Consider the following 72,089-nt stretch of genomic DNA (forward strand, 5'->3'; position numbering starts at 1 on the left):
TGTGTGTGTGTGTGTGTGTGTGTGTGTGTGTGTGTGTGTGTGTGTGTGTGTGTGTGTGTGTGTGTGTGTGTGTGTGTGTGTGTGTGTGTGTGTGTGTGTGTGTGTGTGTGTGTGTGTGTGTGTGTGTGTGTGTGTGTGTGTGGAGCCCAACGCTGCCTCCCTGTCCGCTGCTGCTCCGCTCTGTCTGTCACCGAAGGGGGGTGGGGGGGCAGTGGAGCAACTTAAACCTCTGTGAGTTATAAATCTATCAACATAACTTCCTTGTGGGGGCTGACTTATTCAACGGGCTTAAATACGAGTCATATTTCAGAAAAGCGCCCATTTGTGTTTGTATAGCTCACTGCTTGTTAAGAGTTACGACCCCCTCCTCTGTCTAACATGACCTGAATAGTGAACAACAGCAGCAACAGGAGGAATCACTCACTCTGTCTTGATTTCACTGACTATTTGAATTTGTTTCCAGATATTGAGTTAATTGTGACTTTGCTGTTGATATTCAACCCACCAGCAGGTTCACATTTTGGAGGCATCTAGGAGAGACAGATTCGTTCTGTGAGAAGAATTCTCAATCAGACACTGAAACAGCAAACTCTCGACGACGAACGTCTCCACACGGTGTTATGTGAAGTTGAATCAATTGTCAATGGCAGACCTATAACAAGAGTGTCATCGGATCCACATGACATTGAGGCTCTCACACCTAATCACTTGCTTCTTTTGAAAAAACAACCAGTGCTACCTCCTGGAGTGTTTCAGAAAGAAGACTTGTATGCGAGGAAGAGATGGAAACAGGTGCAGTCCCGGTCTGACATCTTTTGGAGACGTTGGACTAGGGAGTACCTGCCGCTTCTGCAGGAGAGGCAGAAGTGGACAGAAATCAGAAGAAATCTAAAAAGAGGAGATGTTGTTCTTATAGTGGACGACAGTGCACCAAGAGGCTCATGGTTAATGGGAAAGGTTGTCTTGTAAGACGTGCCTTTGTAAAAACTAAAATGAGTGTTTTGGAAAGACCAGTAGATAGGTTATGTTTATTGCTTGAGATGGAAGAATAATTTCATGTTGTGTGTCTGACACACCTGTGTTTGAAGCATGTGATTTATGCTTTACGCTACAGATTATGTTTTTTTATAATTGATCCCAGAGGCAGCATATACAATGAAAACAGAATATGGCCAAGAATAGAGCCCTGTGGCACCCCACAAGAGAGGGATGCATGTGAGGAGCAGAGGTCACCAATCATCACAGAGAAACTCCTATTTGCCAGGTACGACCTAAACCATTGGACAGCGGTGCCCGGATGTCTACATAATGCTCTAGGCGAGATACAAGGAAGGCAATATCATTATGCACCTTTAACAGTGCTGACTCAGTGCTCTGTCGGGATCTGAAACCAGACTGAAATTTATCAAGAACAGAATTAATCTCTAAAAATGTTTGTAATTGAATAAAAACAACTTTGTCCAATACCTTAGAAAGAAAAGGCAAGTGGGAGACAGGCCTAAAATTGGACAGCACAGAGGGGTCAAGATGCGATTTTTTGAGGATGGGCCTAACCACAGCGTGTTTGAAGGCAGCTGGGACAGACCCTGAGCTGTTTATAAAAACAGCAAACTTGACCTAACAGAACTAAAAACCTCCTTCAGGAATTTGGCTGGAATAATATCTAAAGGACAGTTAGTGGGTTTTAAGCCACTAACCAACTTAGTGAGAGATGACAGAGAGATTGCTAAAAAACAACAGAGCACACACATCATCAGGGGACATAAGCATATTACTGATATTCTGCCTGACGGATGCCACCTTGTCTATAAAAAAAGAGACAAACTCTTCACAGGTTGTGGTGGAGGCATCGGACAGGACAGTAGAGCATGGGTTTATAACAGAGTCAATAGTTTTAAATAGCCCTCTCGGATGGTTAGAGCTGGCTATAACAGAGGACAAATATTTGGACTTGGCCTCCTTCCTTCACAGCTCTCTGATAAGCAGCCAAACTGTCCCTTAACCAGCCCAGTGATACACGCAGTTTGTCCTTTTTCCACCGCCGCTCAGCCTGTCTGCATTGCTGTCTGAGCAGACGGGTGTGGTCATTCAACCAGGGATCGGCCTTGGTTTTGGTGCTTTTTTGCCGAAAAGGGGCAACAGAATCCAGAATTGCAGAGCATTTGGAGTGGAAAGTGGAGAGTAAGGTGTCTGGACAAGGGGGAGGAACCAGTCCACTGTCAGCATGCAGCTGAGAGTCCCCAAAGGCGACAGCAAACTCTCTGGCCATTGATGGAGTAAAGACACGGCGTCTGCGGGCTGGAGAAACGGGCTTATTAGCAGGTGGGGGGGCAGCAAAATAAAAAACTTGGCTCGATTTAATTTCGTCGGAATGACTTGTAATGACACCAAAGTTATCTGGGTGAGTAAATGATCGTATTTTATGCTAGAAATAAGGTCCAGAATGTAAAAAACTGTAATTATCCTTTAAGTCGCACACACAGAGACTTTAGACTTGACTTGGACTGGTGCCCAAAAGACTTCAGATTCGATATGGACTCGTGTTTTGGGACTCATGAACAATCTTTCTTTTTTTTTTGGCTCGTGCTGACAGGACGACCGACAATGTTTTCTTTTTGTTTTGTTTTTGCCGTATTCAGATGGATGTTAGATCTTCATATATTGAACTCCTTTCATACAGAGTGCAGCCAAACACCAGGCTAAAGAGAGAGGAGCAGCAGAGCTCCTCTGACAGCGCGGTCAGCTGCGGGTGAGTGACAGATGACTGTGAAACGGCTGTTTTTTTAAATTTTATTTTATTTCATTTTTTTATAGAGGCACCGTCCGTACAGGTGATGCACAACGTCCGTTTGTTGTCAGACCTTCCTTCACGGGGACTGCTGCATAACTGGCACATATCAGGCTACTGTAGGCTAAGTCCTCCTGTTTATTTGTATTTTTTGCTGCGAAATATGAATGAAGGCCCGTATGGAAGTCTGCACGTGTCGACACGCCCCCATGAGTTGACGGAGCTAATTAAAAAATAAAAACAACCAGTTCTTCTCTCAGAAACATGCGGTTTCAGAAAGGTTTTGCTACACATAAAAATGTGAGCTATACCATCCAGATCGTATTACCTACTAAGAGAAATCATTTTCCATGTTGTTCGTCTAAGGGTTTTCTGAATTATACAAAGTAAAAAAGGAAAAGGCTAGTGCAAAGGGGCAGCGATTCTTTCTCGACTCAGAATACAGTTTGCTTTAAAGGAAAGCTTGACATGTAGCCCAACTACACCTAAAGTGTTTTTCTTAATTGTTTGTTTTTTCATTTTCTTTTCTCTGAACTACTGGCCCACACCTGGAATTCACAGTGGCCGGACACACTTGTTTCCAGTAACAATGGGCTCTATGCACAGCTCCACTACTTTCTACATTTAAAGCAGCTCTATTTTTACATTATTGGACAAACTGATTAATCCAGGTTTGTCAATGGTCAGACACACCTGGATTAATCAATTTGTCCAATAATGTAAGACAGGAATAAAGGAGCTGCCTTAAGTTCAGGAAGTAGAGCTGTGCATAGAGCCAATTTGTGGAATTTTTGTAATAAAATCTTTGAAGGCCGTTTTCTCAAAATGGGTTTTTTCTTATACTCTGGACCCGAAATCTCCAGTTCAGCAGCACTTACAGACACCAAACCTTCCAGTTGTATTCCTGTCTATATTCTGAAGGTTTTTACGGAGGGGTTTGTTGATATATCATTCACAGCCTGATTTATACAACAATTTATACCTAAAAACAGGGCGAAATTAGATTTTTTAGGGCTGGTTACAGTATTTTCTCATTTACAGAGTGATAAAAATAGATATCCAAAATCCCCTCTGTAAAAACTTTTGACTTGAATATGTCAACAAAATAAAACAAGAATTTTGAAAGTGGCTTTATCCAATCTTCAGATTTCGGGCCTGGAAATGTACACAAATTCACGCATATTTAATTAGATAATGTCTCATTTCCATATTTAAGCATAATATTTAACAAAACATGTAATACAAAAAATATTTGTCTCAATGTAAGTAATAAACATAGAAAGTTTCATGGCAATAGCTCTTAGTTAAATTTTTTACCCTATTCACCTGTAGTGTCTCGCCTTAACTGGAGAAATAGAACTGAAGAAACCAGTGATAAAATGTGATTGTGTTTCATGAATGTGTCTCATTTTGTCCCCTCTGTCCATCAGGTGGACTCTTGTCCTGTTTATGAGGACGTCACCACAGCAGCACAGACAGAAGACACAGAGGAGCAGGAAGACCTGGTGTGAAGTTACAGTCAGGTCAGAGCCTCTCACATTCAATAACAACAGATCAATAACATGCAGACTCCACATTTAGAATTACAACTGTAACTTTACACAGGTTTTATGTGATGTTTTTAGATGCTGTTGAAGTAAAGGTGGGACTCACCTGATGGAAACAGGAAGCATTATTATTTAATGTAGCAGCTATGAAGACAGAAAAAGTTTAAATAATTTCTTTTTGTTTTCATGACTTTCATTTATGTGGATGTGCCACAGTTCAGTGGTTTATCATGATTTACTAATATGAGTATGTAGATATGCAGTTTTTAATTAAGAAACAAAATCAAAGTGCAGTTCACTAGATATGAAGCACTTTCAAAATAAAAGTCTATTACTAATAGCTTGTGCATTCACTCAAATTTAAATAGTGTAAATAGTTTCAATAACAAATTGTCAAAATAAGGAACCAAATGAGAATTTAAATGTAACTTCAAAGCAGAAGCTAAAATGTTTATATATTCTAATTTATATATGTTTATACATCTTGACTATTTAACTTCAGGTATATGTTTATTCTTACAACAGATTGTTTGGCTCTGTTGCTCTGATGGAAGAGAGGAGCTGATCAACATACACTCACCTCAGTCTCCTTCAGTTATGACCATGTGCTACGAGCAATAAGCTGAACAAGAAGCACAGTGCTTTGCTATAAAGTAGTGATAGAGTTAAAATATCATACGTATTAAAAATATAGTGGTTATAGGTCATAGTTGTAGGTTATTGTTGGAGAAGATGCATTTTCTGAGTTGTAGTTTGAGCCTGCTTCCACCAGATGGTAGTTTTTTTTTTTACATTTAAAACATGTTATCTTTTATATATTTTGTTTATTTTTACATAGTTTGAATGTACATTGTTGAACCTGTAACCTTCATTGTGTTGTTTATAACAATTAAACAGTTGTAACATACAAAAACAATATTTGAGCCTCCCTGGCTCACAACCTTTAACCTGTTTTCCCATCTGACCCTCTGCTGTATCTCACAATGCTGTCACATTAGGGGTTAAATGAGCAACACATATCACTAGGTGAGAAGTTCAGCTACAAACATTATTATACAACACATGCAAAACATGGGTTAAATATCAGAATTTTTCATCACAATTCCTCATTCTGCAGATATCTTTAAATCTGGAGCTGTGACATTATCATGCATATAATAATTGATAACACCTCTACCCATTGGTATTGCTGTTATTTATTATTCTCTATAATAATTAACAGTAGATGTTTGCCTGCAATCGGTCAAGGCAGAACGTGCACTGGTCCATTCATGTAGCTACTGGCTTTTAACCTATAGTTTCATCTTCCCATACGTTACAGTGAGTCAATGTTGATTGCACAGTTTGATGTAGGTTCTTGTTGTAGCTACTAGTTGTATTTTAACTGTTTCACTGGTCTGCCAACCAACAGACTAACATCATTGAACATGTGGGTACTAATCCCTGTGCTGTTGAAGCACACAAAGACTTCCCTTCTCATCCAATGAGTGTGTGAGTTTAATTGAGTCTTCCAATTGAATAGCACCATCTGGTGGCACAAATAGTCTATTGCACTTTAAAGGTTCATCAGTGGAGATGATTGTACTTGCACCAAATTTCAATCAACCAGAATTTATAGCACTTCTCATACAAAAATGCAACTCTAAGTGCTTAACATAATATACTCAACATATAATGATAATGTAAGATTATATTTGTTTTTAAGGAGTTGGTTGGGGCATTACTCTGTGTGTTATTTGATTACTTTCTGCCGTTACTTTGAATTAGGGGGGAGTGATACAGTGGTAAAGCGGGATACATAGTACACACTGTTAATTGGCAGGGAGATGTAACGGTGTTCTTTGGTCTCAATTGAACAATTAAAGGTTGCCAGAGTTGTCCACGTGCTAATTTTCACCCAAAACCCAATGATGATTTGCCTCACAAACGCACAACTTCACATTGCTGGCAGCAGGTTTGTAGACTCTTAACTTCAACTGTGTTTAAGTTTTACCAGGGATTAACGAAACACCAAAAACGAAAACGAAACAACACGCATAGCTAGTGACTCAGTCAATGTGCTGTGGATTAACGGACTTCATCAGATTTTCAACCACCAAGACCGTGACGACTGACAACGTAGTACATCAATAACACAGACTGGTTATGCTCATGAAAAGTGGGTAGGCTATTAGTATTCTGGATTTTCATGCACTTTAGTTTAGCCGCCTGTGAACTGATCAATTGTTTGCTTCTTTTCCTTTTAGTGGCATTAGTCGGCTTATAGTGGAGGCTAGGCACAGTAGTGTGGTTCCCCTCACTGTTTGTAGTGTTAAAGTTCACCGGGACACAGTTTGCAGAGATGCACCATTTGCAGTGATTGCCGTGAGCACGCGTGGTGGGTAAGTTGCACTCCTGGAACACACCCTTAAGTAGGCTGCCTCCCTTTAGCTGGCTTCTGTCCACTCCTTTTTGTTGATTTTAAGTATTTCAAAAGATAAACAATTTTAGTGTTTTCAAAGAAGAATCCCTTGTTAATAAAATTGTTATATTTTCATGATTTGACTCACCTTTTTGCGTGTATTAATCCCCTTCTCCACAGACATCTTCATTTATTAATTATTTCAATTGAAATAAATAAATTTGGTTTATTTTGGAACCACGTCTCTGTCTTGTCTCAGTAAACGAACTTGTGTTGTCTGTCAAGTAATTGAGTTTCATAAGAGATCCCGTTTGATAGAACGGCGTTGATATTACAGTTCAGGAAAGATTCTGGTTCAGTAAGTGGATTAATCATGATGGTGTGGATCTGACAACAGACTCAAACTACACAGGTCATGTGGAGAATCACTGTGAATCAAACAAATGCACTCTGACAATCAGAGACCTGAGAGAGAGCGACTCAGCTGTTTACATGTTCAGATTCTCAACAAACCATGATGCTGGGAAATACATAGGTGAACCTGGAGTGACTTTGTCTGTTTTCACTGGAATATTTTTCAGTTTGGTTCAAGTCATTGACGACTGAGAATCTTTATTTGTCTCTGTGTTTGTACTTTTCTAGTTTAGTTCATGTCTGTTCTTTCTTCACTGATCCAGACCTCCAGGTGCTGGTGGAAAGATACCCATTAAATATAATTATATTTGCAAGCTATGTGAAAAAACGAGGATTGAAGTCGGTTTTCAACAAAAAGCAAAATCAGCCATGAATAGGCATCTTAAAGGTGTACAGAAAAGAAAAATGAATTTAAGCCCACTCTGGGTCATAAAATTAGTGTAATAACTCATCTATCAGACGTTGTAGGCCAAACTTTGTGCAAAATTCTATTTTTGAGTAAATCCAGGATGAAAGTGTGCATTTTTTTTTTCGCATTGGATAACGCAGGCGCACGGATTATACGTCAGCCTGTACACGATTCACCAGCCACTGATATTGGATCCGTAATCTGCCATTCAAATGTCTGAGACACGCACACACACACGGAGCTGGGGCTCGCCCCAAGCTTTGAATATCCCGCCTGCTCGATAACGACCAATCAAATTAATTTTCCTTACTCGGGTAAACTCGTGTTGCAGCTCGTGACAACTCGGCGTGACAAACAGGACAAATGGCCATTTCTGTACACCTTTAACACAATGAAAAACTATAGGCTTTGACAATACTCTGAATTTAAATTGGCAACAAAAGTAATGAGCGCAAAGTGCTCCGCATAATTTCAGCACCACGGACAAGGAAAGGACAAGATAGTCCGTGCTCACCAAACGCGTTTTTAGCGCTGACAGCGCTCTCAGCTCTGCTTTCCCAGTGCTTAGCGCTCTCTCTCTCCCTCGTCGCTGTTGTTAGTGTAGCCGATGTTCATATCTGGCCCTCTGCGTTGTGTTTCTCACGGCCTGCCCTAGGTGGGGTTCGAACCCTGGTCTCCTGCACGGCAGGCGACGATGCTAACCGCTTCGCCAAGAGGGTCACAACCGCTTGGCAAGTTGGTTAGCATGTCCTTTCTGGGTGAGTGAGTGCACATCCGTTACGCTAGGTTACAAAACGAGTCCTCTGACACTTCCGTGTTCCTGCCTTGCTGGCCAGCTCAATGGGGGGACTGGGTGGCAGACTGGTTCATGGGAAAGGAGGGGAGGCCGGTCTAACAGCAGGGGAAAGGGTGGGAGGGGCGATGCAGGCGGCAGCTGGTGCAGAGAGATCGAGCTCCGGTCGATCTGCGGAAACACAGAGAGTGCGAGACACCAAGGCCAAACTACAAAGTACAACAGGAAATGACAGTTCAAAAATATACTGAGGAGAGGAGAGGAGAGGGCTCTGTGTAACCAGATGTGTCCCCAGTAGGGTTGTATATCTCCACCAATGAGGCCGATTCGATACACATCTCGATACGCTGCCACCGATACGATACATTAACGATACACTGAAGCTCCCGTCGATACGATGCGATACGATTCACTCCTGTTCACGATGCGATCCGATTCAAATGCGATTTGATAACGATATGACTTAATTACAAAGAGATTTGGTTCGATATGATGTTTGATACAGTTGTGATATGAGAGTTTCTTCCCACATCAAGTTTATTACCTCAATACCATTCTGCTTTACTTTCTGTATCAATTTGAGGGATGTAGCCTATATTTGGTTAATTTTTACAGGGCAAACCAATAAATCATATTTGAAAGGTACAGTCTAGAGGAAATAAATGGTAGAAATGAAATCCAGCTTAATTATATGGGCTAGTCTTGTGTGGTGGCACCTCTGCAGTTTGGTCTTTTGCTATATTATAATAATAATAACTTTATTTATATAGCACCTTTAAAAACACAAGTTTACAAAGTGCTTCACAAAACAACTTAAAAGAGACAAGTCACAGATGTTTTGTTGTGCACAGGACATTTCTGGGTGGAGAGTCTGTGTTTGTGAGCACTCTTGTTGTCACCCACCCAGCCTATAGAAACTGTGTCTGCCTCGAGGCTGTCTAAGCCTAAACCCCAATCTAGAGGAGTTGTTTATAGCAACTTAGTTAAAATCAAAACCACTGCTCCAGCAAGCCAACCTAATAGAACTATTAAATGTGGTTTGCTCAACATTCGTTCTCTCCCATCCAAGTCTCTCCTAGTGAATGACTTAATTACAAGTCACCATATTGACATATTAACACTAACTGAGACCTGGTTGCAGCAAGATGAATATGTTAGTTTGAATGAATCTACCCCTCCTAGTTACATTAACTGTCATGTGCCTCGTAACACAGGCCGAGGAGGAGGAGTGGCTGCTATTTATCAGTCAAATCTGATTATCAACCCTAGACATAATAGTTCATATAATACATTTGAAAGCCTTACTGTCAGCCTCTCTCACCCAGACTGGAAAGCAGAAAAACCACTCTTACTTGCTGTAGTGTATCGTCCTCCTGCACCTTATTCTGAGTTTCTAGAAGAATTCCCTGACTTTCTGTCAAATTTAGCAATGAGCTCAGACAAAGTCATTATAGTAGGTGACTTTAACATTCATGTGGACGTCGATGATGATTGTCTGGCTACTGCGTTCAAGTCACTTTTGGATTCAGTCGGCTTCTCTCAGAGGGTAAATAAACCCACTCACACTTTTAATCATATCCTTGACTTAGTACTTACTTATGGAATAGAAGCTGACCATGTCACAGTTCTTCCTCAGAACCCCGTCTTGTCTGACCATTCTTTAATAACATTTGAATTTACTTTAACAAATTATATCCTACCTGGGAAAAAATCCCGCTACAGTAGATGTCTATCTGACACTGCTGTTTCTAGATTTAAAGAGCTTATTCCAGCAGAGCTTGGTGCCACATCCTGTAACCATATTATGGGCAGTTATGCTGATTTCACCCCCACACAGGTGGACTATCTTGTGGATAGCACTGCAGCAGCACTCCTTGGGACACTTGATGCTGTAGCTCCCCTGAAAAAGAAAGTTATCAACCAGAAAAGAATAGCTCCCTGGTACAGCCCAAATCTGCGCGCTCTGAAACAGAAGACCAGACAGCTGGAAAGGAAAACACATTCCAGCCAACATGAGGAATACCGTCAAGCCTGGAAGGATAGTTTCTTAATATATAAAAAAGAACTCCGTAATGCTAGAAGCAATTACTATTCATCTTTAATAGAAAAGAATAAGAACAACCCCAGGTTCCTTTTCAACACTGTGGCCAGGCTAACCAAGAACCATAGTGTTGTTGAGCCATCCATCCCTCCAACTCTCAGCAGTAACGACTTCCTAACTTTCTTTACCGAAAAGATAGTTAATATTAGAACAAAAATTGCTAGTAATGGACCACAGATTACGGTACCCATAGAAGCACCTCCCAGACTTGGTACACACTTGGACAGCTTCTCTCCCATCGACCTGTCAGACTTAACTTCTGCAATTACTTCTTCCAAGTCAGCCACATGTCTGCTGGATCCAGTCCCGACAAGACTACTTAAGGATGTCTCTCCCTTAATTAACATTTCTTTTCTGAACCAAATCAATCTTTCCTTAGCCACAGGCTACGTGCCACAGGCCTTCAAGGTGGCTGTCATTAACCCTTTACTTAAAAAACCTTCTCTTGACCCAGATGTCCTCGCCAACTATCGGCCTATATCCAACCTTCCTTACATCTCTAAGATCCTTGAGAAGATTGTCCTGGAGCAGCTACATGAACATCTGCACAGCAACGAGCTCTTTGAAGCTTTCCAATCTGGATTCAGAGAACACCATAGCACTGAAACAGCACTTGTCAAAGTCTCTAATGATCTTCTTATAGCTTCAGACAGAGGTCTCGTCTCTGTTCTTGTACTTTTGGACCTCAGTGCTGCATTCGACACCATCGACCACAGCATCCTGCTGCAGAGACTAGATCATGAAATAGGGATTAAAGGGCCCGCCCTGAAATGGTTTAAGTCATACTTATCTGACAGGTTTCAATTTGTTAATGTTAATAACGACCATTCAGAGTATAGCAGAGTTACGCATGGTGTACCGCAGGGTTCAGTCTTAGGGCCAATCCTCTTCATTCTTTACATGCTCCCATTAGGTGGCATCATCCGGAAGCATTCAATCAATTTTCACTGTTATGCGGATGATACGCAACTCTACTTGTCCATGGAGCCAGATGACAGAAGCCGGCTCATCAATCTGCAAGACTGTCTGAAAGACATTAGATCCTGGATGTCCTCTAACTTCTTGCTACTGAATTCAGATAAAACTGAGGTCATTGTGTTTGGACCTAAACATCTCAGGGACACGTTCTCTAATCAGATCGCTACTCTAGATGGCATCACCCTGACCCCGAGTACAACCGCGCGGAACCTTGGAGTCATTTTTGACCAGGACCTTTCCTTCAGCTCCCACATAAAACATGTGACTAGGACCGCCTTCTTCCATCTGCGCAGTATCACTAAGATTAGGAATATTCTCTCCCAGAGTGATGCTGAGAAACTAGTGCATGCATTTATCACTTCTAGGCTAGACTACTGCAACTCTCTCCTGTCAGGATGTCCGAAAAACTCTCTAAAGAGTCTCCAGCTGGTCCAGAATGCCGCAGCGAGAGTTTTGACAGGAGTTAGGAAGAGAGAGCACATCTCTCCCACCTTAGCTTCTCTCCACTGGCTTCCTGTAGGATTTAGAATAGACTTCAAAATCCTTCTGCTGACTTATAAGGCTCTTAATGATAAAGCTCCATCCTATCTGAAAGAACTAATCATTCCTTACTGTCCTACCAGAGCACTCCGCTCCCAGAACGCAGGTCTGTTAGTGACTCCCAGTATCTCTAAAAACAGACTGGGAGGTAGAGCCTTCAGTTACCGGGCTCCTTTACTGTGGAACCAGCTCTCTCCATGGGTCAAAGAGGCAGACACTCTAACTACATTTAAGTCTAGACTTAAGACCTTCCTTTATGACAGGGCTTTTAGTTAGGGCTGGTTCAGGTAGCTCTGAACCATTTTATAGCTACGCTGCTATAGGCTTATACTGCTGGGGACACATCTGGTTACACAGAGCCCTCTCCTTTCCTCTCCTCTCCTCTCCTCTCCTCTCCTCTCCTCTCCTCTCCTCTCCTCTCCTCTCCTCTCCTCTCCTCTCCTCTCCTCTCCCCTCCCCTCCCCTCCCCTCCTCTCCTCTCCTCTCCTCAGTATATTTTTGAACTGTCATTTTCTGTTGTCATTTCTGTTGTACTTTGTAGTTTGGCCTTGGTGTCTCGCACTCTCTCTGTGTTTCCGCAGATCCACCGGAGCTCCATCTCTCTGCACCAGCCGCCGCCTACATCGCCCCCATCCCACCCCTTCCCCTGCCGTTAGACCGGCCTCCCCTCCCTTCCCATGGACCAGTCTACCACCCAGTCCTCCCATCGAGCTGACCGGCTCTCCCTGCCCCCCCCCTCCCCTCACTAGAGACTGCCTTCATCAACCCCTGCTAACATTTCCATATTCCGCACATTCTGTGACAAACTGTAAACTGTTTTCTTGTCTGTAACAACATCTATTGCACGTCTGTCCGTCCTGGGTGAGGGATCCCTCCTCTGTTGCTCACCCTGAGGTTTCTCCTGTTTTTCCCTGTTAAAAGGGTTTCCATGGAGTTTTTCCTCAGTCGATGTGAGGGTCTAAGGACAGAGGATGTTGTTACGATGCCATGTAAAGCCCTTTGAGACAAACTGTTTGTAAAAACGGGCTATACAAATAAAATTGCCTTGCCTTGCCTTGCCTCTCCAGCCAGTGACAGAGCTCAGGTGTAGCTCCGTGCAGCAGAGTAGGAGAGCTACTGTACTAGCCCTGCTAGTTGTCCGGATGCTAACCGCTACCGCTAACTAGCTCACTAACTAACTCACTACAACCAGAGCCACTACCACGGCCCTCCTCCTAGTTACAGCCGGTGACGGCCGAGTATTGACCGGCCGCTCGGCTCCAGCGCTTCAGGTCGGACTGTTTACTTCTCTTGGCGGCTCTGACTACAGCTGCTGCTACTGCTGCTGCCTGTCAGGGGCAGGAGGCTGCGCACGGCTAATGGGTCGTTCAGACCAAAAGCGTCAAAAGACGCTCTTGGCGCTTTTCCGCGACGCTGGTGGTCTGAACACCCTGGCGTTTTGACGCGCGTCAAAGAAGTTGACGTCGGTTGTGGTTGGTCATCCATTTAAAGGGGCCGCGACATCTACACTCTGATTGGTTGCCGCTGCTCCGCATCATCGCTTATTAGCATAAAGTTCAGGAGATTTCAACTTTCTCCTGACGCTCTCGCCGCCAAAACGCGACGCCAACGCCTTTGACGCTCTTCAACGCTCCTCGACGCTGGTTCTCATTGAAAATGAATGACTTCCGGCCACCGCGACGCTCTCGACGCTTTCGGTCTGAACGCACAGTAACGCGGTGGTGCATTCAGGTTGCCTCGGAAAATGAAATGATCGATGTAACCATGGAATTTACCGATGTAGAAGGCTAGAAGAGATGCATCGCAAATTCAACCATAAATTATGTCCGATGTAGCCTGAATCTACCGGTGCAGTCGCATCGCACACGTTTATATCGGACCACCGATATGAATCGGTGAATCTCCACATCCCTAGTCCCCAGCAGTCTAAGCCTATAGCAGCGTAGCTATAAAATGGTTCAGAGCTACCTGAACCAGCCCTAACTAAAAGCTCTGTCATAAAGGAAGGTCTTAAGCCTAGACTTAAATGTAGTTAGAGTGTCTGCCTCTTTGACCCATGGGGAGAGCTGGTTCCACAGTAAAGGAGCCCGGTAACTGAAGGCTCTACCTCCCAGTCTGTTTTTAGAGATACTGGGAGTCACTAAAGCCGTTTTCCCACTAAAATTAGCGGGTCGACGCGGGTTTTTTAAACGCGGGTCGACCCGCTAACAATCGGCATTTGGCCCCTTTCCTATTGACCAAAATGAGCCGAGTCTGACCCCCCGCTGAGGGATCAGACAGAGCATAAACCAGTCGCCCCGCTCTCATCCGCGGTGCAAGAGACACACACAGTGCCATGCCACAGCCGCCCGCCGCGGAGTGTCCGTCCGCCGAGGCAGACTCTCTGTCTGGCTGACCTGGAGCACCAGGACCGCGGAGGACAGAGAGTCTGCTGCGGCCGGATGACGGTCGTCCGCGACACAACACGTCAGTTAAACAGACTGTCGCTTCTTTTCTTTTCTTTTTTCAATCGTTTTCGGTCAGTGTTCTCTGATCTTTTGATCCCAGTCCCAGGCGGGGGAGCATGCCCCCGGACCCCCCTAGAGGGGTCGTATCCTTCTCACCTTTTTCACCCATGACCTGTTTTCATGTCTGATTTATAGGAGTTGAGGTATCCCGACCCAGGTACACTTTATTTTAATGTGCTCATTCCACTGTATCAAAGAGTAACAAAGGTGTATTAACACAACTGTTACATAGACTACGTTGTGTAACAGCACATGTGGTAGCTACACTATCGAAGACACTGATTATTGCAGTTAATGTATAAGGACTGTGGTATCCCAGCAGGTACACTTTATTTTAATGTGCTCATTCCACTGTACCAAAGACTAACAAAGGTGTATTAACACAATCGTTACATATACTAAGTTGTGTAACAGCACAAGTGGTACAAGACCAAAGACACTGGTTATCAGTTAATTTATAGGAGTTGAGGTATCCCGACCCAGGTACACTTTATTTTAATGTGCTCATTCCACTGTATCAAAGAGTAACAACGGTGTATTAACACAACTGTTACATATACTAAGTTGTGAAACAGCATACATGTTCCAAGACTCAAGAGGCAGGAGGAAGATTGATGGAAAAGTTTGCCCAGACAACATGGGTTGTGGTTTCACCCATTTTTCTTGCAGATGTACCCCTTCCCCAAAGAGAGAGGCCACTTTGACAAAGTATTGTAGCAAGCATTTCTTATTACAAGTGTAACAAGGACCTGTAAGTACACAAAAATACACTATGTAATTACAATGTAAGTACATGTTATTACATTCGGTTACATAGGTAATTACACTGTAATTAATTAGGTAAATACACAGGAACAAGGACCCCTTAAAATAAAGTGTTACCGTGGTTTGTTCACAGGTCGCTCGTGTACATCGCCGACCTTCCTCTCCACGCCGTGTTGGCCGGGACTGCCTGACCGGTATGTTGTACAACGACAGTAACTCCCTCCTCCAGCCACTTGTAGCTTCTTACATTTGTGTTTGTTTATTATTGTAGGGTAAAGATGTCCATGTAGCGGCCCAGCGCCGGCTAACCACTGCTAAACCACTGCTGCTTTGCCTTGCTGGAGCTACCGTGTTCCTCCGGAGCTCCTTGAGTTCAGACACCGCTTGCTGCTGATTGACTGCTTGCTTCCTACTGCTTTGCTCGAGCTCCCACTGCTGCCACGGCCGATTCGGCCCGTGTTTGCCCTGCCTGGCTTTGACTGTTTGGCTTGCTGGGTGTCTCCGGTGCTGCCCGTTGCTGCCTGGGCGTACCTGCAGTTCGGCAGCGCTGTCCCTTTGTTATTCAGCCACGTCTTAAAAGTGTGCATGTGTGTGTGTGTGTGTGTGTGTATATGAGAGAACAGTGTGGGAATTTGCTTATTGTTGTTTCTTTGTTATTTTGTGTGTGTTATGGTTGTTGTATGTTTATTATTATTTTTCTTTCCTTTTTGTTATTAGTTATTTTGTTTTCCCTAACCTGTTTCTCTGATCTCCCCCCTTTCAGGTGCTGAGCCTACGGTGGTGGATTGGTGTCCGATGGTGGTGCCCTTCCCTTTTTGTGTTGTGTCTACACTGGTTTGAGTTTTCACTTTATTCTTATTTTGCTGCACGTGTGGTGTTCCCGGTATCCCCTTTTCGTTGACCCATCCACACCACTAGGCCTCAGCCCTGATTGGTCCCCCTTTAATTTCCCCCAGTGAATGATTTCTTTTAATGTAGATTTTTAAAGAAATTATTGTTAATAAAAACAACAATATTTTTGTACCTTTGAACTGCTGTCTCTGCCTCATTTTGTGGCGAACCTGAGTGCCTTCTCCTTCCGAGTTGGTTCACTTAAATTTCCCTGGGTGAAACTCCCAGGGTGGCGTTGTCTGGCAACATTTAATACCTTTCTAAAACATTACATTAACCAAAAATCACCTCCTCGCATTGCCACATTAGCATTAGCTAAATGAAATAAAAAATATATATTTATTACCATTTATAACTATTGTTACACAATGTTGCATGTTGCAAATCTACTTGCTTTCTCATCCCAATGTGCAGCTAAATACTTCTTTGTTGTACCCAAGGCAGACAATGGCTCCTGAAGTGTACTGTAGAGATATACAGTAATCGGGTGGCTAATGCAGCCACTTTGTTTTGGACTAACTTGTTTTTCCTGAGAAACCAAATTAATTTATCATATGAAAACAGATGACAGAATTCAGGATAGTGATGACAATCATAATTTTAATTGAAAAGTTATAGAGACCCCAGCCAGTGGTTCATATTTTATGAACTCTCTTGAAATCGGAATCTGCATGATGACTCTTACTCAGCTTTCTCAGCCTAAAAAAGAAAGAGAAAAATCAATTAGCAAATATTTTTTTATATTGCTTTCTTGTATGGCTGTGTTTCAACATGGTTCACCAGTGAGTACTAATGTATGTTCTGGCATAATAATGTATAAATATTAACTACAGTACAGTACATTGGTACCGATACTAGTAGTACTGACTACTAGTACCGATACTAGTAGTACTGACTACTCATAGGTTGGAATGCCATCAAGAACATTGGCATCACTGTTGATATTATTTCATTAATTCCACAAATGTACTTAAAGGTGCCAGTCAAGAATTTCTTGAACATATGATCACATGACTTACCTTTCCATGATCACGGCTCTTGGCTCTCAGCTTGTTAACCTGGGACTCAGCAATGTCAGCGCGCTCCTGAGCCTCTTCCATCTCATGCTGAACCTTTCTCAGTCTGGACAGGTGGGTGTTTGCTTGCTCCTCCTGTGAAAGGTTTAGAGTCACAGTATGTTGCATTGCAATTCAATAAACGATGACGATATACGTCTTGTATATTATTCATTCATGCAACTTTCCCATATCTAATAGCACAAAATATTTGACTCACGGCCTCTTCAGCCTGTCTCTTGTAAGCCTTGACTTTAAGCTGCAGCTTGTCCACCAGATCCTGAAGTCTGTGAACATTCTTCTTGTCCTCCTCAGTCTGTACAAATTAAGAATGGTCACCAAGGAAGTATAGATACAGAGGAAATAAATTATGAATTTACAATAATCTGTAGGTTTCAGACATTACCTGGTAGGTCAGCTCCTTGACTCTCCTCTCATACTTGCGGACTCCTTTCACAGCATCAGCTCCACGTCTCTGTTCAGCATCTACCTCAGTTTCCAGTTCACGGACCTGTAACATGATGGTAAATTATTGGTCAAAGAGCTGAATCCTCAAATTCATATGCAATTATCATTTATACTACTGTATATAGTCCATACCCTGGACTCCAGTTTCTGGAGCTGCTTCTTGCCACCCTTCATGGCGAGGTTCTCGGCCTCATCCAGACGATGCTGGAGGTCCTTGACGGTGACCTCCAGGTTCTTCTTCATCCTCTCCAGATGAGCACTGGTGTCCTGCTCCTTCTTCAGCTCCTCAGCCATCATGGCAGCCTGAAATCATGATTGGTGTAGAAATATCGTTTTTGATCTGGACATAAATGGTGAGGCGAGAACATTTCTATGGTCAAGTTGCCTTTTAAGGAAAACAGAAGACTTGTGAACCTAAACTCACATCAGTGATGGCCTTCTTGGCCTTGTCCTCAGCATTTCTTGCTTCCTGAACCGCATCATCCACCTCACCCTGGACTTGCACAAGGTCAGCCTCCAGTTTCTTCTTGGTGTTCAGAAGACTGGTGTTCTGAATGGTAAAGACAAGTCATGTTTAAGATAATATATGCATAACGTGTTTTCAATAACACTAGTTTCTGTTGAATGAATGGAATCAAACCTGAGAGTGGAGCAGTGTAACACGCTCACTAGCATCAACCAGCTCCTGCTCAGCCACTTTGCGGCCTCTCTCTGTCTGGTCCAGAGCAGCTCTCAGCTCCTCAATCTCCGCCACCATCAGGCCATTTCTGCGCTCAACCATGACAACCTGCTCCTTCATGTCTTCCTGTCCTCTGATAGCTTCATCAAGGTGCAGTTGGGCATCCTGACAATTACAAAGAACAATGAGGAATCTGGGATTTTTGTATGTTTATTTTAATTGAATGATGAAAACACCCTTACCTTGAGCTGTCCCTGGACATTCCTCAGTTGTTTCTGGGACTCAGCAGCCTGGCGATTGGCGTGGCTCAGCTGAATCTCCATCTCATTCAGGTCTCCCTCCATCTTCTTTTTGATTCTCAGGGCATCATTTCTGCTCCTGACCTCAGCATCAAGAGTGCTCTGCATGGAGTCCATCACCCTCTGGCTGTTCCTCTTGATCTGCTCCATCTCCTCATCCTTCTCTGCCAGCTTCCTGTCAACCTCACCCTTGATCTGGTTGAGCTCAAGCTGAACACGGAGAATCTTGGACTCCTCATGCTCCAGAGTGCCCTTTAAAATTCACAGACATACCAGAAGTTACCTTTTATAGAGATATAATCAAAATCAACGAAGGATGATATACAACAGTGTCCAAAACACAGAAACCAATCAAATTACCTCAGCTTCCTCCAATGCTGTTTGGATTTCAGACTTCTCAGTCTCCAAAGTCTTCTTAGATTTCTCCAGCTCATGGATGCTCTTTCCAGTCTCACCAATCTGTTCAGTCAAGTCTGAGATCTCCTCTAATGAGCAACCAAAACAAAGACACAGTTAGCATCACTCAAACTCCCTGTATGCAGAATACACTGTATCAAAGAAATGTGTGTGCATGTTCGTGAAGGTTTTTACCCCACAAGTAAAAGAAAACACCACACAAAGTGAAATAATTATTATGACAGTTCAATTCTTAAATCTAATTAAATTAACATACGCTGCAGGTTCTTGTTCTCCCTCTTCATGGTCTCCAGGTGATCCAAAGCCTCCTCATAAGAGTTCTTCATCTTGAACAGCTCAGTGCTGAGAGAGCGAGCCTCCTTCTGGGCTCCTTCCAGCTCTGCCTGGCCCTCCTCATACTTCTGCTTCCATTCTGCCAGGACCTATAGTTATATAATTGGTTGGTTACATTCTCATGTATGTATTCATCTGATAAAAATTGTTTTGATTTCCATTTTTTATTATTTACTAAATTATCAACCTTGTCAAAGTTCCTCTGCTTCTTGTCAAGGTTTGCTGCCAGAGAGTTGGCTCTCTCCACATCAATCATGAGGTCCTCCACCTCACCCTGCAGCCTCTGCTTGGTCTTCTCCAAGGAGGCACACTTTGAGTTCACAGCCTCAATGGATTCCTCAGCATCCTGCAGACGCTGGGCAAGCTTTTTCCTGAAGTGAAGAATTTGTTAATTTGAACTATTGATATGAACATACAATTGAAGGAACATAAATTAAATACTGAATGGGTAATTACATACTTGGCCTCCTCCAGCTCCTCAGTGCGCTGGATAGCATCAGTCTCGTATTTGGTCCTCCATTGGGCCACCTCACTGTTGGCCTTGGACATTCCTCGCTGCAGCTCAGCCTTGGCCTCCTGCTCCTCCTCAAACTGCTCTCTGAGCAGATCACAATCATGGCGAGCTGATTGAACACCGTGAGCCAGGGCGTTCTTTGCCTGTTAACGTGACAAAATACTTGAATTTAATAATGAGGCAGAAAAATATTGTGTCAATAAGTACTTCACCAATTCAAAATATGTCAGTTAAATTATTTAGAATAATTTAATTTCCTAGTATATTCCAAAAGGCACTTGTTAAATTATTAATGTTAAGCATTTAATGCAGTGACTAGATATTGTTGTACCTTCACTTCCTCCTCAACGTGTCTCTTGAGCTCCTCAATCTGCTGAGTGAAAGCCTGCTTGCCCCTTGTCAGCTGGGAAACGAGAGCTTCTTTCTCCTCAAGCTGGCGAGAATACTCACCTGAAGAAAAGCATATGAATTACTGTATATAATCTGATAAATAAAACAGACCAGTTTCAAATGAAGGTGACTCACCATTCTCTGTCTGCAGTCTTGCCCTCTGTGCATTCATGTCATTCAGCTGGCGAACATTCTCATCATTTTTGGATTTGAGTTCACTCAGTTGGTCCTCAAGAGTTCTGCACATTTTCTCCAAGTTGCCCTACAGCAACAGAACACTGATGTTGTCTACTTCTCCCACAAATATAGAACATACTATAAAGCAAATCTCGCACCTGTAAACAAACCACTCACCTTTGATTTGGCAACAGCTTCCATGTTGCTGGAGAGGTCATCAATCTCCATCTTGTACTCGCTCTTCTCCTTCTCCAGCTTCTGCTTGACACGCTGCAGGTTGTCAATCTGCTCTCCCAGCTCAGCAACACTGTCAGCCTGCTTTTTGCGAAGAGCTGCTGCAGTAGCCTCATGCTGCAGGGTTGACTCTTCAAGGTCACGACGCAGCTTCTGGAACTCAGCCTCGCGCTTCTTGTTCATCTCAATCTGAGCAGCTGTTGCTCCACCAGCTTCCTCAAGCCTCTCACTGATCTCCTCCAGCTCCCTGGAGAGGTCAGCCCTCTGCTTCTCAACCTTAGCCCGAGCAGACCTCTCAGCCTCAATCTCCTCCTCCAGCTCTTCAATGCGAGCCTAGATTTGGATGGTAGTAACATCGAGAAGGCTCATTCATGATTGACTTTTGAATTTGTCTTTTTCGTTCCACTTGGTTAACAATTTGTGTAATGTTAATGTTACCTGGAGTTCCTTGATCTTCTTCTGAAGCTGAGCACCCAGGGACTGCTCATCTTCAATCTTGCTGAGTAGCTGACTTATCTCAAAGTCTTTCCTTGATGGGGAGACCAAGAAAGTTGTCACTATCATAGTTTTTACTGTTGCAATTTGTGTAATTTATGCAATGAATGCTAATACAGAGAAAAGCCTACTTCTTGATTTTCTCATCAGACTGCTGCTTGTCATTCTCCAGATCCATGATGGATTCCTGAGCCAGTTTCAGATCTCCCTCAAGCTTCCTCTTGGCTCTCTCAAGGTCCATGCGGAGCTTCTTCTCTTGCTCCAGTGATCCCTCAAGCTGTGAAATAATGGTTTTTAATCAATTGTTGATTTAAGATCTTTTAGGTTTAGAATATCAAAATGAACTAGAAAATTTCCTCTCGGGAAATTTTGAATGGGCCACGGGGCTACTGGAGGTTTTGCCATCTCTGTCAACATGGGAATCAATCCCACGATCTTAAGGTCAAGACAGAGCTGATCAGACAGACACATGATCATCTTTCTATAAGCACTGATATGGAGGAGCTGTAACCACATTAGGTTACCTGTGTGTGTGTGTGTGTGTGTGTGTGTGTGTGTGTGTGTGTGTGTGTGTGTGTGTGTGTGTGTGTGTGTGTGTGTGTGTGTGTGTGTGTCTGTAACTGTAATCACATGAAGCTGGTTCTAGAGTCTCTGTGTGTGTGTGTGACTATGAGCTGCATCCTGTGTCAGTCTGATTTAGCTGTGTCTGTGTTTATAAACATTTAAACGAGCGCCAGGTGGATTGTTTATGAAGTTAACGAGCTCTGGCCTGAGAATCAGAGGTTACCACGGCGATAGGGGCCCCTGCAGGCTGAGGCAGACAGAAACGTGGAGAAAAAGAGCGATTTTCTGCCTCTGCACCGGTCTCACATTTAGGCTTACTGTGACAAAACGGTAACTCCTATCAGAACAAAACACAGATCACATTGCTCTATAAGGACTTACTGAAAATTTTGGTACGATTTGATGTTTCTACAGTAAATATTTTGGAGAGGATGGCAGTTTTAAAACATCAGGCCGTTCTGCTTCTCTCAGAAAATATTTGTATTGGAGTCAATGAGGAGCAGAGACAGACGTGGCCGCACTAAGAGGCTCCGAGTTTAAATTCTGTAAGTCTCTCTGATATTTTGAGCAGATGATGAGTGACAGAACAAGTTTGTCTACAAATTCTGAAAAAATTATGTGTGTGGAGTGTAAATTGTGGCCGTTTGGAGTTTGGAAAGAGAAAAAATCTGGAGTTTTTCTGGCATCTCTCCCACTCTAACCGATGATGTCACGCACTCTGACACGAACATTCCGTGCAATACACACCCTTTATAATCTCATAATTTCTCCAAAAATGATCATGGTCATTGATCAGGGATTGATCAAAAACTATATGACCTATCAAAACGTGGAGTTATACACCAATACACAAGACTTGTGTCTACTGTTTAAAGTTTAAATGGAGTCTCTAGGTGAAAGTATGCCTGAGCAGTAGACGTTTCTTAAACTCCAATGATTGGTCTTTTTCGCTCTTTTTTTTCTCGCCCGTCCCATTGACTTCAATGCAAAATTTTGCACTGTTGAGAAAAGTAATAGCACACCGATCCCGATCAAGACGCACGTTTTGATATATAATTTGGTAGACTAGTAGCGAACCGAAAAAGCGTCCGGAAGATGAAAAATAATACTAGATAAAGTAGCATTTCCTGATGGAACATGCGTGTGACTGCTGAAAGCAGCTGAACGCTGTTGCATAATTAGCAAATAGTGCAAGCAGTGATCACCATTCAAATGGTTGACCAAGGTAGGTATCGAACCCACAACCTCATGGTCAGCAGTCTTTCACTCTGCCTCTAGGCCACAGTGTACACACAGTTGCAGAGACTGTTGTCTGTTGATGAACTGCACTCTGTCTCACTCTGAAGTTAACGAGCCCAAAGCCGTAGTTCCAGTGCAATCAATCTTAGTGCAGTGGTATAAACAAGAAACATGTTAACACAAACCAAGATTGAAAGAGGTAAAGAGAATAGGTGGGGGCGCATATGCATTATCAAGTTTGATCATGTGACCAGACCAAGTGGTATTGGTTAAAGTTCAAAGTGGCTGACACACTAACGAGACTGCTCAGGTGGGATTTGAACCTGTGACCTTATGGTTGGACGGCAGGAACCTTATCCACTAGGCCATTCCAACACTTCTGATGAAGTAGAGGTTGAGAATTAGGTGATTGTGAGATTTTTCAATGATGCTTAAAAAAGCATCATAAATGAGCCATTAGAAGTTTGTCTACAAATCAGAATTTGAATGAAGTCTCTAGCAGAAAGTACGACATGAATGAGGCAGGAATCGAACCCATGACCTCATGATCAGTAAACCTTAACTCTGCCACATCGCCACAGAGCACAGACATGAGTGTGTTGCCATTGTAATCTGATGATGTGCTGCAAACGGTGGCAGAAGCAATTAATGCGTCTCTTAACGAACACCTGTAACCAATTGAGGGTGGGGGAGGGGAGCAGAATTCAACATCACATAACAAGATTGCTCAGCCTGGATTCGAACTAGTGACCTTGGGGTTGGCAAGCGGCCACCTTACCAACTGGACAACAGACAGAGTTGGGGAGAAGTTACAAAGTTGAGCTCCTTCTCCTGCTGCTGTGAAAAAAATGCATTGGGCTGAATGAGAGCAGAGAGCTCCCTGGCTGCATTTAAAAAATATTTTAAATTATTATCTAAGTCTCTTTGCATTTTTGACCAGAATTTTAGCCAGAAGACAAGTGTGGCTACAAAACTGGAGAAAATTATTTGTCTAGAGTTTAATTTGCAGAAAAAGTTAAATATTTTAAAAAGTATAAATAGTTAAAAAGAGAAAAGTAATGCCGATAAAGTTCAAAAAAAGCTGCACGTTTTGATATATGAATTGTTGAAATAGCACAAAGTATGAAGGACTAGAAGAAGACCGTAAAAAGGCGGAAGAAAATGGCCGAACAGAAGAACAATAGTGTGACTGCTTTCAGCAGTCACACTAATTATGGAAGAAAAAATCCACACAATAACAGTAGTGCCCGGTGCGATTGCCCGTGGCCCTAATAATCCTTCATGTCGTTAGAAGGCAGAACCACAAAGTTAAAGCCATTGTTTTCTTACATCATCCACTTGCTGTTCCAGCTTTGTTTTGGCCTTGGTCAGAGTGTTGACTTTGTCTTCCTCTGCCTGGAGATCATCCAGTGTTTGCTGGTGAGCCTCTTGGAGTGCTTTCTTCTCCTTGGTCAACTTGGCAACAGCCTCATCTTGAGATGCCATCTCCTCCGTGAGGTTTTTTACCTGAAAATAGTGTGAACGATTAAACATGTAATAAATTAAAAGGCCTAGGGTATTGTCATCAAATCCATTTTAGGTATGTAAGGGATACTCAAAACAAAGTGAACCTTGTTCTCTGTGGCATGTTTCTCCTTCTCCACTTTAGCCAAGGTGAGCTCCAAGTCATCAATGTCCTTCTTTAGCTCAGAGCATTCATCCTCCAGCTTCCTCTTCTTGGCAGTCAGCTCAGCATTGATTTCCTCTTCATCCTCCAGTCTCTCAGTGGTCTCTTTGAGTTTAGCCTCAAGCTGGATTTTGCTCTTAATGAGGCCTTCACACCTTTCTTCAGCATCCCCCAAGTTCTCACTTTCCTATGATATATTTTGGACATAAAATAGGATAATTTACTTGTTCAATGTATATCTCCAGAATGTAAGGACTATTTTATCTACTGTCCGTATCTCCATAGATCTATATCTATGTATATTTGTGGCATTTCACTTACAGAAGCCACTTGCAATTGCAGATCATTCTTCTCCTGCAGCAGGGAAACCATCTTCTCCTCCAGTTCCTTCTTTTTGGCCAGGGCAGTAGCCAGGTCTACCTTCATCTTTTCATAGTTGTCCTTCATATTCATCAACTCCTTCTCAGTCTCAGCACTCTTCAAAAGAGGCTTGATCTTGAAGTACAGGTTCATCCATGGCCAATTTTTCACATTCATGAATGAACGAATATTGTACTGGACTGTGAAGATGGATTCCCTGGAAAAAAATATTTACAGATAATGCGTGATTGTGGCTGCAGTGGGATCTCAAGGAATTGCTGAGGATGACACCTTTAAGAAACAAGCCACATAACTGAACAGTTGCCTACCTCCTCTCCATCATTTTAACAAACTCCTTCCTCATGAGGTACCCTCTGGCAAGACCCTGGGTCATGGTCACCAGCTCAGCCAGTTTTTCATCTCTCATCTCCTCCAGGGTACCCAGCAGACCAGCTTTGAAGAACACCTATCATGCCAAATAAAGGAAATCCATGATAAACATACATGGATACAAGAGAATAGCTCCGTAAGCATAACTGTGGATATTTTCTGAATGTACCTTTGTGTGTCCAAACTTGTACTGTGTGTGGTCCACATCAATTGAGCCAAGCAGCTTCTCTGAAGCTTTCTTGTTATCAATGAACTGTCCCTCAGGGATGACGCTGGCATTCAATACTTTGTATCTACAATGCAAAATTGTGTTGTTATTCATATTTACCATGCATTTTGGCTTGGTTTTTCTAAATTATACTTGACTTTTTCAAATTACTTATACCAAAAAGTCACCTCTGCTTAAAGTCACCGTAGAGGATTCTGCTGGGGAAGCCTTTTCTGCAGATTCTGATGCCTTCCAGCACACCATTACACCTCAGCTGGTGGATGACCAAGTGGTTCTCCATAAGACCTGGAAGTTTCAAATTCATAGTATTTTAAATCCCTTTGTGACACTTTGTCACATAAAATTCACAAAGCAGGCCTTTGGCCAGGTCTTTTTTACCTGGGGTCTTTGTTTCATTGGGAATCAGGCAACGCACAAAGTGAGGGTGAGTGCTCCTCAAGTTGGTCATCAGCTTGCCCAAGTTCTCCTGTGGATGACCATTTTGAGAAAGTATATCAAATATGATATCAATATGAGGTTTTGGATTGAGATCCAAAAACAAGAAAGAGTACATACTCTGAAAAGAGCAGACACAGTCTGGAAGGAACCACCCTTCTTCTTACCAGCCTTCTTGCCACCAGCCGCCTCTGTGTTTCAAAACATTGCATTTTAATATAGACATTGAACAAATGTTATGTATATCTTAAGTTGTGTTCTTATCTTTGATAAATAAATAAATAAAAACACTCTCAAGGAAGCATGTGGGAATTGTGGCTTCAACAAGTTATCTTCGTCAAGCCATGTATTTGTTCTGCTCATGCACTAAACCAGCTGATTCCAGCACAGCTCTTCAGCCAAGAAGATGAGCTATTATGGCGCTTTTCCACTGGCACGGCGCGGCACGGCCCGCTTTTTTTGCTTTTCCACTACCCCTAGTACCTGGTACCAGGTACTATTTTTAGTACCTCCTCGGCCCTGGTTCCAAGCGAGCCGAAGCGATACTACGTCAGACGACTGCCTTCCACTGATTGGACAGAGCGTTGTCACTGGAAGAGTCGCGAGCGCTACGTCCGACATGAGAATCAAACCCAGAAATTTCAAAAACACAGCGGCAACAGCGGCCGCTGATCTGCACCGAGACTATTGTTATTCCTTCACCTGAGTTAAATGTTGCTGTGTGTAAAACCACACTGTGGTCAGTAATCGAGGTGCAGACGAGTGAGTTTGGAGCTGACGAGCGAATCGAAAAAAGAGAGAGGGACAATGCGGCTCCGTGATCGCCTCCGCGATCACCCCCGTGCCGACCCTGCCCCCGCTGAGAATCAGCTGTAGTGGAAAAGCAACTTCACCGAGCCGAGCCGAGCCGTGCCGTGCCGTGCTGTGAAAGTGTAGTGGAAAAGGGCCATTAGTGAATGCACCTGGTTCAGTGACTGAGCAAAACAAATACATGGCATGGAGATGACTTGCTGAAGCCACAATTCCCACCTCTGCAGGGAAGTATGTCCTTTACAAATTAATGCTGTTAAGAGTACAACATTATGTTGAAATTTTAAGTAAACAGGGCGATTCTCATTCTAAAATTAATTGTTCTAACCATGCAGTAGTTTGAATGAATGATGCACACGTCTATACAGAATAGTGAAATTTCGGACTCATTTCTTACCGTCAGCTCCTGCATGAGCTGCATACAGCAAGGCCAGCAGTTTATTGGAAGACTTCTGGTAGAGCTGGACAACTGAGTCGTTCAGGGGGTCCTTGTTCTTGTCCAGCCAGCCAGTGATATTGTAGTCCACTGTGCCAGCATAGTGCACCAGGGAGAAGTGAGCCTCAGCCTTGCCCTTTGCAGGCTTTGGCTTCTCAAAGGCTTTGGTCTTGCCAAGATGCTGATCATGCAGCTTGTTCTTGAAAGTTGTATCAGAGGCCTTGGGGAACATGCACTCCTCTTCAAGGATGGAGAAGATGCCCATTGGCTGAGAAGAATTGACATTTCTTGTTGAAATTAATCTGTGGTAGCAACCATTAGCTCATGAAAAAAGCAGTATAGGTGGCCACTTACCTTCTCAATCAGCTCAATGCAGGCAGCCAAGTCCATACCAAAGTCAATGAACTCCCAATCAATGCCCTCCTTCTTGTACTCCTCTTGCTCCAGGACAAACATATGGTGGTTGAAAAACTGTTGCAGTTTCTCATTGGTGAAGTTGATGCAGAGCTGTTCCAAGCTGTTGTACTGTAATTACAGCAAGGTACTTAATTCCACTGTGAAATTGTGTAAGACTTTCAGATTGCTCACTTCCTTTCAAACTTACATCAAAGATCTCAAATCCGGCGATATCCAACACTCCAATGAAGTATGTTCTGGCCTGCTTTGTGTCCAGCATCTCATTGATACGGACAACCATCCACAAGAACATTTTCTCATAGACAGACTTGCACAGAGCCATAACGGAATTGTTGACCTAGAAGTAGAGAATCTAGCATTAAAATTCTACTTGAACCATGCTGCAACATACACAATTTTAATAATAATTAATTAATTAATTAATAAAACAATTTCTTATTTCATTACCTGTGGAACAGTCTGACCTTTGGTCACCATCTCATTTCCAACCTTGACTCTTGGGTAGCACAGAGCTTTCAGCATATCAGCTGAGTTCAGGCTCAGGAGGTAGGCGATTTTATCAGCAACTGATGGAAAGAAAGACAAAGAGTGTTAAGTACACAGGAATTCCACATTAGAAAACGTACATGAGACTGACATCATTTTGATAATTACCCTCAGTGCCATCAGGTTCTGCCTGCTCCTCGCGCTGTTTCTGCTTGAATTTCATGTTTCCATGATGCATCACAGCACCGGTGAGCTTGTAGATGCCCAGTTTCTCCTCAGCATTGAAGCCCAAGATGTCAATGGCAGTCTGCAGTGGAAAATAAAGGAAAGTTGTCAGTATTTGCAATATTCCCTCAGCCCATTGACTTTTAACAAATCTGATGTCTTACATCTGTTGCAATGAATTCCTCCACATCATCAATGCTTTTCACAGTGATTTCACCCTGACTGACCATGTGGTAGTCATAGGGATTGGTGGTGATCAGGAGAGCCTCTGGAAGAGTGAACATGAATTCATGAAGTTATCTTTTGACACAGTCTGCAGTGTTTTTAAAATTTTGGGCTCAAGATGTCCCAGTTACCCAGGAGCTCGGGCTTGTGGCCAGTCATCAGCTGATAGAAGATATGGTAGCTCCTCTCAGCAGACAACTGGAAGGTGACACGAGACTTCTCCAACAAATCTATGTTCAATAAATTAATAGTAGACAACACATTGTTTGATGAATTACATCATTCAACAAATATCCTTAGAATCTTCCAAATTATTATCCAGTTATATTAATGCAAAATGTGGAAAAAAATGACTTACATGTTTCAATATCAGCTGAGGCCAGTTTGCCGCTGTTTCCGAAGTGAATTCTGATGAATTTACCCTAAATATATTAGATTTTGATTAGCATCATTCTCTATATGCAACTAAAAAGTAATGTTGTTTATTAATTTATTGTATCTTGACTCACAAAACGAGAGGAGTTGTCATTCCTAATGGTCTTGGCATTACCATAAGCCTCCAGCAGAGGGTTAGCTGCAATGATTTGATCTTCCAGAGAGCCCTATAAGATAATAGAACAAAGCTTGCATATTGTTTATTGGATATTAACAGACAAATTTCTGACCATTTCTTCAGCAAACAATTTTACCTGAATCTTGCCAGGTACTGGGTCCTTCTTGCCTCCAACCACTGCAATTGTTGCAAAGTACTGGATGACACGCTTGGTGTTGACAGTCTTTCCTGCACCGGATTCTCCACTGGGGAAGTGGGGAGTGATATCTTAATTTCTTATGACTTTTTTCCCTCCTTTTTTTTTGTCTCGAACATAATGTCATTGTGTGATTTGTCTTTTTACTCACGTGATAAGGATAGACTGGTTCTCACGATCTGAAATGAAGAAAATGTATTGGATAATATTTATACATTTATACTACTGTATCATATACCATGTTGTAATGTAGACATGTCATATCTGCATCATCTCTCTGAGTGTGTCTTGTGTCCTCCTTAAATTTGATTGATTGATTGAAATTCTTTATTCAGTCGCATCACACAATAACATTATCGACACAAAACATTATCGACAAAATAGTGACTGAAAAGGCACAGGCAGAAGCATAATGCTTATATTAATGCCTGTCCTACATACCAAATTAAGCTACCCAGCATTTTTACCATATAAAACATAAAACACAAACATAAAACAACAACTTACAAACAAACAAGCTAATGAACAAACTAAACTAAACCAGAGGAAAAAACAAACAAACAAACAACAAAAAAACGGAACCAATAAGGTTACCAGTATCTAAATATATTGTAGTAAATACATTTTTAAATAGCAGAGAAAAACAAACAAACAAACAATAAATAAATAAATAAATAAATAAATAAATAAATAAAGCTACCCAACATTGTTAAAATATGAAAAACAAACAAACAAACAAAACAAACAAGCAAGAAAACAAACAAACATAAAAGCAAAACTAAACCAGAAAAAGACCAGAACCAATAAGATTAACAGTATTTAAATATATAGTGGTAAATACATTTTTAAATATCAGAGTAAACAAAAACAAAACAACAAAAACAAATAAACATTAACATTTGTAGCCTTCAAAAATTGCCCTGCGTACCCTTTTGTTGTAAACCGAAAATGAACTGCACATTCGTAAATCCAGGTTAGCGTCATTCCATAGTTTAAAAATAAAACATCAATAAAACATGAGACTGGTTCTCATGATCTGAAATTAAAACAAACCCCATGAGTTCCTCTTAAGTTAAATTTGATATTCTATCCATACACATTTAAACACTCTAAACTTTGGCCTTACCAGTGAGCATGGACTGATAGGCATTATCAGAGATAGAGAAGATGTGGGGTGGTGCCTCAATCCTCTTCTTGCCTCTGTATGCATTCACAACGATAGTGTCATACACAGGAAGCCATTTGTATGGATTCACGACAACGCAGAACAACCCAGAGTAGGTCTGTAAAAATGAATCCAAATAGAGCATAGAAACTGTATTAGGTACACACGCACACACACACACACACACACACACAGATGTAAGTAATAAGTAAGTAGGTATATAAGTAAGTTTACTTATTTTGGCTTGCAACTTTCATAAAGTCACATAGTGCTTGATGTGAATTTTAAAAAGTACAAAACTTCCACCAGGGAAAGAGGACAATAACAAGCAATAGAATGAAATGTAGCAGATATTAAGACAAGCTAATGAAAACCCTGTCAGTGAAAATGTCCCATGAGATTAGGGATCACAGCAAAAAGGAGACAGCATTGAAATTTGGTTGAAATATCTAAAAAAGTATAGTATCATGCACACTTACATAGAGCATCCATGATGCATAACGGTCTTTGAGGTTATACAAAACACAGGGCTCATTGAGGTGGGTCATCATGGCCATGTCCTCAATCTTGTCAAATTTTGGAGGATTCATGGGATGGATGTCATCCTCTTTTACAGTGACAGTCTGAAATTGGAATACAGAATAATATTTTAAATGTTCATGATATGGATGCAATTGTTATTGACTGTCAGAGGGAATTTAAAATACACAGAGGTGAAAAAGATCCTACAGCTTTACTAAGCTACTGTTTCAAATTAATGAGAACAAGGACTCGGATGGAAGTAGGTAGGTAAGCTTCAGATAATAAAGTCACTCACCTTTCCCCCAGCTGTGTCAACTGTGGCTTTGCCACCCTCCTTTTTGACTAGTTTCCCCTTGACATACATCTCATCAGCATCAGTCACAAAGAAAGATGTTTTGGCATCAAAAGGAGTGTTTTGTGCCTCAATCCTCTCCCTCTCTGGCTTCCGGAGGTAGATGGCCGCCGGGCCATACTGCTCCATCTCCGCGTCTGTACTCATGGTTGCGTTTTAGGTGAGCCTGGAAGGGTGAAAGCACAAGAGACCACAATATTTATGATTGATTTTGGTAGCATTTGTCCATTATGGAGGTTGTTCTGCACACATGACTTACCTCGCTCTTCCAGTGGCACAGATGTTGTTGCACAAGAATGCTTTTAAAGATAGATTGAGATGGTCATTGAACAGTACACAAACTTAAGTCACTACTTAAAGGAGACATATTATGTCCTTTTTCCACAAATTAACATAGTTCCCAGGTGTTTTAAAGACATGTCTGTGACATGCTGTGGTCCAAATCCCCCCAAGGATCAAACATCACGGGTCTCTTTTCATCTGCTCAAAACAGCCCTGTTCAGAACGGCTGGTTTCAGAGCCTGTCCCTTTAAATGCAAATCAGCCACTGTTCCCCCGCCCCTCCCCTTCTTATGGTACCAGGTAGGGGTGGGGTTATGCAAATTCGAAAAAAACTAGTTACATCACTGGAAGACATCCAAGGGAACAGCTCATTAAACCACGTGGATTTAAATCTAGGGAGCCTCCAAAATACAGATTTTTTTTGTCAATTCTCGCATTTTGGGGGCCAGAAGGTAAGACAAACATCCAAATATATGTTCAAGATCCTTCAAAAAGTGATGTTTCCATAATATGTCCCCTTTAAATATCAATACAGTTATGGAAGATTGTACAGTCACACTTATACAAGATAAGTTAAAGCAGAAGTAAGTGGTCCGGTCGTTTTCGCTAATGCTGCGTTCCAGGCAGGCTTTTGAAATCGTAAATTACAGCTTCAAGTCACAACTTACGACTTTGTAGCGTTCCAGGCAACCCACTCGTGTTTTTCCGACCTGTTTTACCTGTGAAAGTCACTATAACGGCCACTCGTAACTTCCGACCGGTGAACTCGTACCAGATCGAACTGGTACGACTTCACGGTCGGAAAAATACGAGTTTCCTTGAACGCACCATAACAGTCCTCGTCCCTACATCGCCACATTCATGGCGTTCCTTGGCTGCACACACAGCCCTGCATGCCGTTCTCTCTCCTCATTGGATAAAAACTGTAGGATACGATAAATGTTTTCTCCTCAGCTCAGAGCAGAGCAGAGTGACTGACAGACCCGTGTTTCAGACCAAACACTCTATGTAAGTGATTGCTGTCGGAAGATATAACTATTTAAGACTTATATTAACACAAATATATCACTTACTTCTGCTTTAAGAATAGATAAGACAAAAAGTTTGTTTTCATGGTGTTAACCCTTTTTTATAATCATTCATAGAATATAATACTACACATTGAGAATAAAGCTTACAGTAACTATTAATTCATTCAGTGCCAATAATGAGTTTCGACAAGTTTTTTTTTTTCACTGTTTACGCTAGAGGGCGCCCTTCCCCACCCTGTGACAATTTTGGTGTTCCTATGATGAAAGTAAGCCATGTGATCACGCATCACGTGCATGGATACTGCAGCAGCCAACCGTGGCTTACTCTCCGTACACCGGCCATGAATGGACCAAACCGGCCGTGAACAGACGGCGAGAAGCCCCCTGATCACGCCATCACGTAACCATAGCAAACAAGTGTCGCATCAAACCTGCAAACCCTGGTTGAACCCTTCGTTTTCATGTAATCAAAGTCTTAGGTATTCATGATATCAAATTCACCCTTATCAAAGGTGAAACCGCATTTTTTCTTTGATCCACCATCCCACCAATAAAAAAAAAAAGATTAGCCTATTTAGGTCATTTGAGAGAGAGACAGACAGAATCATTGGTCATGCCATCGGAAATAAATAAATAAATAAATAAATAAAAAGTTCAAAAGAGAGTTCTGCTTGAAAATGTCTGTGCTAAATTTGGAGAAAACATGCTGTATTCAAATGAGGATAACTAAAAAGTGGAACAGGCTACGAACTCACGTCTTTTCCTCGTGAAAGTAGAGAGGCTCTCCTTTCATTTGAGATATCTTGTGTCATTTTAGTCATAGCACAACATATTCTGTGGCTGTTTGAAAAGTAGTAGAGGAGTGCTAGCACTGACAGTACACGGAGGGAAAAAAACTCTGGCAGTGAATGAGTTAAGAGTAATTGCAACATACAGTATATTTACTTTTCATCTTTGTGAATAACAAATTTGATTTTTTTTTTATTACTTGGCATTACAAACTTATCTTGTAATTTTGAGTCATGTGACATTAATGTAATAATAAGTAAAACAAAATATATACTATGTAAGAGTAAACATACACAAAGCACTAACCTGTGTGGGATGCCTTTCAGTTATCAGATGAGTCTGAGGCTCCTTCTTATATATAGAAGCTGGAACTGCCTGGTCAGCAGCAGCCTGCCTCATTTGGTCAAGCATTCTCTGTCATCTCAAGACACATCCTTTGACATTGCAGTCTTTTTCTGTGTTTAAGATATAAGATTGCTTAACTTTTAAAGTAGCATTAAAACAAGAAAAATAAAAAATGTTTACTCAATTCAGCAGGCTGGGTCAAAAATTTTAGTGCAATTTTTATAAGACTAAAAATTAATGTATGGAAACAGCTTCAAATTAATTGTGCACGAGGCACTTGCTCTAGTAAGATACATTTGAATGTCACTGCTATTGAATTTCAGAGTGTCAGCTTATCCACATCACAGAAGTTTTAACTATGGTTAAATTAAGTATCATGGATATATTTTTTGGATCATTTTCAGTAAGATAACACTTAGCATTGTTTTATAAAACCCTTACATGTGATACATTCCAGAGTGAATACTATTTATTATTATCATAAGTCAGTTTTATAAAGAAGCATTGCATTCAACTTTCTTTTTGCTCACAAAATTAAAGAGGGAAAGTGAAGTATGTCCCAAAATAATCTCCATGCAATATATGGCCAACACTTTTCTGTCAATAAATAATTTAATAATGTAAATTTAGATTCTGGCTAATTTGGGATTTATTTCAATATTTCATAGTGCAATGCTGTCTCTCCTTACTCTTGCAATCAAACATACTCATAGCCATGGCTGGAACTTAATTTTGGAGAAGCCTCCAAGTGCTGCTGGTATACAGTTGCAGACCATTGGCCCACATCATATTCCTCTAATAAAACTGAATGTAAGGCCCTTTCAATAAAGTTCATGTGGCATCACACCTTGCCTTAAAAGGACAAGAATGTTTTCCAACCAGGCTGAGATAAGGCCTATATTAAGTCCTTCTTGGATATCAAAGCCCTTTATCCTCATGCCACATTTCATGCCACTGTTATGGAAGCTCAGTGCCCTTGAAAAACTATGCGACTATGGTTTTGACATTGCTGACACTGGCTCTAAAAAAAAATTAGCTGACAACTGTTTAAATGGCTTCTGGGAATATTGACACCATAGCCTGAATAGAACTTTAACTGTTAACAATTATAAAAACGACAACAGCTAAAACAATAATCATAATGGTAATTTCACCCTATAGTTTATGAACATTGTGGATAATTATTTAAGAAACAGTATTTAAATAATTAAAATAAATGTTTTTGCAGTCTTTTTTGTGTTCAAATGGTAATTAAGAAAAGAATGGTCAAAATTGTTTTGTATTAGTTCTTCCACATTCATGTGAAGAAATATAGCTATATGTGTTCTGTATATAAAATCTGGTGGCAATTTGAAATATAACTATAAAATATAACTTCAAAGGGCCACGGGGGGCTACTGCCGGAGTGTGTACATTATGATGAGAGTCTTCAGAGATTTCTAATAATGAATACTATTAACATTATGATATTATATACAAGGAGCACACTTACAACAGACATTCCCTTTTCAAGTATTTATTTATACAACAACCTATGCCCTTTCAACCTCAAATGTGTGGGAGACAAAGTCACAAAAAAATGGGTGCAGGCTCATGTGACAGAGTATAGTTAAGCAGGAGGGCAGTGATAATCTTCCATGTTGTCTGCAAATACACAAACACAAAAAAAACCCACATCTGTAAGACAACAACATGAATCAAGTCAAGTTAAACTCATCAAGATACAGTACAATCTTTGGTACTGTACTCATTGGTAAATGTCTCTTACTTGTCTTCTGCTGACTTGCTGTCTTGATATTTGGTCCTCGTCTTCCAAGATCTGTTGTCATCCTCCCTAAAATATTTTAAGACGTTCTTCCATAACAGTTATCAAACACACACACACCTACATTGACCATCAGGCATGTGCACACATAGGGCCCAAGGGGTACTTGAGCCCCTGCCCCTTTTGCCTCGTATTAAAAAGTGCCCTTTTTATGTGTTTTTTCTTTTTCAATAAATACATAAATTCCTGTTGTGCATGGGGATGTAAACAATGGTGGTGTAAAAATGCCACAGAACATTTTTGGGAAGTGAGGACATTTTGGCCGGTCCTCACTTTTTCCAAGGGCTGTTTGAGGGTTAAGACGTTAGGTTATAATTAGGTTTAAATTAGGTTTAGAGTAATGGTTAAGTTTAGGCATTTGTTTTGGATGGTTAAGGTTAGGGTAAGGGGCTAGGGAATACATTATGTCAATGACATGTCCTCACAAAGAGGCAATTTACAAGGATTTACAAGGATGTGTGTGTGTGTGTGTTTTGAGCCCAACGCTGCCTCCCTGTCCGCTGCTGCTCCGCTCTGTCTGTCACCGAAGGGGGGCTGCCCCGCGCTGCTCGCTCCCTCACATGCACGTCCAGAGAGAGAGAGAGACTGACAGAGAGGTACAAGCTGCTGTCTCATAATAAATCTGCATGTGTTGCACGTATGAGATAGCCTCGTAAACCAGCCTCTCGCGGAAATGCCATTTCATTTTATTTCGACGGAGAGTCTGGCTTCATTCCCCCTGTAAGCGCTTGGGGTGGGCGGGAGCTGGGCGGGAGTAGTAGCGTTGATAGACAGCCCCATTCAGCCAATCAGCAAGTTGGTGTAGTGACGGGGCTTTGCACCAGTCGGTCCCTGATTAGCCAATGTGCTGTGTCAATCACAGCGGCGACGCTGATTGGCTTGGCCTTCTGAGGGTTTCAGGCCAAATGCTTACAGCGGGAATGAGGCCAGACTCTCCCTCTACATCTGTGAGTTATAAATCTATCAACATAACTTCCTTGTGGGGGCTGACTTATTCAACAGGCTTGAATACGAGTCATTTTTCAGAAAAGTGCCCATTTGTGTTTGTATAGCTCACTGCTTGTTAAGAGTTACGACCCCCTCCTCTGTCTAACATGACCTGAATAGTGAACAACAGCAGCAACAGGAGGAATCACTCACTCTGTCTTGATTTCACTGACTATTTGAATTTTTTTCCAGATATTGAGTTAATTGTGACTTTGCTGTTGTAAACATTGCTGCTGTTCCTACTGGAGAAACATTCACAGTAGACATATAGCCACACTGTAACAAAAGTCTGTAGTTTTCACAGCATTATTACTGTATAATGGACAAATCCTTACTGTAAAACCTGTTTACAGCATGTTGCTGTAGTTTTGCAAAGCATCATGGTCAAAATTATTAATTTTACAGCAAATAATATCTTCCTGTGGAACAGACTACAGTAAACCCAGAACTCCTTTAGCGCTTCACATTCCAGTCCATAAATTTAACTGATAAGACTGATCGGTTCATTGCAAAACATTTATTTATTGATGTCAATGCGGTGATTTCTGTACATACAGAGCCCGAGGCAGCTGCTCTTCTGTCCAATACACACGAAGCTTCACTTTTAAAAACGAACTAATGCTACTGCCACAATTGTTAGATTTCATCAATGAGATCACATTTACCGAAATAACTTAACCAGCCGGTGGCAAATCTCTAAAAACCTGCGGGTAAGTTAATTCTCCACCGGAATAACAACATAGTGCTGACCGTCCGAGCCGCTCTGGAGAGCGGCTGCCGCCTCAGTGATGTCCCGGTCGCTGCGGAGCTTCACTTCTCCGAAAAACATCGGAGCAAATTTCTAAATAGCCCTCATTTGGATAAACTGTCCGTATATTTGGGAGCTAAATGGTTACTTTCCCGCACGACATTCAAGTAAACCTCTAAAAACTTGCGGGTAAGTTAATTAGAGATCATTTTGCCCCTCTGGATCGACAACGTAAGGTGGCCGGCAGAGCAGCTCTCCAGACCGGCTGCTGCCTCTTTGATGTCCCGGTCACTGCGGAGTAGTCTCGCTTGCCAGACTCTCCTCCAAAGAAGAAGGAGCTTCACTTCTCCGAAAAACATCGGAGCAAACTTCTAAACAGTCGTCAATTAGATAAACTGGCCGTTTATTTGGGATGTTAACAGTTACTTAACCGCATGAAAAATATTTAAAAAGCGGTAGAAGGGGAAACACAGGCTTTCGCCTTTTCACCAGAATGCTTGAAGCGTCCCACAGAACAGGCAACTGCGTCGCGGCAGACGCTACGAACGAGTGACGTCAGCTCTGGCAGCAGCAGGAACACGGCTCGTGTCATACATGGTCACAACGGTCACAACGGCAAAGCAGGTAACTACACCGCACACTTCATAATTTGAATTTGAGTGGGAGAAATTGAGCAGAAGCAGCCTGTGTTCATTTGTGCCAACTGTAGACGTAAGTTAGGCTACTTTACCAATAAGATAGCTTAGTACTGTCCGTTGCCGAGTTTTTCTAGTTAGCTAAGTTAACTTAACATTAGCTTTAGTGAGTAACTTTGTATGTTTGTGTAACGTGTGGTGTTGTGTAGCTTATTCAGTTATTCAGTTAGTCTTCAACTAAAACTGCGCTTTTTTTTCTCAGAGGGGTGTAACGGTTGCCTGGGCTGGTGTGCCGACCGGCGTGCTACCGAACGGAAAAGGTAACGTTAACGTACGTGATTTTTCATATCTGTATGTGCAGTTTTGATAATGTACAAGTGTCGGCAGTGTGGTGTTACTGCAGGAACAATACCCAAGTATGTAAACCATGCAAAAATGCACAGAAACTATGCTAACCATAGGTTTCCATGTGGGTCATGTTCTTTCCATTTCAAATCTTGGTCTGCCTTACGTACACATGTACCGCAACCACACAAAATTCCCTACTGACTTGCTGATTTATTAATTTTATATTGTAGTATATTATGGTATATGTTTATATATTCCATTGATGTCAGTGACATCACCAGAATACATGGGCATTTCAGAAGACCCTGCATGGTATAGAGCAGGGCTATTCAATTACAAATTCAGTGGGGCCAGATTTTAAAACCGAGACCTTAAGCTGGGCCGGACATTTTCAGCGGTCGGTCAATAAGGAGGAGGTTATTACAAATGAGGGGCATTTTTAAAACCCAGCATTAGCTACTAAACAACTTACTAAACAAAAGAGAATAAGTCAATAAAAGTAGTAGTGATAGTAGTAGCTAGTAAAGATGTAGTTGTGCTTTGAGTTTTTTTTTTTTAGGAAATAAAAGTTTCCTGGGGCCTAACTGTCCTCTGAGTTTCCAGTGAGGTTTACAGCAGGATGTTATGTAAATAACTAAATGTAGCCTATAGTCTTAAAATTAGGCCTAAAAATGAACACAGATTTCTTCTCTAACATATTTTGATTGGTGAAAAACAAGGAGCAAATTATTTAGGGGCAAATTACTCTGGGAAAGTATTTGATTACGGATTATTCCTTTGAAAAGTAGCTATCCCAGTCAAGTTACTGTTCTGATTCCATTGCAAGCAGGCTACGTAGTTGCGTTGAAATTAAATTATTGGTTACTTCATTCCCTCAAAAGAAAAAAAAAGGACAGCGGAGCGTGGCGTGCTGTCACTGCGTGGACGGTGACTGTAGCCTCTACCTACACAGTGGAGTGGGTGGAGTCTGTGGTGTGATCCAGATTAGTGCTGGGATGTAACGACTGGGGTTTGGTATTTGTATTTCTAGATTCCTCGTCAGGATAAATCCAGAACACAGCAAATGTACAGCAAAGATGCAGGTGAGCCGAAGGACAGGAAAGACGGTCCAGAGGAAGAATGAGTCCCTCAACCCACACGTTGCTTCCTTCATAAGGGAGTTCATCGATTATGATTGGAAGAACTGATACCAGGTGAGACAATTCACTTATTTTATGTTAATGTAATGGCATCGCTATTTCTCATTTTTAAAAATATTTTCATGAAATGCACACATTGTACAAACATGTTGTTTATCGGTGACATCCCCTGGTGACAAAATACCATCATTCTTGTCTATAATGAATTTTTATTTTTTCAACCCACTGCCAGGAAGAAGACTTCCACCCTAGCAAGTGAGAGACCAGCCCACTACCCTGATGTGTACAGTACCTGGAGCTCAGAATCAGGCCCCTAGGTTTGATGGCTTTTCTAATGGAAAATTAAATTAATTGAAGGTGCTCTCAGACCGCTGCTTGGCTCGGGCTACAGCGTAACCTGAGACATTAGCGTCACACTAAAAAATGTGGCCGGCTGTACTGTCGAAGTTTTACCAAGGTCTATATTTTGGTTGCCTGGAGGGGTCCAACTGCCTTAAAAAAAATCATTATCATTTGTAAAATTAAGCAAAAGAGATGCTGGCTCAGAGCTACCGGAACAGGGATGTTTTTCTTTCTTATTTTGCTCTTATTTACTTGAGATTACAAACAAATATTATTTTACCTGTGTTAAAGGGACAACGAGGAGTTTCTATTCGGTTATAAAAAAGTCTCACGTTAATGTGGATGAATCTCCGCTACCCACACTTGTTAATGGGCCCATTTTCGATAAATATATTGTTCTGTCTCTATCGTTATTTTGTTATTATTAGTGGTGGCGGAGATGCTGGTCGAGCCGACCAGCGTTTTTTACTTTCGGTTTCGCAACGAGTCATGAGAATAACGCAGCTGAATCGCCGTTTATGGTCGGAACTACGACGGTATGTGAACCTCTTTGAACCTCTGACTTTAATTATTGATGAATGAAAACATGAGTCCGTCTTGCGCCGGTCAAAAGAATTTCACGGTGCGCGCGGAGGCTCATAAATGTAGTGTGAAAACGCTTCGCTTTTCCAAAACTCCTCGTTGTCCCTTTAATATCCACCTGAAGAGTTGTGCAAGAAGTATGCACAATGCTCCAAATGTTCAGTATACTTTGCTCTTTGGTTCAGGCTGTTTTATGAAATTGTTCTTAACTGCTTACAAATGAAAAAAATCTTATTGAATATGTATAATGAGGGTGTGTTCGGATCAGATTCAACCCATAAAACATATTGTGTTCACATGTTTCATTCATTATATTGTTTCCCTTTTCATGCTGGGAACTGTGCAGGCCTAAATGATAAGTTCAGAATGAATTAAGTCCCAACCAATGTTTCATGAATTTAAAATGTGTTGTTGACAAATAAACATGTTTTTTAAAAGTTCATATTTTTGCATCTTGAATTTACAGTAGGCAATTTTTTAAATTATTGATTCACAGTATTCAAAATTAATGCAGTAATCATTATTATGGTAATCTTATATTAGCAGTAATAAATACAGTAACGGGATACAGCACAGCATTGTTACTGTAAGGAGAATTACAGTACTGTTACAACTACTGTGAATAATAATACAGTACTTACTAATATTACTGTATGATTATTTACAGTAAGCATACTGTAGAATATGCTACAGCAACTTACTTGCCATTTGCTGCCAGTAAGTTGCTGTAGATTCTACAGTTAAAAATTAACAGTGCATGTGTAGCCTGTACTTCTATTTTGTACTTGCACTCACATGATTTCTTTTTTCTTTTTTTCTGCAAGCCATGTTAATGTGCACCTAATACAATATTAGCCTTAGCCTGCCAGTTCAGAAGTCATGACTCTGTTTCGGGAAGTTGGGAAATTGGTCCAACATGTTGGCTGCAGTCATGAAGGCGTGCAGGCTTTCTCTACCAACTAAATAGTGACTGTAGTAACTGTTCCTTGATATTTGTGATGGAGGTTGGCACCAGCAGCTTGGTCTGACATCATGCACTTATAAATAAATGAATAAATAAATAAATGCAATTGTTCTAGTGCAAGTTGGTCAACATTAACTCCATGTTTCATATCAAAGGTAATCTTGTGTTTCCCTTTACCTGGTCCTTGGCCCTCCTCCACTGCCGTCCCTATTCAGTCTGCATCTTCTAGCTGTGTCAAAGGTGCTGCAGCTGCAGCTTCCTGTCTTGAGCTCCCTGTGTTACATTTGAATGAACTGGCACTGTCCTTCTCATCATCTCAATGTCTCAGATATTGCTGACTAAATAAATAAATACATGCATAAATGTTTGAATAGATGAATAAATAGTTGAATAAATAGATACATCAATACGATACCTTGAGTGATGAATTGTGTATTTTATTCTTTGTATAATTTCTTGCATAAAGCTATGTATATATTTATTTAGTATTCAATGTCCTGCTTTTTCTTCTTTTAAGGCTGCTGTCACAAACTAATTTCCCCTCAGGGATAAATAAAGTATAATCAAATATATAAATAGATAAATACATACATAAATACATACAGACTTGAACTTGATTTGAATTATCATAATCATATGACTTAACAATTTCCAGCCAACACATACCACCGTAACACCACGATTAGTGTGTAGAGTAACTTAAATATGGATGAAACACAATTGAAATGAAGACAGCATGCACCCAGGGTGGATGGGTACATGCTGTAGCCATGAAACAAAATGCACGCAGATATATAGCGATTGTGATTAGATTTTTTTTTTTTTAAATGTCCTCAGAACAATGAAACAATTGGTAAATCATACAGATCAATGATTGTGATAAGTTAAATAAATAAATAAGTTAAACACATGCACTCAGAGATAGATTTTTCAGACAGACTGAATGATGACAGCATTGTTGTGTTAAAATAACATACTGTATATGTAGCATGGAGATGTTGTTACCCTAGATTATGACGTTTTTATTTTGATAGGAATCAATACGTGCTCCAAGAACTTTTATTTTGAAAGGCGGTAAAGTCCACTTCAGAACGGGTGGGTAACGTCCGCATCATTATATTTATTTTATTGGAGCTATTCTGTTGTTAAAAATGTAAAAGTAAATTATTTTCTTTATTTTGAATCACATTGAACTCACGGGTTGTAGTTTTGGGTGGCTGGTATGTGTTAAAAGAGAAATTAGTTTAATGGATTCTCCCATTGCACTGAGATGACCTGTTGCCGGAATAGCAACGGTCCCTCGTTCTCTGGATTCAATGGGAGAAGGTACGTAGTTCTATGCTCGGTTAATGTTGTTATAATAATCAGAGCAATATGATTTTTGTGTTGCTGTTTCTTAAAAAAAAATGTATTAAAAAGTGTTGTGTGTTGTAAAATGTAATTTTTATGCATTTGGGGATGTTTATGGTGGGGAAAATGATAGCGTGGTTGTGTAACGGAGTTAAAAGATAATTTGATTCCACTTGCCATAAAAAACTCACCACACAACACAAAAACTTGTTTTTCCTATGGTAATTAAATGCATCACCCCTGCGGATTAGGGTCGTGCACCCCGGGGGGTAGCCGTAGTCGGACGATGCTGTTTCCCTGGTAGGTGCACAAGCTACGAGCTCCGCTATTGTTTCATATTAATTACTTTCATTTCAATGCTAAGGGGTGGTTTAAGTTGTATTTCTTAAGCATATAGCTCCCGAACAGTTGAGCACGTCCTTTTCCATATAAAGTTGACGGTGTTTTTCTTTTATTTCTGTTTACAACATGGCTAGGGTTACATGTGGTAGCTAACCTGCACTTTCCTTTCGTTTTACATTTTTCAGCCGTGTATGTGTGTGTGTGTGAGAAAAGAAGAGCTGGACTGACTGTAAATGTGGATTTCTCTGCCAGGTCAGTCCATGTGTGCACAATAAACGGCGAGGTTGCCAACGGTGAAAGTCTGACTCGTATGTTAAAACTACACAACGCAAGGATGAGTACCAAAGCCGCTACAGTGGTGCCGTGACCCGGATGCCCTGGGTGGAGTGAGTTCAGCGGGGGTGAGTGTAACGGATGTGCACTCACTCCACCCATAAAAGACGTGCTAACCAACCCGCCAAGGGGTTGTCAACCTCTTGGCGAAGAGGTTAGCATCGTCGCCTCCGGTGCGGGAGGTCGTGGGATCGAACCCCACCTAGGGCAGGCCGTGAGAAACACAACGCAGAGGGCCAGATATGACATCGGCTACAGTTGCATCAAGTGCTTAGTGCTCTGTGTTGCATTGCGAGTGATGGCTACTGTGTTCACATACTGAAAATAGTATATCTGGTGGTCAAACAGGCGCAGTAATCCTTGTGAAGAAACCATTTCAGAAAACCACTGTGCTTTGCTGTTTTCATGCAGGTATGTGAGGTTGCACTGTGTTTTGTTTTGTCCCCCAATGCGAGTTGTGTTGTTATTTTCTTAAATGTAAAATATTGATGGGAATGTGATGGATATTGTTTTATTCAGATTTATATATATTTTTATTTTATTTTTCTAAATTGAATGCATGTTATTTATGTGTTCTCCCCCTCGTTCTCTGGATTCAATGGGAGAAGGCGCAGTAATCCTTGTGAAGAAACCATTTCAGAAAACCACTGTGCTTTGCTGTTTTCATGCAGGAGAAATAAATGTGCCTGAATCCATGTGGTCGTCCTGTCCTACCTTGAGCCAGACACAACGCAGATTAAACCCCGCTACATATATGCACCCAGAGAGTGTAGTGTAAAATGTTGTGTATGAAGGCTTATATAGTGAAGGAGAATATAGGCAAGGCAAGGCAAGGCAATTTTATTTGTATAGCCCGTTTTTACAAACAGTTTGTCTCAAAGGGCTTTACATGGCATCGTAACAACATCCTCTGTCCTTAGACCCTCACATCCACTGAGGAAAAACTCCATGGAAAACCCTTTTAACAGGGAAAAATCTGAGAAACCTCAGGGTGAGCAACAGAGGAGGGATCCCTCACCCAGGACGGACAGACGTGCAATAGATGTTGTTACAGACAAGACAGATTACAGTTTATGACACTGAGGGCCGGATTTACTAAGGTCCCAGATAACGGGCGCTAAATTGTTTGCACCCGCTAAAATATTGTGTGTTTGGTTAGTGCACGCAAAACAGCTGATCTACTAAGAGTAACCCGCTAAATGAAAACACGTGCAAACCACAATATGTAAATGAGGGTTTTGCGCGTGGTAATCGTTTCCGCCATGGAGAGTGTGGACAGAGAGCTGGATGGACGAAGGGACAGAATGACATTTGATCCGATGCATACAATGACAGCATGTGTGTTCATCTCTCTCGCGCTCTGTTTAGATAAATAAACACAAATTGCTACAGGGCCCAACTCGTCATATAGTGACGAACAGCCAGCAGCTGCAGCAACAATCACAGACTTATAATATGATCCAGTGGATTAATAGAGAGCTCAGGTGGGACACATGGATCTAAACGCTCTGACCACTGACAAGAGGGATCAAAGACGGGTGAAGGCAGCGGTGACATGTCTCAGTCTGGGACCGGGACTGAGAGACGGAGCTGCTGCTGTGAGTGAGCACTAACAGTTACGTACCAGCCACATGAAAAAAAAGAAAGTGGAGAAAAAATAATCTTCACATATTAGCGTGGAGCGGGACTCGATCCCGCTTCAGCAAAAGCAGTTACACCTTCAATCACCTGTCTACCTCTGTGAACCACTCAAACTCACAGGTAACTGTGGTTCCCCTGCATATTTGTCAATTACGTCACTACAGGTAACGTTTTGACTCGAGCTGACCTGAAACAACTGGTTACCATCGGTTTGCCTTTGAAATACACGGACATATGCCTCGGTGTTTATTGTTCTTTTTCCTCCAGTCTATGAACATATTCAGCGCTACACTACACTCTGCACAACACTACACACTATGACAAAGCCTGTCGTGTTGAGAAAGTGATGAACTAACTCGGAAATACTGTCAAAATACGCTAAACAATATGTAAACAAAAGCGAAACACTTGAGCCACTGCATTTGTAGCTACATGGGTGAAAAGTACGACTTGCATTTAATCACATTACTGTATTGCGAATGTTTTGTGTACTTACATTTCTTTACACTTCTCTACAGATCTTATAAAACGCAAAACGTATTTATTGGCGTGCATTAAAAGAAATGTTCTCTTCAAGTCGCCATGGTTCGAGGAAGAGGTGAAGTTACCTCTACCTGTTTCTGCCTGGTGAGTATGATGCGTTCAAGGGAACAGGGCAGCGTCGGACGTGAGTCGATTGTTTGAAATTTATTTATAGAATGGTCTGATGCTTTAGATTTCGTGTGTCGACATATTTTATCATTGCCCTTTGTAAAGGTATACATTTTAATTAAAACTAGTTTGACATTCACAGAAAAAACTGACAAACTAAACAGTTTTGGGTCCATGGCGATCTAAATGGCAAGAAAATTATCAATCTCTATTTGAACATTAGTCCAGAATGCTTTTCTGTCATAGATATGTCAGTTTTTCCTGTGAATGTCAAACTAGTTTTAATTAAAATGTATACCTTTACAAAGGGCAATGATAAAATATGTCGGCACACGAAATCTAAATTTCAAACAATCGACTCACGTCCGACACCTCCCTGTTCCCTTGAACGCATCATACTCACCAGGCAGAAACAGGTAGAGGTAACTTCACCTCTTCCTCGAACCACGGCGACTTGAAGTGAACATTTCTTTTAATGCACGCCAATAAATACGTTTTGCGTTTTATAAGATCTGTAGAGAAGTGTAAAGAAATGTAAGTACACAAAACATTCGCAATACAGTAATGTGATTAAATGCAAGTCGTACGTTTTTCACCCATGTAGCTACAAATGCAGTGGCTCAAGTGTTTCGCTTTTGTTTACATATTGTTTAGCGTATTTTGACAGTATTTCCGAGTTAGTTCATCACTTTCTCAACACGACAGGCTTTGTCATAGTGTGTAGTGTTGTGCAGAGTGTAGTGTAGCGCTGAATATGTTCATAGACTGGAGGAAAAAGAACAATAAACACAGAGGCATATGTCCGTGTATTTCAAAGGCAAACCGATGGTAACCAGTTGTTTCAGGTCAGCTCGAGTCAAAACGTTACCTGTAGTGACGTAATTGACAAATATGCAGGGGAACCGCAGTCACCTGTGAGCTTGAGTGGTTCACAGAGGTAGAAAAGCAGGAAGCAGAAGTTGCTGCGACAGGATTCCAATCCGTACGCCAGCTCCGCAGATGGAAAGGCAGCCTGAGGTCCAGGTCTCAGCGGGTCCGGGGCGTGCTGCAGGGCAACCCTCGTCTACAACCCTATCCAGTGGGACTCACAGGATGCTGGATGACACGGACGCCGGCGGAATCTTGACACAGTCTGGATCCGAGGTGATTGTCCGGGGGGTCAGCAGGGAGAACACCACACCAGGGATCCGTATGGGTGAGGAATCCAGAGGAGGTAAGACGCCGGCGTCTCCAGCTGAACTCAGTGAGACGTGTTTAATAAAAAGGCATCCTTAAGAGCGGAAAAAGTTTTTAAAAAGCCAACCCGCAGGCGATCACAAGCAGATTAGGTGGCCAGATAGACGTTACAGTTTAGGATCATTTAAAAATGAGTTTAAAATAGGTTTAAAACACCACAGGGTTAGAGGGAGAAAACAAACAGCGACGTGTGTGCGGCCATCTTGGATTCTTTAGTGTGTAAAATGTATTTGCTGCACAGTGATGCATTTTTTGTGTTTTTGTTTCTTGTGAGCTGTGATATTTCTGCATGGCAACAGTAAAATATATGTATTTTTAAATTGCACGTCTCTATTTATCTCCCCCTAAATCTAAGGAAAATATGTTGTATGTAGTTGTAGTGACCAAAATCTTCCACCAGATGTCAATAAAGAGTTATGTTTTATATCCAACATCATTTCCACTGTCTCTGTTCTTCCTCTATCTTCAACAAACATGTTTTTAGTTTTATTCTGAGTTATTTTACGGTATATTCGTCTTTCCTGTTCTGGACAGCAGAGACATACAGGAGGGTTAGGGAGAGAGGGGGTCAGGAACACAGCTAGGGTCTGTGGGTTGGATTAAGGCCCTGTTTACACGACAATGCTTGCAGATGAATACGGCAAAATATTTCATCAGATCTGCCTTTTGTATAGACGGCGACAGCGTTTTGGGGGCTTGAAAACGCAAAAAAGTGAAACCACCCTCCAGGGTGGGAATCTTAAAAACGCTTTGCCCCCATGTAAAGGGTGTAAATGCAAAAGTCCGCTCCGATTGCAATGACCTGTGGAGGGCACGGAGGGCAGCATTACCATGGCCGGCGTACAGCCTGCCGGAAATGAAGAAGAAGAGGGAAAAATTTGTGGTTGTACACAGGCATGCAAACTTGGTGGTGTTGTGTGGCACACTGCCACCTAGGCGCCTGGCGTGCATACAATATTGAATTACACAGATTTTTGCGTCACCGTATGCATGCAGATTTCCTCCCAAAAAGCGCTTGTCTAAACGCGAAATAAAAAGTGAGGACGCAATGGAAGCGCAAACGTAGCCTGAAACCCATGACTGCTGCAGTTGGGACAAAGGAGGGGGGGGGGCACGAAGCGCCGAGCAGCGATCGTTTTGGCTTCTGGTGTATTTTGTTCAAGTCGGGTAGGCTTGCCTTGTACCTGCCACCTCCCAGTAGGACTGCCTTGTCCCTGCCCTCATATGCCACTGCTGCCCCCTTTCTGCCCAGTAGGACTGCATCGTCCCTGCCCTATGTGCCACTGTCGCCCCCCAGTAGGACTGCTTTGTCCCTGCCCTGTGTGCCACTGCCGCCCCCTTGGACTGCCTTGTCTCTGCACCTGAGTAGGACTGTTACCCCCTGCCTTCCTGGAGTAAAGTCGATGCAGATGTCACTGAGCTCGTTCCGGAGTTCTCCTTGGCCTCTCACACTTGTAGTGACAACATGAATATTCATAATGAAAAGAGGAAGGAAGTCTCTCTTGCCTTCACACATTATTTCTATCTTTTGCTCACTGCACTCTGCACAGACGATCATCACCCTCCTCTCTTGTTGGACGAAAACTGGTTTTTGATCAAATTGATGTTTCTTTCATACACTGTTCAGCAGCTGATGTGTTTTATTGCATCTGAAGTCACACAGAAAGATGAGAGGAGCAGTGATGAGTTCAACAGCAGCATCAAGTGGATTTGTCATCGTCCTTCTTCTCACTGTACCAGGTACTGTACATCTACATTTACTTTGTAGGACATTTAGTTTACACACTCAGACCAAGATAAAACAGACCTGAGTCAATAAATAACTCAATATTCTCCTCTTATCCGTAATGAATATGATCTCAAGTGATGCAAATTATTCAAACACATGAGTCTTTTTATCTGTGTTATTGCACAGTGAGGATAGTGCTGTTGTATGATTGATGCTATATGTGGTTGCTCTGAAGGATTCAGTAACTGTAGAGTTTATCTACAAATGTCTGTGCATTCTGTTTAAGAGAACAAGAGAGCAGCTACCCAGGCTCAAAATAAGGAACCAAGCGTTATCTGTTAATTTCTCATTCAGTGTGATGTTACCACTCCCTGTGTAGTTCACAGTGACCTCCCCTTCCTGAGCTACTATCACAACAGCAGCCATATTTACAGTAAACACCAACCTGACCACAGAGTGAAGACAGGAAACAAACCAATTAAAGCAGTACTAAAGAACTTTTAGTTTTGGTTGAGTTTGGCGGCGCCTGTGGACCAAAGCGGTAGTGTTTTGCCTGAAGGAAGACTCCATTTCCCATGAACACTAGCGTGAAGCCCTATAAATATCCTGCATTAAAATTAACAGATGACATCAAAACTAAGTTTCTGTTTCCAGTGGATCATTTCAAAGTGAAAACACAAACATAATCCATTGCTAAAGTGCCGTTTTGCCTGTTCCCTCCTTGTTGTGACTCGCAAAAGTGAAAGTGAAAGTAAAGTGAGAGCCGGGTTCCTACCATGCTCCTCAAAGCTGCTTAGTGCCAGAGAAAGAGATACAGACCCCCTCAGGCCATGACAGAGGTGTCATTCAACTTGTTGTAAGTCGATGTATCATCACAAAAGTTATGAAAATATTTTATGAAGGTCGAAAAGTTACTTGCTGGTTTAAAGCAGAAGTAAGTGATCCGGTCGTTTTGGCTAATGCTGCGTTCCAGGCAGGCTTTTGAAACCGTAAATTACAGCTTCAAGTCACGACTTACAACTTTGTAGCGTTCCAGGCAACCCACTCGTGTTTTTCCGACCTGTTGCCTGTGAAAGTCACTATAACGGCCACTCGTAACTTCTGACCCGTGACTTCACAGGTCGGAAAAACACGAGTTATGAGTTGCCTTGAACGCACCATAACAGTCCTCGTCCCTACGTCACCACATTCAGGCGCATCCCTTGGCTGCACACACAGCCCTTCATGCCGTTCTCTCTCCTCATTGGATAAAAACTGTAGGATACGAGAAAAGTTTTCTCCTGGGCTCAGAGCAGAGCAGAGTGACTGACAGACCCGTGTTTCAGACCAAACACTCTATAGAAGTGATTGCTGTCGGAAGATATAACTATTTAAGACTTATATTAACACAAAAATATCGCTTACTTCTGCTTTAAGTTTAACATGCTCCCCCTCACACTGTTCATCTAGACTCACAGGTCCAGTGGTTTTCTGTTTGGACTTCTTCATGCCTGTTGACTGTGACTTAAAACAGAGTCTTAAAAAGTTATATCTTCTGACAGCAATCACTTATAGAGTGTTTGGTCCGAAACACGGGTCTGTCAGTCACTCTGCTCTGCTGTAAGCCGAGGAGAAAACTTTCCTTGTATCCTACAACCTTTATCCAATGAGGAGAGAGAACGGCATAAAGGGGCAGTCCTCTCTGTGTGTGCAGCCAAGGGATGCGCCTGAATGTGGTGACGTAGGGACGAGGGCGGGGACTGCTAACTCCATCGGCTGACAGGAAGTCAGCCAAAACGACCGGATCGCTTGCTTCTGCTTTAATACAGCAACAACATCAACCAGTCTGAAACTTATTAACATCATGGGCCCTAGTTTCATGGCACTGCGCAGGGTGGCACAAGGTGGCACAGTGCAAGTTTCGACCCGTGCAGCACAGTGCACAGTCAGTTTGGCAGTTTGGTAAACCGCGGTGCACCGAGAGTGCCGAAAGCCTGCCAGCTCCAACCTGGTCTACTCTCGGCGTAAGGCGAAGCACAGCCAGCGCAGTGGTAGTTTGGCTGACCTGTGCGCATTAGGCATGTTTCCACAGTTCCAGGCACATTTAAATGCAATAAATAATCACATCAAACACTGTTTAATGCAACTAATGGAATCAACACATTTATATCTATATAGATTGTCCCGTCACATCTGACGTCAGATCAAAGGCGGTTGGAACGCCTAACGGAAACTCAACCTGACTGAATTAACACAGCTGAAACTGTGATGCAAACTAACAAAAATCTAAAAAGACTAAATAACTATAATTTCTCTCAGCCAGCCACACACAGCCTCAGCTTCAGATAGTGAGTATATAGCATCTCTCATCTCAGTAAATAACAATAAAAGAGAGACGGCCTCACAGCTGCCAAAAAACTCCTAGTGCAAAGATGGCTACCACCTCATGATCTTAGTACTAGGAAATGGTTGATTTATGTTCATGATATAGTGTTACTTGAGTTGTCTGTACGGATAAATAATGCTAAAGCCTCCACTTTGGAGACGTGGTCAGGTGCAGCTGCACAGATAAAGGATAAACTTCTTGGGTTGTGAACAAAGGGACACCACTCACTACAATGTACTATTGGCACTTGATAATGTTTGACTGGTCCAGGGGAGACTGGGAGGGGAGGGAGGGACGCTGCCAGGGGGGTGGGAGGTGGGTGGGGGGTATTATGTTTTAAAAAATTGTACGGATGTTGCTGTATTCGCTGTGCTTCAATAAAAAGTTCTTCACAAAAAAAAAACAATAAAAGAGAGGGAGAGAGAGAGAGACGCTCGGTGATGCGTCCTTTACGCTGAGATGCTTCTGATTTCATCCCTGTTACGCATGGTGGTTGTTTATGTTATCAGTGTGCATGTCTCAACTTTGTTACACACGGTTTAAATATGGGTTACTAGATGAGAGTGTCTTTAATATTGGAAAAGGTGTATGTGTGTGTGTTTGTTTTTTGTTTTTTTGTACACTAGGCAACCCTTCTCACTGTATCAGGGCAAACCTGATATTGAACGATATTAGTAACCTCCTTATTCAGTCACTCTGAGCAAAACATCCACTTCTTCCTGGGAGAGGTTTGGCCATCTGGCGTCGCTGTCTCCTTTGTCCATGTCGAAGCTCATTTGATTGGCAAAGATCTGAATCATCTGTGTTAATCCCACTTCACGCCTTCTCTCCTCCCTCTTTCCCACTTACACTGGTAGGCGGGTCAGGAGGAGTACCTGCACCGGGGTACGCCGGGCTGTGTTGAGTCTGACTGTGGTTTCTGCTGTGCTCTGTGTTACAGTGATACAGGGTCAGAATGACTGGGGAGTGACTTACATCGACACTCCCATCTGTGCCTCTAAAGGATCAACAGTGGTAATGAACTGCACATACAGTTACCCATCCTGGTACAAGGACGTTAATATTACAGTTAAGGATAGATTCTGGTTCACCAAGTGGAAAAATGATGATGCTTTGGATCTGACAACAGACTCAGACTACACAGGTCGTGTGGAGAATCACTGTGATGAGAGGAAACGCTGCACTCTGACAATCAGAGACCTGAGAGAGAGCGACTCAGCTTTTTACATGTTCAGATTCACAACAAACCATGAAAGTGGGAAATACATAGGTCAACCTGGAGTGGCTTTGTCTGTCAGAGGTAACGTTTTCACTGGAATATTTATCAGTTTGGTTCAAGTCATTGACGACTGAGAATCTTTATTTGTCTCTGTGTTTGTACTTTTCTAGTTTAGTTCATGTCTGTTCTTTCTTCACAGATCCAGACCTCCAGGTGCTGGTGGAAAGATCATCAGACCAGGTAGAGCTGAAGTGTCACAGCAGTTTTAAAGCAGCTGATGGTCGTTCATTTGTCTGGTACAAGAACAAACTGAAGATGGAGGAGGAAACATTTTCCATTAGAGTCTCTGTTAATGATACCAACAGATATTCCTGTGCTCTTAAAGGATGTGAGGATCACCGCTCTCCTCCAGTGTGTGAGTTTACTCCACAGTGTCACTAACACAATGTCAAACTAAAACCTCCCATTACACAGTTTATGTCTCATAAACTACATCAAATACATCATATTCACTTCTACTGTGAAGAGACAGTTAAAGTTGACTTCTCCTCATGTTTCCTCCTCCAGATGCTCCAAAGCTTCCCTCTGTGTCAGCGAGTCCCTCTGCTGAGATAGTGGAGGGCAGTTCAGTGACTCTGAACTGTAGCAGTGATGCTAACCCAGCAGCTAATTACACCTGGTACAAGAAGAAGGGCAAGATACGTCTCAATGACCAACCACAGTTTGTCTTCAGCTCCATCCAGCCCTCTGACTCTGGAGAGTATTACTGTAGAGCTGAGAATGAGATGGGGGTGACAGCATCAGAATTCATCTCTATTGATGTGAAATGTGAGTGACACAGTTCATTCTAAAATCTATATGAAGCTGAATAATTGATAATCACCATTGCGCATTCCACTTCCCACCCCACTCTAATTGTTTATCATGCTGCCAAACATAAAACTATTTATTGTTACTCATTTAATTACAAGATGTAGCTCTACAGTTAAAGTGTGTTGTTGATTGTGTTTGTTGTTCCAGATGGTCCAAAGCTTCCCTCTGTGTCAGTGAGTCCCTCTGCTGAGATAGTGGAGGGCAGTTCAGTCAATCTGACCTGTAGCAGTGATGCTAACCCAGCAGCTAATTACACCTGGTACAAGGAGAACCAAACTCTTCTTCAAGGAGCAGAAGGAGTTTATCATTTCTCCTCCATCAGCTCTGAGGACAGAGGGACCTACCACTGCAGGTCTGAGAATCAATATGGAAAGATCAACTCTACATTTCTGTTTGTAGACGTCCTGTGTAAGTACAAACCACGTCATGAAATTCATCAAAGTCATGAATGACATATTAATGTAATGATGATGTAATGTTTCATCTTTATGTTCCCTCCTCCAGATGGTCCAAAGCTTCCCTCCGTGTCAGTGAGTCCCTCTCTGATAGTGAACGGCAGTTCAGTGACTCTGACCTGTAGCAGTGATGCTAACCCAGCAGCTAATTACACCTGGTACAAGGAGGATGAAGACTCACCAAAAGCTTCAGAACAGATCTTCACCATCACTGACTTCAGACCTGAAGACAGTGGGAATTATTCCTGTGAAGCCCAGAACACAATAGGACGTCAGAAGTCCACCTTAAATCTGACTGTTGTTGTTCCAGGTGATTTCTTCACATTCATCATCACACACCTGTTTACTGCACCACAGTTCATCAACCTCACTGCTAATATCACCTGTCTGTTGTTCTCACTTTTCAGCTGAATCAGTAATGATGATGATCATCATCATCAGCATCATTGTGACTGTCAAGGTCTGTCTGATTCCACTGATTGTCTTCTGCCTGATGAGGTAAAACACAGAGTTGCAAACTACTCACCTTTCTGCGAAATTTGCCATTTTAATTTGAAAATGGGTCACATGGGATTTGTGTAGATCTGTTGAGAAAAAAAATGGTGGTGGTGGTGGTGGTTTTCTTTGAGTATTCAATAACCACCACCGTCGGCGTTGATGCATGCTGGCATCAAAAGACACTCTCTGTCTGTTGTATAAATGCAATCAAATGGACTCATATGGGTGTATCACTCTTTCACTCTTGCCACTGCCCTGGTTAAAACATGTGTGCCTCGGGGCCGTTCAGATATAGCCTCTTTTGGCCACACAAACCCATTACTTTCAATGTAGACACGCTCAAAACCAAAATTGATGCTGCACAGCTCCACAGACCTGCTTCTCCCACCAGAGTTTCCCAGTGAGCTCTGCCCCATTTGAAAAGCGAAGGAAGCCCTTATTTAGAGAGATGTCGCCTCCGAGATGTAAAATGTGTATTATAGAAGAGAAAAGCACGTTTTATTTATGTTTGTTGTTTTTGGTTTGGATCCAGGAAGAAGAACCCTGAACCAAATGAAGCTGTAGAGCTGATAGAGGTGAGAGACAGAGAGGCTCTACAACACTAACAGAACTTACTCTACATCAACATCATCACAACTTGACTCAGCATTGCTCTGAAACTGAAACCAAAGTGAATTCATATTTGAACTGCAGAAACCGTTGATAAAATGTGATTATATGCAGGTTTGATGAATGAGTCTCATCTTGTCACCTCTGTCCATCAGGTGGACTCTTGTCCTGTTTATGAAAACTTCACCACAGCAGCACAGACATAAGACACAGAGGAGCAGGAAGACCTGGTGTGGAGTTACAGGAAGTAGTCAACATTTACATTAAATTTACATTTGATTTGTTTTTTTCATTCTTTATTATCTTTTAGCTATAAAATCAGATAACGTTTAAATCTGTTCTTTTGTTCTCACAACTTTGTCTCTATATGGATGAAATGTTCCACAGTGTAGTGGTTTATTATAATTTTGGATATTTCAATGTAAGATTCCAAGAAGATGTAAGGAAGGACACAAATTTCATTGAAGAGGATCTGATCTTATATTTGAATTATATATGTTCAGGTTCACTCTCTCACTTCATGGCCCTGGGGCTTGTTACTGTAATGAAACGCCAATGTCTGCCAGTTCAGGTTTAAAAATGTATTTGCTGCACAGTGATGTATTTTTTGGTTTTTTTAGTTTCTTGGGAGCTGTAATATTTCTGCATGGCAACAGTCACACCCGATATACCTTTTTTAAATTGTATGTCTTTATGTAGCTCCTCCATAATTTGAGGGAAATATTGTTTATGTAGTTGTAGTGACAAAAATCTTCCACTAGATGTCAATAAAGAGTTATGTTTTATATCCAACATCATTTTCACTGTCTCTGTTCCTCCTTTGTGTATATACAACAGCTTCAACAAACATGTTTTAGTTGTATTCCGAGTTTTAATTACGGTATATTATCTTTTTCGGTGTTGGACAGTAGTGACAGACAGGAGGGTTAGGGAGAGAGGGGTCAGGAACACAGCAAGGGTCTGTCGGATTCAAACCCATGGCTGCTTCAGTTGGGACAAAGACTATGTGGTTCACACAGCAGCAGGTGAGTCAGTTTTATTCCATAGTAATTATTTCCTTGGTATATCTGTCTTTCATGTTAACTTTTCATGTATTTTTGTATATTATAGGGGGACAGGCATCTACTTGTTCTATGCGAACACTAGCCTGTGGAAAGAAGGTCCCTCTCATCCGCTCTATGTTGGCCCTCAAGCAGCGATATTTCCTCCCTGATGGCAGCTGAGAGAACAGGCTCTTGCTGGGGTGGCTTGGTTCCTGTCGGATTTTTTCGGACTTTGATCTGCATCGCTTGCTGCAGGTTTGGGAGCATGGTCCTGATGATTTTCTCAGCCAAGTAAACCACTCCCCTGAGAGCCAGATAGTCCTTTTTTGTTCTATTGCCCATCCAGGTGGTGATGCTCCCAATTAAGATGCTCTAAGTGGTGCAGGTGTAAAAATTCCTTTGCATAGAGCTTGCATAGAACTTAAAGTTTCTCAGGCATCTGATGTGGAATAGATGCTGCCAGGCCTTCCTCACCAAGGCGTTTCTGTGACAGCCACAGGACCATGATAAATCTTGTGTAATGTGGTCCTTCAGATATTTAAAACTGTCTAGCGGAGCCTCGCTGATCCGGAGTGGGTGGTAATTTCTGTGCTGCCTTCTGCCAAAATCCACAGTCAGTTCTTTGGTTTTGCTGATGTGCAGCATGAGGTTGTTTACCCTGCACCAGTTCACAAGGTGGTTGATCTCTGCCAGGTAGGCCCTATCGTTATTGTTGTCACAGCTGTTTGGCCAGCAAACTTTGGGACAGGGACAATGGTTGACTGTTTAAAGAGGATGGAAATGGACTGTTAGCCAGGGACAAGACCAGGGGACGTGACGGGCAGAGCAGGGGACCTCAGGCGGACAGTGTTATGCCGAGAAGTGGCTAGCTCATTCCGGGGGAGATCAGTATTCGGCACAGCAGTTTTTGGACCTGCCAAGATTTGCATCCCCTGGCTGTTTTAGCCAAATACACTGCTATGCAATTCATGTTCATATGCATAAACACCCCTAAATACAATGTGCATAACCCCATTTGACCACCAGGTATCTGCAGTGAAACACATGGGGGATGCAGTATTCGGCACAGCTGTTTTTGGACCTACCGAGATTTGCATCCCCTGGCATTCCACGAGCGACATGTAGATCTCGGCAAGCAGGCACTTTTCAACACATGCAGAGAAGTGCCTGCTCTGCTGGGGTTATGCACATTGTACGGTTTAGGTGTTTATACATATGAACATGCATTTCGTACATGTAGCAAGTAATGTATTTGGCTAAAACAGCCAGGGGATGCAAATCTCGGCAGGTCCAAAAACTGCTGTGCCGAATACTGCATCCCCGTCCCCGTAATGAATGATCCAATTCCACATTTGTTGTGCGGCGTGCAGATCTCGGCAAGCAGGCACTTCTCGGCATAATAACAGCTCAAGGGATAAGCAGAGGGGCGTGGGGGTCCTGAGGGGAGGCCCAGACGCAGTCATGAGTCAGGAGGACGAAGACTTCCTCAGTGGTTTGTAAGACGAGGAGGAAGTCTCTCTTGCTTTCACACATTATTTCTATCTTTTGCTCACTGCACTCTGCACAGACAATCATCACCCTCCTCTCTTGTCAGACAAGAACAGGTTTTTGATCAGATTGATGTTTCTTTCAAACACTGTTCAGCAGCTGATGTGTTTTATTGTGTCTGAAGTCAAACAGAGATGAGAGGAGCAGTGATGAGTTCAACAGCAGCATCAAGTGGATTTATCATTGTCCTTCTTCTCACTGTACCAGGTACTGTACGTCTACATTTACTAGGACATTAGTTATCACACTCAGACCAAGATAAGTCGATAGATACGTAATTCCTCAATAGTTGTTTTTACGTGTTTAATGGTTAATATGACCTCATATGTTAAATCATTTAAGCATCAGTTTCTTTGTTGCATATCTGAACCTCAACAAGTGTTATTAAACAGTGAGGATAGTGTTGTTTGAATGAACTGTATTTATGGAGCTGATTCGTCTGAAGGATTGAGTAACTGTAGAGTTTATCTACAAATATCTTTACGTTCTGTTTAAGAGAACAAGAGAACAGCTACTAAAGATCAAAATTAAGAACCAGGGGTTGTCCATTACTTTGTGTAGTTCACAGTGACCTCCCCTTCCTTCCACCACCACAGTAGCAGCAAAGTATTCAAAGTTAACACCAACCTGACCACAAAGTGAACAGAGGAAACAAAACAACGAAGTTTCACATACTCCCTCTCACACTGTTCATCAAAGCTGCACGTAGACTCACAGGTCCAATGGTTTTCTGTTTGGACTTCTCCATGTCTGTTCACTGTGGCTTAATACAACAATAACATCAACCAGTCAGAAACTTATTAACATCATGAGTTTGAGAGTGAATAAAAAGGAAGAGACCATGAGAGGTGTTTTAGTCATGTAGCAGGTTTACATGTTGAATAAGCTCCATAAAACTTCACTGTGTTGTTCTGAGTCTGACTGTGGTTTCTGCTGTGCTCTGTGTTACAGTGATACAGGGTCAGGATGGCTGGGGAGTGACTTACACTGACACTCACATCTGTGCCTCTAAAGGATCAACAGTGGACATGAACTGCAGATACAGTTACCCATCCACCATAAATGGCCATAAAAATTTACTTCAGAAATATTTCTGGTTCAAACAGATTAATGATGATGCTGTGGATCTGAGAACAGACTCAGACTACACAGGTCGTGTGGAGAATCACTGTGATCAGAGCAAATGCTGCACTCTGAGAATCAGAGACCTGAGAGAGAGGGACTCAGCTGTTTACAAGTTCAGATTAGAAACAAACCATAATGATGGGAAATACACAGGGGAACCTGGAGTGACTTTGTCTGTCAGAGGTAATGTTGTCAATGTCAAGTCATTGACGACTGAGAATCTTTATTTGTCTCTGTGTTTGTACTTTTCTAGTTTAGTTCATGTCTGTTCTTTCTTCACAGATCCAGACCTCCAGGTGCTGGTGGAAAGATCATCGGACCAGGTAGAGCTGAAGTGTCACAGCAGTTTTAAAGCAGCTGGTCGTCCTTCATTTGTCTGGTACAAGAACGAACTGAAGATGGAGGAGGAAACATTTTCCATTAGAGTCTCTTTTGATGATACCAACAGATATTCCTGTGCTCTTAAAGGATGTGAGGATCACCGCTCTCCTCCAGTGTGTGAGTTTACTCCACAGTTTCACTAACACAATGTCAAACTAAAACCTCCCACTACAAAGTTTATGTCTCATACTGGATCAACCTCTGTATAAACTATCAACTACATCATATTCACTTCAACTGTGAACAGACAGTTCAAGTTGACTTCTCCTCATGTTTCCTCCTCCAGATGCTCCAAAGCTTCCCTCTGTGTCAGTGAGTCCCTCTGCTGAGATAGTGGAGGGCAGTTCAGTGACTCTGACCTGTAGCAGTGATGCTAACCCAGCAGCTAAACTCACCTGGTACAAGGAGAAGGACAAGAAACGTCTCAGTGACCAACCACAGTTTGTCTTCAGCTCCATCCAGTCCTCTGAGTCTGGAGAGTATTACTGTGTAGCTGAGAATGAGATGGGGACGAGGACTTCAGGACTGATCGCTATTGCTGTAAAATGTGAGAGAGGAAGTTTATTATAAAAACCTATATGAAGCTGATTAGTAACCAGAACAATATTTTCCAGTTACAAAATTTATTATGCTGCCAAACACAAGACTGTTGACTATGTTTGTTGTTGTTCCCTCCTCCAGATGCTCCAAAGCTTCCCTCTGTGTCAGTGAGTCCCTCTGCTGAGATAGTGGAGGGCAGTTCAGTGACTCTGACCTGTAGCAGTGATGCTAACCCAGCAGCTAATTACACCTGGTACAAGGAGGATGAAGACTCACCAAAAGCTTCAGGACAGATCTTCACCATCACTGACCTCAGACCTGAACACAGTGGGAATTATTCTTGTGAAGCCCAGAACACAAGAGGACATCAGAAGTCCACCTTAAATCTGACTGTTGTTGTCTCACGTGAGTTGAGCACATTCATCATCACACACCTGTTTACTGCACCACAGCTCATCAACATCACTGCTAATATCTCCTGTTGTTGTCTTTCCAGGTGAATCAGTAATGATCAGGAACATCATAATGTCGACTCTGATGGTTCTAATGCTGATCACACTGGTTGTTGTGAATCTGTGGATGAGGTAAAACTATAACAAATCAGTTCTCTAGTTTGTGGTTTTGTGAATTTCATTAATGTTATATTTTGTGTTTGTTGTTTTTGGTTTGAATCCAGGAAGAAGAAAACTCTTGAGTTCAAACCCTGAACCAAATGAAGCTGTAGAGATGATGGAGGTGAGAGACAGAGAGGCTCTACAACACTAACAGAACTTACTCTACATCAACATCATCACAACTTGACTCATCAATGCTCTGGAAACTGAAGTTAACTCATTTTTTAACTTAAGAAACCAGTGATAAAATGTGATTATGTTCAGCAGGTTTCATGAATGAGTCTCATTTTGTCCCCTCTGTCCATCAGGTGGACTCTAGTCCTGATTATGAAAACGTCACCACAGCAGCACAGACAGAAGACACAGAGGAGCAGGAAGACCTGGGGTCTCATTTATAAAACTGTGCGTAGGATTGTTTACTAAAAGTGTACGTAGGCCCAAAAACCAAAGTCTGCGTGCACCAAAAAATATTCAGATTTATAAAACCATGCATACACATGCTTGTAAGCAAACTTCCCTTTATAAATCACAGAGTTACAAGTGTGCTCAGCTGAATCCACCTGTACACGCCCTTTTTAACTATAGATAGTCAATGCAAACCACCTCATGAATGCGATCTGCATGTAAATGAGATCGCCAATGTCGCCAATTCCCCTTTTCCTCCAGACTATACGTATGCATAGGTCAGAGTTTGCTTGTGGGTGCGCACATTCTCCCTTCAAGTTTGCTTTTTATAGATCACAACCTTGGCATGGAAAGACACGTACTTGCTTGGTTGTTTACTTGTTATTATTATATGTTTCATATTATTATTATTATTATTATTATTATTATTATTATTATTATTATTATTATTATTATTATTATTATTATTATTATTATGTGTATAATATTGGTGTTGATAGTAAGCCAATGCAATTATGACAATAGAAAAGGGCAGGTCGTAAGACCCGGCAATGCATTTTTGTCCTCTGTGGGGGACATGACTATGAGACCTCAGTCTAAGTCAAGCATAATTTATATAATCTATCTGATTTCTACTGTCCCTTTAAGAGGAGACAATGGGCTCTCATTTGATGATCCAGTTGTGGGGGAGGGGCCACCACAAAAAAAGCATTGTCTTTGCAAAATGGCGCGAATTTAAAATCCAAAATTTATGGCAAAAAGAGAGGTAAGTCATCAATCTTTTTTCCAGATATCATGTTGCCAAAAATCAAGTTGTTTTAAAAAAAAAACAAAAGTATTGGCTTCCATTTAGTATGATTTTTAAAAAGTCACAGTAATTTTAACCCTTTCAAAACAAAACCTCTGTAGTGGACATCTTACTAACCTCCATTTGTACAGTACTCTCAAAACAGTACAGCCGGTCTGTGATCAGGAAGGCCACCCTGATCACAGAAGACCTTTCTCACCATCCACCACTGCTTCATCCCCTCTGCAATAACCACCCTGAACAATCACAAATGAACACTTTGCCGCTTTTAACAGCCCCTTCCTCCTTTATAGCATGGTTGCACTTAAATGTTGTTGTTTAATTTAACGTTTTTGTTTTAATGTTTGTTTTTAGTGTTTTTTTATACAAGCCTGTCAAAGAAGAATTTCTGTCACTTGTGACAGATAATTAAGCTTATCCGATAGTTTAAAGTTAAAATCTGTTATTTTGTTCTCATGAGTTTTTCTCAGTCTTGTCTCTATATGGATGAAATGTACTATACGGTGTAGTGGATTATGTTTCTGAAGATGTAGGATCTGATATTATATTTGAATTATTCGTGTTCAGTTTCACTCTCTGACTTCATGACCCTGGGTCTTGTTGATGCAACTCCGATGTCGGCCAATTCAGGTTTAATAAGTTATTTGGTGCCAAGTTATTTATTTATTTATTTAAAGGTTTAAAGATCAGGGACAATGCACATTAATAAAAACATTTAAAATAAATGTAAACGTGCCAGAATTAGCTAAAAGTCAATTTTACATCTGTTGTCCCTGGACTTATGTTAAAAGTCACCCTAAAAGAAAATAAAATGATTTAATTGTCAACATACAAATAATACATTCAATAATTAAAAAGCTAGTGATGTATTTTTAGTTTTTTTTTGTTTCTTGTAAGCTGTAATATTTCTGCATGGCAACAGTCACACCTGATATATCTTTTTTGAATTGCAAGTCTTTATTTAGCTCCCCCTTAATTTGAGAGAAATATTTTTGATGTAGTTGTAGTGACTATAATCTGCCACTAGATGTTAATAAAGAGTTATGTTTTATATCCAACATCATTTCCACTGTCTCTGTTCCTCCTTTGTACATACAACAGCTTCAACAAACATGTTTTAGTTTTATTCCAATTTATAGGGTATATTATCCTTTCCTGTGTTGGACAGTAGAGACAGACAGGAGGGTTAGGGAGAGAGGGGTCAGGAACACAGCAAGGGGCTGTGGGTCAGATTCAAACCCATGGCTGCTGCAGTTAGGACAAAGACTATGTGGTTCACACAGCAGCAGGTGAGTCAGTTTTATTCCATTGTAATTATTGCCTTGATGTGTATGTCTTTCATTTATTTTTGTATATTAGGGGGACAGGCATCTATTTGTTCACTGTGTTTAACACGTGAACAGCCTGTGGGAAGAAGCTCCCTCTCATCCGCTCTATGTTGGCCCTCAAGCAGCGATATTTCCTCCCTGATGGAGAACAAAACACCATGACAAACACACAAGAATCCAACAAGGAACTGAAAGACACACAAGACTAAATACAACACAACTAATCAAAGCAACAGGTGTGAAGACAGGAGGGCAAAGAAAGCTGATTGGTGGAGACACACAAGGAGCAGGGCAGGGCTGACGAGGTGAAACACAGGACAGGTGTGCAAAGAGAGTGTGGCGGGAAAACACAGGAAGTAACACTAGAACAAAACGCACAAGAACTGAACTACAAAATAAAACAGGAACTGTAGAAAACAAGAGTCCAAAACAACGGCAAGGGGATCAGGAGGAGGGAACCAGGGACAAGACCAGGGGACATGACGGGCAGAGCAGGGGACCTCAGGCGAATGGCCCAAGGGATGAGCAGAGGGGCGTTGGGGTCCTGGGGGGAGGCCTGGAGGCCTGGCACAAGCACTCAGAGAGTCTGGGGGTCGGCCTAGAGTGAAGAACCGGGACAGGCCTCTGGCTGGACAATGGGAGTGGGAGTGGATGAGCCCCTTGGCAGGAAGCTGGGAACCTGGGACTGCTCGCCACCAGGTTGGAGACGAGTTACCACGAGCTCTGGCACATCAGAGCTAGAGGGTGCCAACGATCGGCATCCTCACCTCCTGCATCTCCTCCTAGTTGCTCTGACCTGGGTGCTGCATCGCCTGACCCTAGAACAGGGGTGACGTCAGCCAGGATCCCCATTGCTGGAAAGGGAGTGGCACAGGAAGAAGGCGTCAGCCGGACCGCCGACAGACGTAGCAGGGCTGTGGGCTGTTGAGAGGCCAGCTGGACACAGGACTCAGGAACCAGACAGGCTTCTGGCTGGACACTGGATGTGATGAAGGCTAAATAATACAGGCTAGTTTCTCTGATGCGTAATCGCGTAGTGGGCGTCTGTCAGAACGCACTATATGTTCCCCCAAGACTTAATAAAGAAGAAGCAGGAGACAGTTGATCCCTTTTCTGGTGTTTTAATCCAGGTAAATATTGCACACAATGTGGTGGGTGTGTGTGGTTCTGAAACAAACCAAATAAAAACAATAACCATCTATAATACAGCTCACAGTATGATAAAGTTATCATTAGCATGAAATATAAACAGTTGCAATCAGTGGCATAAATATAACAAACGACCATTTAACCCATCAAAGGCTACAGCTAACACTGTTAGCAACATTCACTTTAGCACAAGCTAATAACCTCAGCTAACAGACATATGGAGCAGATAAATATACAGCAATGAAAATGCATCCAGTAAATAAACAACAGCACTTACTTTCCTCTGGACGCACACTGAACCACAAACGGCAGGTTAACTGACACAAAGTAACAACACAACTTCTGCCGGCCGTACACACGTCTCACTGTCATCAGTCTCTTCTTCTTCTCTCTCACAAGCCACAGCACTCGGCGCAGTAGAGCGCGATAGCGCCCCCAGTGGCTGGGCGTGGCTAAAACACCGGCTCTGTCCTGCAGCCTTCAGAACACTGGAAGTGGGACCCGGGATCGTGGCAGGGCTGTGGGCTCCTCGCCTCCTGCATCTCCTCCTAGTTGCTCTGACCTCTACGGAGCTGACCCTGGCACAGGAGTGACGTCAGCCAGGATCCCCAATGTTGGAACAGGAGTGACGTCAGCCAGGATCCCCAATGTTGGAACAGGAGTGACGTCAGCCAGGATCCCCAATGCAGGAACAGGAGTGACGTCAGCCAGGATCCCCGATGCTGCGACAGGAATGACGTCAGCAGGATCCCCAATGTTGGAAGAGGAGTGACGTCAGCCAGGATCCCCGATGCCGGAACAGGAGTGACGTCAGCCAGGATCCCCAATGCAGGAACAGGAGTGACGTTGGATCCCAAATGCAGGAACAGGAGTGACGTTGGATCCCCAATGCAGGAACAGGAGTGACGTTGGATCCCCGATGCCGGAACAGGAGTGACGTCAGCTAGGATCCCCAATGCTGGAACAGGAGTGACGTTGGATCCCCGATGCAGGAACAGGAGTGACGTCAGCCAGGATCCCCAATGCAGGAACAGGAGTGACGTCAGCTAGGATCCCCAATGCTGGAACAGGAGTGACGTTGGATCCCCAATGCTGGAACAGGAGTGACGTTGGATCCCCGATGCAGGAACAGGAGTGACATCAGCTAGGATCCCCAATACTGGAACAGGAGTGACGTTGGATCCCCAATGCTGGAACAGGAGTGACGTTGGATCCCCGATGCCGGAACAGGAGTGACGTTGGATCCCCGATGCCGGAACAGGAGTGACGTTGGATCCCCGATGCCGGAACAGGAGTGACGTTGGATCCCCGATGCCGGAAAAGGGGTGACGTCAGCCAGGATCCCCAATGCAGGAACAGGAGTGACGTTGGATCCCCAATGTAGGAACAGGAGTGACTTTGGATCCCCAATGCAGGAACAGGAGTGACGTTGGATCCCCAATGCAGGAACAGGAGTGACTTTGGATCCCCAATGCAGGAACAGGAGTGACTTTGGATCCCCAATGTTGGAACAGGAGTGACGTCAGCCAGGATCCCCGATGCTGGTTCACCTGGTTCCTGTAGTTTGTCCCATCCTTGTTGTCGATGAGACGACGACCACCACAGTGGTGTCATCTGCAAACTTAATGAAGAGGTTGGTGCTGCACGCTGGTGTACAGTCATGAGTCAGGAGGGTGAAGACAGATGTGGCTGCCACAGGTCTGTGTTGCAGGTTTATGGTCTGTAATGGTTTGAATCCCAGGCCACAGGATCCTTCTGTCTCTGAAGTGGTGGACCATCTTTTTGGTGGACTGCTTTGGGACAGTTTGAATTAAAGATTAGAAAGATAATCATGATTTTAAAAAAACAAACAAACAACGTTTTCAGTTTTTAATCTGTTCCTCAGTTCTTCTTTGCCTCTCAGGACTTCCTCAGTGGTTTGTAAGACGAGGAGGAAGGAAGTCTCTCTTGCTTTCACAGCTTATTTCTGTCTTTTGCTCACTGCACTGTGCACAGACGATCATCACCCTCCTCTCTTGTCAGACAAGAACTGCTTTTTGATCAGATTGATATTTCTTTCATGTACTGTTCAGCAGCTGATGTGTTTTATTGCGTCTGAAGTCAAACAGAGAGATGAGAGGAGCAGTGATGAGTTCAACAGCAGCATCAAGTGGATTTATCGCCGTCCTTTTTCTCACTGTACCAGGTACTGTACATCTACATTTACTTTTGTAGGACATTTAGTTTACACACTCAGATCAAGATAAGTCGATAGATAATCCCTTAATATTTGTTATTACGTGTTTAATGGTTGATATGACCTCTTGTTGTAAATCATTTAAGCCTCAGTTTCTTAGTTGCATATCTGAACCTAACCATTTTAGTGGTGAGTGTTATTATACAGTGAGGATATTGCTGTTTGAATGAAGGAGCTGGTTCATCTAACGCAGCGTTTTTCAAACTGTGGGGCGCCTGGGGGTCACCAGAATTTTTGAGGGCGGGCGCGACATGAGAAAAAGAAAAGAAAAAGAAGAAAAACTGTAAACATTGAAACAAAAGATGAGTGAAATATCACTTGCACATATGGCTGAATTATTAACTGCATTTGCAATTATACTGTGATATGATAAAACGCAATTTTGTAACACACAGGCTGCGATTATACTATAGTTATGTGTCATGCAAACAAGGGAGAGCGGAGCTGTCGGTGAAAAGAGAAGGCAACAACGCCACAAGTGTTGGCCTCAGGTTTGGTTCATCAGAATTATTCCGTTAAAAAAAAGCAGAGCGTCATGTGTGCCGCACAGCGTGAGGTTAGGGTTAGTGTTACAGAGGTCTAGATCAGTGTTTAAATATATCTATGCTGAGAAACAAGCTTGCAAATCTCACAAATCCTACAGGAAAGACCAATTTATGTTTAATGAATCAAATATTATCCTATGATAGGCTAAATATGTTTAATGTGTTATGGGGGGCTCACTCTCTCACACTTTGAAAACCCCTGATCTAAAGGAAATACAGTATAGAGTTTATCTACAAATGCCTGAGAACAAGAGAACACCAAGGATCAAAATGAGGAACCAGGCGTTGACAGTTAATTTGTCATTCAGTGTGAGGTTTCCACTCCCTGTATAGTTCACAGTGACCTCCCCTTCCTTCTACCACCACAGTAGCAGCCAAGTATTCAAAGTTAACACCAACCTGACCACAAAGTGAACAGAGGAAATAAAACAATGAAGTTTCACATGCTCCCTCTCACACTGTTCATCAAAGCTGCATGTAGACTCACAGGTCCAATGGTTTTATGTTTGGACTTCTCCATGTCTGTTCACTGTGGCTTAATATAGCAACAATATTTCAAAGTGAATAAAAAGGAAGAGACCATGAGAGGTGTTTTAGTCATGTAGCAGGTTTACATGTTGAATTAGCTCCATAAAACTTCACTGTGTTGTTCTGAGTCTGACTGTGGTTTCTGCTGTGCTCTGTGTTACAGTGATACAGGGTCAGGATGACTGGGGAGTGACTTACACTGACACTCACATCTGTGCCTCTAAAGGATTAACAGTGAAAATGAGCTGCAAATTCACATACCCTACAGGGAACAAACCTACTAATTTTCACTGGTTCACTAAGACGGCTAAACATGTTGTTGTGGATAAGGCAACAGACTCAGACTACACAGGTCATGTGGTGAGTCAGTGTGATGAGAAGTTCAGATGCACTCTGACAATCAGAGACCTGAGAGAGAGCGACTCAGCTGTTTACTGGTTCAAATTCATGATAGACAAAGGAGAACACACAGGAGAACCTGGAGTGACTTTGTCTGTCAGAGGTAACGTTTTCACTGGAATATTTATCAGTTTGGTTCAAGTCATTGACGACTGAGAATCTTTATTTGTCTCTGTGTTTGTACTTTTCTAGTTTAGTTCATATCTGTTCTTTCTTCACACATCCAGACCTCCAGGTGCTGGTGGAAAGATCATCAGACCAGGTAGAGCTGAAGTGTTGTAATGCAGCGGATCGTCCTTCAGTTGTCTGGTACAAGAACGAACTGAAGATGGAGGAGGAAACATTTTCCGTCAGAGTCTCTTTTGGTGATACCAACAGATATTCCTGTGCTCTTAAAGGACGTGAGGATCACCGCTCTCCTCCAGTGTGTGAGTTTAATATATAAATATGTATAAACTATCAACTACATCATATTCACTTCTACTGTGAAAAGACAGTTAAAGTTGACTTGTCCTCATGTTTCCTCCTCCAGATGGTCCAAAGCTTCCCTCTGTGTCAGTGAGTCCCTCTGCTGAGATAGTGGAGGGCAGTTCAGTGACTCTGACCTGTAGCAGTGATGCTAACCCAGCAGCTAAACTCACCTGGTACAAGGAGGATGAAGACTCACCAAAAGCTTCAGGACAGATCTTCACCATCACTGACCTCAGACCTGAACACAGTGGGAATTATTCCTGTGAAGCCCAGAACACAATAGGACGTCAGAAGTCCACCTTAAATCTGACTGTTGTTGTTTCAGGTGAGTTCTACACAATCATCATCACACACCTGTTTACTGCACCACAGCTCATCAACATCACAGCTAATATCTCCTGTTGTTGTTCTCACTTTCCAGGTGAATCAGTAATGATCATGAACATCATCAGGTTGACTCTGATGGTCCTGATGCTGATCACACTGGTTGTTGTGAGTCTGTGGACGAGGTAAAACTATAAAAATCCATCAGTTCACTCACTGCTCCCAAGGGGGCGTGTCATGACGCCTGTCAATCATTGACCCTGCGTCAGCCCGCTGCTGATTGGTCAGAACCGATCGGCCTGTGGGCTGAATCAAGGGCGCAGATAGAGGGTGGGACAGGTGGGACTCGACACCCCCAGATTCTGATTCACTTGGATCCGTCCCCCTCACTTTTATGGAGAGAAAAATCATGCGAAATAGCGCCTCTCTGGACGCGTATGGGCTATGTGGCGAGAAACGGTATTACACTCCTGTATTCGGTTGTTGAGCTGGGTAGGCTGCGTCGTCTCAAGCCTGGTTACCATAGTTACCCAGAACGCATATGACAGGCATCAGTGGGACAGCTCCTAGTTTAGGACCCCATAACCTAGAACTACCAACAACAAAACGGCATGCAAGATGAGGCCAGCCAAACCCAAAAAGCAGAAAACGATTGCATCGTTTTTTCAAAAAGCATCAACTGTAAGTAAACTGTGTGTTATCATAAACGTTATCATATCACCTTGCAATTTTTGTTGGTAGTCTGTCTGTTCAAAGAAATCTCGCCGTGGAAGTAAAATCGTAGTAGAGACACAGAGTGAGAATAGAGGAAGAGAGACCAATTTCACAAGGGGGAGGGGAGGGGGAAACCTTTATGCATTTATTTATTATAATATAAATCGTCCATTGCAGCTTTCTGGGGTCTTCTGGAAATGTGTAGGCCTGCTTGAATCCGTGATATTGCCAAGCCTAATGGTCTAGACTCTAAGTTGTTAGGTTACAGTTTCAACAGCGATTGCTAACGTCATCATTTTAAACCGTGAACTGTTATTTTAGTTACTAACACTCGGCGCAATGTGTTCCATTTAAGGTGAATCAGTATTTAACACAATTATTGTGTTGTTGTCATACATCACCTCCATTGAATTTGAATGACTGAGCCTGTTAGCTTGTTATTATCTCGCCTTACAGACACAGTTAATTATTTTTTAGAGTCCAGAATTGAACTTTGTAGGCATTACTAACCATTATAGACAAAAATGCACTACACAAAATAACATATATTTTATTATTTTAAGCTTATTAAAATAAAATGCTTGTACTGTGATGTTGGTTGACAGGCTCATTTATGCAGACAGGAAGTTTGGCCACCATAGCAACACATTATATTGGCATATCCATATGGAATCTTATAATCTCTAGTAGAGATATGGCTCCTGGGACTGGTAGCCTCTGTGGTAGCCTGTAGGTATGCCCATGTTAAATTACTGCCAATGGCGCTAATGCCTTAAAGCAGTTATAATGTTTGTTTATGCTATGTTAAAATGTTGTCATGGTCCTGGCCTGCAGGTAGTTCCTGAAGATGGCAGTGAGGGAGGTGAAACTGAAAGCGATCCACTGGAGGGTAGCAGCAGTTGTGCATTAGATCTACAGCTTGAAGAGGCAGAAGGGAGAGAGGGAGAAGAGAGAGGGACAGAAGAAAGAGAGAGAGAAGGAGGGTCAGAAGAAGGATGGACAGGAGACGGGACGGCAAGGCCAGAGGCAGATGGGGGGGGGGGGTGTTGCTGACAGCTTTGTCCCCCCCAGTTTCAAAAACCTATCTGCGCCCCTGGGCTGAATGAAGTTAGCCCAAACAGTCGGTGAATGGCGAGGGCGGGACATGGCACCTGTTAATCATCCACAGTCGGAAAATGAATGAGAGCAGACTCGGTGAGCTCGGGCTGCATACAATTAGCCCATTTAGAGATATCCTGTGTTTTTCTTGAAACTATTTAATATTGTTGCCACTTCCGATTTTACTTAGACTTATAACAATATTTTGTATTTTATTTAGAGAATATTTTTCCTCATCTTTTGTTGTGTAATGCAGGGAGGGCTTAGACCTGCTAGCCCATTGATACCAGCAGTCACTGGTCTCATTTATAAAACTGTGCGTAGGATCGTTTACTAAAAGTGTACGTACGCCCAAAAGCCCAAGTTTGCGTGCACCAAAAAATATTCAGATTTCTTTATAAATCACAGAGTTCCTACAAGTGTGCTCAGCTGAATCGACTTTACGTACCGCCCTGTACACGCCCTTTTTTAACCATAGTCAATGCTAGAGCACTGGAATAAGAGAGTAACGACACTTCCATTGACTCCTGTGGTAAGCGTCATGCGCCACAAGTGGCAGGATGTGGGTATTGCAAAAGCGCCCAGAAAACTCATTCACTCCAATGTATGTGTGTTGCCCACTTGCTTGTAAATTGATGAACACGGCCGTGTTTTTGTTTTTAGGTGTCTTGGTCATATCAAATTACACTTATAATTTGTTTATTATAAAATGTCGATTGAAGCATTCATGTCGAAAACTTTTTTTTTTTTTTTACTAGCCTATGTGTTAATGTTTATCTGTAAGGTGTCCAGACTATTAATGTGAGTGATCTAGAAATGTCCTTAAATTATTGAAAATAACGCATTTTTGCAATACCCATATTCCGCCATCAGGAGGCGCTTCCATTTGACCAATGCATGTCGTTGCTCCCTTATTCCAGTGCTCTAGTCAATGCAAACCACCTCATGAATGCGATCTGCATGTAAATGAGATCGCCAATGTTGCCAATTCCCCTTTTCCTCCAGACTATACGTATGCATAGGTCAGAGTTTGCTTGTGGGTGCGCACATTCTCCAGTCAAGTTTGCTTTTTATAGGTCACAACCTTGGCATGGAAAGACACGTACTTGCTTGTTTGTTTACTTGTTATTATTATTCTGTTTCTGCTGCCATCAGGCAACGTTATCGGTAACGGTCGACGTTACATGCAGCCTCTCAGGAAGACCAATTGTTATTCTAGGTCTTTTGTGCCTTCTGCCATTAGTTTGTTGAATGCTCAGATGGCTTGAAGCTGTAGTTTTTAGTACTGTTGTTGACAATGTGTTTTTACGTATATTGCCCTCTCATGTATGTATTTATTATATTTTTGTACTTTTATCTTACTTGATCTCAATTTGCACTGTTCTTGCACTTTCCTCCTCAATTGTATGTATGCTTGTGTATGTGATTTTGGTGCGGTGGTCAGCTGTAGAAACAGAATTGCCCTATGGGATAAATAAAGTAATCTCAACTCAACTCAACTTATGAGGTTCCACTGGCCCAGAAAAACATCTATAAAAAACCCTTCATCCCCTCTGCAATAACCACCCTGAACAATCACAAATGAACACTTTGCCGCTTTTAACAGCCCCTTCCTCCTTTTTAGCCGGTTGCACTTAAATGTTGTTGTTTTTTTTTAACGTTTTTGTTTTAATGTTTGCTTTTAGTGTTTTTTTATACAAGCCTGTCAAAGAAGAATTTCTGTCACTTGTGACCGACAATAAAGCTTGTCAGATAAAGTTTAAGTCTGTTCTTTTGTTCTCATGAGTTTTTCTCAGTTTTGTCTCTATATGGATGAAATGTACTATACAGTGTAGTGGATTATTATAATTTTTGGATGTTTCTGAAGATGTAGGATCTGATATTATATTTGAATTATTCGTATTCAGTTTCACTCTCTGACTTCATGACCCTGTGTCTTGTTGATGCAAATCCGATGTCGGCCAATTCAGGTTTAATAAGTTATTTGGTGCAAAGTGATTTATTTATTTAAAGGTTTAAAGATCAGGGACAATGCACATTAATAAAAACA

The 72,089-nt window shown here is 42.1% G+C and overlaps 1 protein-coding gene across 1 annotated transcript; it reads right to left on the reverse strand.

Annotated features, from left to right (window-relative positions):
• Nucleotides 1–16,718: 16,718 nt before the first annotated feature.
• LOC310987260 (myosin heavy chain, fast skeletal muscle) lies at nt 16,719–33,885 on the reverse strand. The gene is made up of 41 exons (XM_083973449.1): nt 33,874–33,885; nt 31,725–31,764; nt 31,409–31,631; nt 31,071–31,214; nt 30,553–30,709; nt 29,578–29,605; nt 29,367–29,475; nt 29,187–29,279; nt 29,036–29,099; nt 28,809–28,907; nt 28,617–28,720; nt 28,396–28,534; nt 28,189–28,307; nt 27,929–28,078; nt 27,679–27,849; nt 27,286–27,592; nt 26,199–26,269; nt 26,022–26,109; nt 25,811–25,928; nt 25,584–25,707; nt 25,354–25,490; nt 24,986–25,241; nt 24,609–24,851; nt 24,328–24,504; nt 21,327–21,472; nt 21,139–21,229; nt 20,644–21,033; nt 20,425–20,551; nt 20,231–20,349; nt 19,846–20,042; nt 19,573–19,756; nt 19,309–19,474; nt 18,996–19,120; nt 18,579–18,887; nt 18,298–18,501; nt 18,082–18,207; nt 17,790–17,960; nt 17,596–17,700; nt 17,410–17,505; nt 17,154–17,285; nt 16,719–16,833 (listed from the first exon to the last, which is right to left on the reverse strand). Exons 3-41 carry the CDS (start codon nt 31,610–31,612, stop codon nt 16,816–16,818), a joined length of 5,808 nt encoding a protein of 1,935 aa, XP_083829575.1. The 5' UTR covers nt 31,613–31,631; nt 31,725–31,764; nt 33,874–33,885; the 3' UTR covers nt 16,719–16,815.
• Between the last annotated feature and the right edge of the window lie 38,204 nt (nt 33,886–72,089).

This window comes from Trachurus trachurus (genome assembly GCF_905171665.1).
Source record: "Trachurus trachurus genome assembly, chromosome: 1".
NCBI lineage: Eukaryota > Metazoa > Chordata > Actinopteri > Carangiformes > Carangidae > Trachurus > Trachurus trachurus.

Bases quoted from the DNA above. Each gene is read 5' to 3' on its own strand.
- LOC310987260 (XM_083973449.1), bottom strand. From the start codon at position 31,612: ATGAGTACAGACGCGGAGATGGAGCAGTATGGCCCGGCGGCCATCTAC. The intron at 30,710-31,070 runs GTAAGTGTGCAT...TCATTTTTACAG, and splicing joins ATGCATCATGGATGCTCTAT to ACCTACTCTGGGTTGTTCTG. The intron at 19,121-19,308 runs GTATGTTAATTT...GTTGCTCATTAG, and splicing joins GGAGAACAAGAACCTGCAGC to AGGAGATCTCAGACTTGACT.